We start from the raw sequence: 69,298 nt of genomic DNA, 5'->3' as shown, positions 1-69,298 counted from the left end.
GTGGAAGGAGACAAGGTGCTCCTCCTAGTTCCCACACGGCATGATAAGCTCCAGGCTGCGTGGGAAGGACCCTATGTGGTGACCCATAAGCTTCATGATACAACATATGTGGTAACCCCTCCCGATGATCCATCCCACTATAAGACTATCCACATAAATATGATGAAGCCCTATCACGTAAGAGAGGATATTGTTAGTGCCATCTGTAGTCTCCCAACTGAAGATACAGATGACCCCCCACTCCCCAACCTTATTGGAGAAGTCACTCCAGCCAAGGGTATAGACTCAGTCACCATAAGTCACCACCTTACCCCATCTCAACAAGACCAGCTTTGTCAAATTTTGCATTCCTTTTCTCCCATGTTTTCTGCCAACCCAGGTTGCACCCACTGGGCTGAACATAAAGTAGACACAGGAACTCAGTTACCTGTGCGTAGTCCTGCTTATCGAGTGGCTGAAGCTGTTCGGCCCGAGGTGAAAAGTCAAATAGACGAGATGCTGGCCCTTGGGATTATTACTCCTTCCCATAGTCCGTGGGCTTCCCCTGTGGTGCTGGTGCCCAAGAAGGATGGGAGTACCCGATTCTGTGTGGACTATAGGAGACTCAATGACGTGACAACCACCGACGCTTACCCAATGCCCAGGGTAGATGAGCTATTAGATAGGCTGGGAAATGCTAAATATTTAACTACCCTGGATCTCAGCCGTGGTTACTGGCAAATTCCCCTTGCCCCTAGTGCCCAGGAAAAGTCAGCCTTCATCACCCCATTTGGTCTGTTTCAGTTCACAGTAATGCCATTTGGCATGAAAAACGCCCCCGCCACGTTTCAGCGTCTTGTGAACAGGCTGCTGGACGGAATGCAGGACTTTGCCCAGGCATATCTGGATGACATAGCTGTCTTTAGCCAGACCTGGGAGGAGCATATGCAGCACCTCCAGCGAGTGCTGACACAAATTCAGAATGCTGGGCTCACCCTTAAGGCAGAAAAGTGCCACCTAGCTATGGCCGAGGTACAGTACTTAGGACACAGAGTTGGGAGTGGTCAGCTCCGCCCTGACCCTGCTAAAGTGGAGGCAATTTGCCAGTGGCCTATACCCAAAACCCAGAAGCAGGTATTAGCCTTCTTAGGAACTACAGGTTATTATCGTAAATTTATTGCTAACTATAGTACTATTGCAAAACCCTTGACAGATCTGACAAGCCGCAAGTGTTCTCGAACCATTGTGTGGACCCCAGAATGTGAATCAGCCATGAACACTCTCAAACAAGCCCTGGCTAACTCCCCTGTGCTGGCTGCCCCAGACTTCTCACGACGCTTCCTTCTGCAAACGGATGCTTCCAATTTTGGCCTTGGTGCTGTACTTTCCCAAGTTAATGGCCATGGGGAGGAGCATCCAATTGCCTACCTGAGCAGAAAGCTGCTCCCTCGAGAGGCTGCCTATGCCACTATTGAAAAAGAGTGCCTGGCAATTGTATGGGCCTTACAGAAGTTGCAGCCCTATCTGTATGGCAGGGAATTTACTGTTGTTACAGACCACAACCCACTCAGTTGGTTACAGAGAGTTTCAGGAGTCAATGGAAAACTGCTGAGATGGAGCCTCCTGCTTCAACAGTATAACTTCACCATTCAGCACAGGAGGGGAAAAGAGCATCACAATGCAGATGGCCTCTCCCGACAGGAGGACTAAGAAACCAGCAGTGGTTCCTGAGGCTCTCCCTAAGAGTGGGGAGCCCCAGAGAAACCACTTGTTCCCAGGAGGGAGAAATGTGACCAAAACCCCCTTCTACTGGCGCCATTTTACCCATAGTTTACTGACTAGTACACATACAATCCAAGATGGTGGTTCTTTGTTCTACTTTCCCGCCAAAAAGCTTGAAACAAAGGAGCTCCCAGGATTGCCCTCCAGAAGAGCTGGACAACCCCTTCCAAGGTATTTCCCCCTCCCCTCATGATGTTGCAGGGCCCCTGCCAATCAGACCTGCTCGGGTGGGGTTAACCAGAAGCAGGGCCGGCCTCCCAGCCAATCAACCCTAGGGGGTGGGGAAAAGGGCAGGGTCACCAGATGCAGGGTATAAATACCAGGGGGAAGGGGGGAGAGGGGTTGTTGTTCATCTGGGGTGTAACCTGGCTGCGGCAGGTCACCCTCCTCTGCGGTTCCTTGGAGTTTATCCTAGCTGAGGCAAGAAGACTCCCTCCAACAGTTTGGATCTCCCTACCTCCCAGAGGACTGTTTATACCTGGATCCCCTTGAGGTATGGTTATTCTGTGGATTCACCCAAAGGCACTTTGCTCCTTACCCCTTTGAAATTGCCCAAAGGAACTCCCTGACTTTGGATTTAGATTGGCCTGGAGGGCGTGTGCATCTTGGAGTGGATTGCTCCAAGGGAGGCTCTTTATTTCGGACCAGGAGTGTTTTGGGACTTGGGGGAGTTCACATGCTAATGCCGTGTTCCTGATCTACTGTTTGTTGTATATCGGAAATAAACCCCTGTGTAAACCCCTCTTAAAGGTGTGGTATTTCCCTGTGTGTGCTAGTTGGTCATACGTCACAGGTTACGTGACACAGACCATTTGGGGGTCTTTGTTTTAGGGCCCTATATGCCACGTGCTTGGGTACACCTATACATATTGGGCATCAAACTGTTCAGAGGACCCCAGGCTTTCATATTTGGGGTGATTTATCTAGATACCTAAAAGTATGTGGGAACTACGATGCTAGAGGGTGAAAATTTTGAGGTGATTTTTGGAAATGTCACCAAAATCACCAAATTTAGAAATGGTTTGCGGCTTGGTACTTTGGAGTACAAAGACATCCATACCCGATTTGGATTTGCAGGAATGTGTACTTTCCGAAAATATATGGTTTTATGGGGTGAACTTACTTTTTTCTACCTTTGCCCCCCTCCCAAAACTATGTATATGTGTTGATTTTGCAATACCTGAAATGACAGACCATATGGGGGTCTTCCTTTTGGGGCCCCTATATGCCATGTGCTTGGGTACACCTATACATATTGGGCATCAAACTGTTCAGAGGACCCTAGGCTTTCATATTTGGGGTGATTTCTCTTGATACCTAAAAGTATGTGGGAAATACGATGCTGCAGGGTGGAAAATTTGAGGTGATTTTTGGAAATGTCATCAAAATTGCCAAATTTAGGAACGTTTTGCAGCTTGGTGCTTTGGAGTACAAAGACATGTATACCAAATTTGGATTCGGGGGAATGTGTACTTTCCGAAAATATATGGTTTTCTGGGGTGAACTTACTTTTTTCTACCTTTGTCCCCCCAAAAACTATGTAAATGTGTTGATTTTGCAGTACCTCAAATGACAGACCATATGGGGGTCTTCCTTTTGGGGCCCCTATATGCCACGTGCTTGGGTACACCTATACATATTGTGTATCAAACTGTTCACAGGACCCTAGGCTTTCATATTTGGGGTGATTTCTCTTGATACCTAAAAGTATGTGGGAAATACGATGCTGCAGGGTGGAAAATTTGAGGTGATTTTTGGAAATGTCATCAAAATTGCCAAATTTAGGAACGTTTTGCAGCTTGGTGCTTTGGAGTACAAAGACATGCATACCAAATTTGGATTCGGGGGAATGTGTACTTTCCGAAAATATATGGTTTTCTGGGGTGAACTTACTTTTTTCTACTTTTGCCCCCACAAAAACTATGTAAATGTGTTGATTTTGCAGTACCTCAAATGACAGACCATATGGGGGTCTTCCTTTTGGGGCCCCTATATGCCACGTGCTTGGGTACACCTATACATATTGTGTATCAAACTGTTCACAGGACCCTAGGCTTTCATATTTGGGGTGATTTCTCTTGATACCTAAAAGTATGTGGGAAATACGATGCTGCAGGGTGGAAAATTTGAGGTGATTTTTGAAAATGTCACCAAAATTGCCGAATTTAGGAACATTTTGCAGCTTGGTGCTTTGGAGTAGAAAGACATGCATACCCAATTTGGATTCGTGGGAATGTGTACTTTCCGAAAATATATGGTTTTCTGTGATGAACGCACTTTTTTCTCCCTTTGCCGCCCCCAAAACAATGTAAATGTGTTGATTTTGCAGCACCTGAAATGACAGACCATATGGGGGGGTCTTCCTTTTGGGGCCCCTATATGCCTCATGCTTGGGTACACCTATACATATTGGGCATAAAACTGTTCAGAGGACCCTAGGCTTTCATATTTGGGGTGATTTCTCTTGATACCTAAAAGTATGTGGGAAATACGATGCTGCAGGGTGGAAAATTTAAGGTGATTTTTGGCAATGTCACCAAAATTGCCAAATTTAGGAACGTTTTGCAGCTTGGTGCTTTGGAATACAAAGACATGCATACCCAATTTAGATTCATGGGAATGTGTACTTTTCGAAAACATATGGTTTTCTGGGGTGAATTTATTTTTTCTACCTTTGCCCCCCCAAAAACGATGTAAATGTGTTGATTTTTCAGTACCTGAAATGACAGACCAAATGGGGGGTCTTCATTTTGGGGCCCCTATAGGCCACGTGCTTGGGTACACCCATACATATTGGGCATCAAACTGTTCAGAGGACCCCAGGCTTTTATATTTGGGGTGATTTATTTTTATACTCAATAGTATGTGGGACATACGATGCTGCATGGTGGACGTGTAGAGGTTATTTTTGAAAATGTCCCTAAAATTGCCAAACTTAGGAAAGTTTTGCAGCTTGGTGCTTTGGAGTAGAAAGACATGCATACCCATATTGGATTCGGGGGAATGTGTACTTTCCGAAAATATATGGTTTTCTGGGGTGAACTTACTTTTTCTACTTTTACCCTCCCCCAAAACGATGCAAATGTGTTGATTTTGCAGTATCTGGAATTACAGAACTGATAGCTCAAATGGGGTGTCTACATTTTATGGCCCCTATATACCACATGTTTAGGTAAACTGATACATATTGGGCATCAAACTGTTCAGTGGACCCCAGGCTTTCATATTTGGGGTGTTTTACATTGATACCTAATGATGTGTGGGAGATATGATGCTGTAGAGTGGAAGCTTTGAGTTAATTTTTCAAAAAATTCACCAATTTCTATAAAACATTATAACTTTAGGAAACAATTGCAACTTGGCAGTTTGGAGTACAAAGATATATTTACCCATTTTTGATTCACCAGAATCTGTTCTTTCTAATAATGGGTAGTTTTCTTGGGTAAACCTACTGTTAGTGGAATGTTTGGCCTTGAAATCAGAAGTATGCTGTTTGGGGAGCGGTGCTTTAGAAATTTGGTAGTGTACTGCTTAGAGATTTTGATCTATACAAGTGAGAAATCTCCATAAAACGATATATATTTGGTATTGCCGCGTTCAGGAGACATAGACCGTTCCAAATCGGCTGTGTTCTCGTACATAAAATAAATCATGTTTCTGATATATGTGATTGTTCTTTGTGAAACATGATTTTTTTCATTTTATTAGACACTTAGAAGCCTATATTTTTTTACAGAAGTAGAATTACACCAAAATTCTTACATATTTTGAAAGTTCAGGTTGTCCTGAAAAAAACAATATATTGTTTTACTGGGTAAACTAAAAGACCACCCCAGGAAAGGCCCTTAAAGTGAAAGAGTACAAAATGTCTAAAAACTGCTTGGCAATAGATGTTCGCATCTAGGACAAAACGGCTGGCAGGGAAAGGGTTAAACAAGGGCATGTGTCCAGAGTATGCCATAAGCGTAAACACCAGTTCAATGCTTAATTACTTCAAGTGCTTAACTTTTTTCATTGACTGAGTATCTTTTACCTACAGCTAGTATTTTTTTTTTAACTTTGTCGTTTCATATGCATCTGTATTTTTTCTGTATCTCCTCAATCTGGATCTTTTCACCAACATGAAGGTAATATTTCATATATTATTATTGTACTGCATTTGCAGTACAAGAGGGGAGTATTATTGTTGTTTGTATTTTTTCTAATTAAATAAGCTTCAGTTTATAAAAATGCAGCTGATGTGCTTGAGCCGCTGCTATAGAAAAAACCTCCAGTATTATTGCACTTGTGTATCTTGTATCACACGTCTGCAAGTGTAAGAAAATGCAGAAGTGACTTAATGGATTTATAGTTAATTTCATCTGATAAATAGTAATTTCACTACCAAATTTGTAGAAATAAAGGATGCTACTAAAATGTCATTCTCATTAGGCCTAAATATATAAAAATGTTATTAAATGTTTTTTCCTACTTATGATTAATTAAAAAATTGTTTTGTTATAAGAAGGAACAGTACAGGTTGTAGTTGACAGTTTACACAATTACATTTTCAATTCTGTTACAAATTTTGCAAATGACACTGATATTAAGTGGAGTTGTGTCTTTGTACCATCCCACTTCCAACAACACAATCACTGGCAGCATTTGGTTGGATTTACTCCCAGCTGTCCTGTCAATTCTCTGCAACAATCCTATCAGCTGTTGTGGACTTTTTAAATTTGAATTAACCACAAGAAAACAAATGTCCTTCACTCATATCATAAATACGTATACAACCACTTCTCATTACTGACAGTTCATACAGTAGTTACATTAGAGTTCTTTAGCTAGTACATTAGATAAGTCAGTATTACCAGAACACCAGATATTGTCACATTGTCTCTTTGTTTCCAGGTTGGTGATCTGAGCAAAACTCCATCAGTAGCTGTTGAGATTATTCACTATATTCCAATCCATTCTATTCCAAATAGAACAATAATAAAGTCTAATAACAAATGCCCCTATCATTCTGACGCTACAATAACCAAATGCCCAAGGCAGGAAAGGTGAAGGGAGGGGTGATGTTCCCCCATTTATTATTTCTCTTATTAATGACACCCAGTGATGAGAGGCCACTTTGTAAGTTACTGACAGAATTCAGAGTGTCAGCAGATAATAGATGAGGCCCCTTTGTACACAAGTGTTTTCTTCATTTACTGATTCCTCCCTGTGTCTGATTTTAACTGATAAAGAACTGCTGAGGGACAGTTGTAAGCGGGAAACTATTTTCAGTGCAATATCTGTAGCTAAGAACATCAGTCCTCTTCCAACATTTTGGGAGAGTTCAAGTTATATAATGTATGTATGTGTAGTACTCTCATTTTAATCTATAGAAGCTTGTGAAAAGTGTAACATGATCATTTTCCCAAGGCAAAACCATTAAAAATTCTTTGTTAAACTCAATAAACCTCATTTTATTTGAAATAGCCTTATCTCGATGTTTTGCCTTCCATATAACGAGGTCATAGCAATAAAATTATCAACATATTGTTGCTATTTTAATGATCTAAAAGCCTTTTTTTTTTTTTAACAGATTTTACAAAAATAGTACAATAACAAAGATAGAAAAAGATAGAAAAATAAAAAGTAGATGAGAATAAGATCTATAAGCCTTAATAGAGCAAACTGTCATTATATCCTGCTAAACAGAACACTATGATGTCATATTGAACAAACAGTTCATGTGCAAAATTAACTTATAGATACAAATTTCCATTTTTACCCACAATGCAGAATTTTCTGCAATAATTCCAGTGTAATTGCATCAACAGTGGCACCAGCATATAGTTCATATACAGAAAAGGCAGAACAGAATATAAGAAAGTACAAGTATCACATTTAGATGCAATGACACCCTTGGTTTATCAAGGCACCCAAATTTTGCGGTGCTTTTGCAATAGGAGAGGTTTTCCATGTGAAGTCTTCAGAGCGGGAGGCCAGATTTAACCCTTATCTGCAGGCGAGTGACCCAGGATTCCAGGCAAAACAGAGGTACACAGAAAAGAAAGCAGAGATGTCTACTTTAAAGTCCTTGATGAAGAGCAAGAGATATGAGCAAGTACATACAGTCTGGCCCGGCCCAAAAAGAAATTGTTTCCCTGGCTGAGAAGCTGCACAAACTGAAACAAGAACTGAACTTTCTTCCAGAATATGGAGCAGAGGCACCAGGAGGGGACACACAGGTCATCACTTAAAAGCAGAGCAATTGCTGAGCTGTCCAATGATGAGAAGGCTGATCGCTCTGGGCAGGGCCACCATCAGAAATCATGGGGCCACATACAACAACATTTTCTGGGCCCCCTGGACAATGCCCACCGCCATGACAAGCCCCACCCCAGACCCCACGCACCCCCACACCCTTGTAAAAACCCATTGCTAAAAACCCATTGGTGGCCACCCCCCCAACAAGTAAAAAAAAAGTATTGGTGGCCAAGGTCCCCCCTACAAGTTAAAAAGATAGTTGGTGGTCAGGGGCCCCATAAAAGTTAAATAAAAAACAACAAGGTGGCCAGATCCCCTCAAAACCCAATGTTGACCAAGCCCCCCTCCCCCACAAGTTTAAAAAAGAATTGGTGACCAGGACCCCCCATTATAGTTAGAAATAACAACAACATACATGGCCTGCAAAATGAGGCTGGGGTGCTAAAGACTTCAGTCCCTGGTATTCTCCGGGTTATTAAGATCTACTATGCAAAACTCCTGAAGGGACAGGGGCTCTCACGGGCCAGTATGTCTGCCTTTCTGGAAGAGACCCCTATTCTGCAGGATGAGAACATTCCTTTTGATGAATTGGAGTGTAAGATTATGAAATGTTCAGCTCTTATTGTCCTTTCCAAGGGTTTGGGACACTCGAAGGTTGAAAATTGGTTAATTGGTCTGACAGAAAGATTTTGGCACTGCACTGTGATAGGCCACATCACCTTTTCAACTGTCCTTGACATCCGGGAGGTCCTAGAGCGGTGCAGGATCTGCCGACTTGAATCAGTCAAAAGCTTTAGATAAATCACTAGCATCTCTGGTTGCTCCTTGACCGGTACGGTCTTCTGAGTTACTTTGTCAATCGGTTGAAGGTTTTGTACAGAGAGGCCTAGAGTTTCCCACTTGTGAATGGTTGGTCCAGGAAGAGTTTTTGGGTTCCTTCTGGGGTCAGACAGGACTGTCCTTTGAGCCCTCTGCTTTATGTATTTGCCATTGATCCTCTCATTATGTGGATAGAGGGCAATGCATAAGAGGGGGCTCCTCTGTCTCCTGGGAGGGCCCTGGAGGTCTCCACTTATGCAGAAAATGTAAGAGTAGTCATGTCTATTGGGGACTAGGTAGAGACTGCAGCATGTATGCTGAGGAAATAGTCAAAGGTCTCCGGGTCCTTGATTAACTGCAAATGATTGTGAAACTTTCTGGATAGTGAAGGGAGACATTGCTTTCAGTCTCCTGGATGTATTCCCAGTGGCCCAGCCCAAAATGAAAATTCCTGGCATTGAATTTGATCATGGTGATTACTCCAAGCAAAACTGGGAGGGAAAGTTGGAAACCACATCTGTTCTGGTGAACCGGTGGAAATGGTTGAAATATAGGGTGGACCAAAACCTACCTGATTCCAATCTTTCTCTAACTCAGCCACATGTGCCTCTTGCCAGAGGTTTCTATGTTAATATTAGGAAATCAACTATTTTGGGATTCAGCCAAACCCTCGAATCCTTCTTGAAAGATTCAGCTGAATACCAAACCTAACCAAATCCTAATTTGTATATGCAAATTAGGATTCGCATTTGGTTTGGCTGAATCCTGGCCAAATCCCTTACTGAATCCTGGATTCAGTGCATCCCTAGTTAAGATCAAGGTCTTTTATAACAACTGTTATGTCTTATTGGGGAATAAGACACCAGTTAATCGATTTATAATATATTAAAGGGCATGTAAAGTCTAAAATAGAATAAGGCTAGAAATGCTGTATTTTGTATACTAAATATAAACATGAACTTACTGCACCACAAGTCTAATCAAACAAATAATTTATGCTTTCAAAGTTGGCCACAGGGGGTCACCACCTTGTAACTTTGTTATACATCTTTGCAAGACCCTGACCTTGCACATGCTCAGTGTGATCTGGGCTGCTTAGGGATTGTCATAAACAAAGCTGCTTGAGTTCTGCATGGCTGGGAAGTAAGGTGGGGGCTCCCCCTGCTGTTCATAAGTATGATTGTTTCCCTGCAGAGCAGTTAGGGACCGTCTGACAATTCCTATCCACAGCAGTAAATGAAGGGAGAATTTCACTGCATACAGTCAGGTTTCTTATAAAAACGGTACATGTTTTTTAATTAAAGTATATTGGAGGGGGCGTGGTCTGACACGGAGAGTGATGGCAGCATAGTTCTGAGGCTCCGTGAGAACTTTCCCAGGCCAGCCTTAACCGTCAATGCTAACGATGGGGAAACACCAGAAAACAAAACCGGACAAAGAGAAAACTCCGTGGAAAAAGCCACAGCAGTCCAACAGAGACATAGCGCCGCTGTTTCTTCAGAAAAAGTCAAGCCGCATGGAATCCAAAATGGCGGCCGCACGAGCTGCGTGTGAAGAAGAAGCAGATTCTAATAGAGAGATGTCTGAGGCAGAAAGCGATCTGGAGGAGGAGGTAGATATCCAATCTTATATCGCTAAATTACCCTCAAAATCAGACATTAAAGAAATGTTGCAGGAAGTTACTATGGCAATCAGGGAGGAAATACATGATATTAAAAAAGACATGTTATCTATTGCTGCACGCACTGACTGCCTGGAAACTAATGCTTCCAAGAGTATTGATAGACAGAAAACCATATAGAAACATGTGAATCAGCAAGATGCAATAATTCAGGATCTCCAACGGCAGTTGGAGGATCAGGAAAACAGGAGTAGACGCAATAATATAAGAGTGAGAGGTGTCCCTGAATCTGTCCAAAACGAAGAGATAAAGGATACACTACTCCATATTTTTAACTCCGTCCTGAAAAGAGACCCTGACACTGTCATCAAAATCGACCGAGCTCATAGAGTTCTTAAACCTAAAGCGGCCCCTTTAAACGCTCCAAGGGACATACTATGCTGCTTGCATGATTTTTCCCTAAAAGAGGAGATTTTGAACAAGGCTAGAGAAGTTAACCAATTGTCCTATGCAGAAAATACTATCAAACTCTTTCAAGATTTGTCCAGAACTACTCTCCTTAAGAGAAAACTGCTGAGACCAATCACTGACAAGCTACATGAACACAGCATCCAGTATAGGTGGGGATATCCTTTCTCCCTAAATGCCACCAAAGATGGGACAACTGCAATAATCAGAGGACCTATGGACACTGACCACTTCTTGGCAAAATTACACTTGCCAACAATGGAATTACCAGGATGGTTGCCTGACAGAAACACAATTCCCGAGCTGTCCTTTGACCTACAAGGGGAATGGACGCATACCCCCAACTCAAAAAGAACGCCCATGAAACCCAGGACACCTAGGGACAGAATGTGATCTTCGCTGAACTGTTATCACCTCTTCTATCAACGTTACAAGGACGATACTGTTTGCTGGATCGTTTAGTGATGTGATCTTGTATACCATAGAAGTATTATATTTCATATAAAGACAAAACTTTATTCACTTTTCCTGGAACTGTTATCTGAGTCACAGGTATTATCATCTCGTTCGGATCCTGATATGAGGAGAAGACTGCGTAACTTACAAGTTAAGATAAGTTGACAATGTCATTTTGTGAAGATATTCTATATGTAAAAAACAAAAAAAAAAAAACAAGTTATTTGTTTGTTTCCTATTGACAACTGCTATAGCACATTTTGTGATATTCTGTTGCTTTGACGTGTTCTTACTGCTATTATATATATTTAACTGTTATTGTACATCCCCATTACTACTACATACCTGTAGTTGGCTGGCCTGGGGGCAGTTTGATGGCATTTACATGAGTAATACCAAGGCCCCTGACAGCTCCTCTCAACCACTCACCCCCGACATGGTGGTTACTTACACCCGAGCCGCAGCCCTTCCACCACAGCTCAGGGACTCTTCCCTGATAAGTCTAATGCGGCATAACCTTACCCCCAACACCTCCTTTCATACCCTCCATGATGGGAGGAAATTACTACCCCCCTACTTTACCCCCAGGTTTTCTACTCTCCTCTGGTAGGTTTACACCGAGTATAAGCTGTTCTATGCTAATTGGCATCATCTTCAGATTAGTGATCATGGCTAACGAACCTAACATGGAAGGAATCATATTTTCATTGAATGTGAATGGTATTAATGAACCGGTTAAAAGATCTCAGGTTTTTCACCAGTGTAGAAAACAAAATGCTAAGATAGTTATAGACTCTTTTTCAAGACAACCATGCACCCAAGATGATACTACACCATTACCCTCTTGTCTATACGAGTAATAATCCCGATAAAAAAACCCTGGGAGTAATGACTTTTATACATAAGGATCTACCGTTTAAACAGATAGAGACAATTACAGACAAAGAGGGACGATATGTCATAGTAAAAGGGAAACTGGTAGATCAAATATGCACTATTGCTAACGTTTATGTACCCAATTCGGGACAAATACCATATTTAAAGCATTTTTTAAAAGTCTTGGAAAACTTCAAGGAGGGTCTAGTCATCTTAGAATGTAACATTGAACCCACTCATAGACTCTTCCTCTAAGAAAACAAATATATTGTATAAAGGTTTGAAAGACTTAAAAAGGATTTTGTCTGACATGCAATTGATTGACGTTTGGAGAACACTGAACCCGCCCAAAAAAGACCACACACACTTCTCTAAGGTCCACTTAGTTTATTCGAGAATTGATTACATTTTTGTATCTCACCATTGGTTAAGACTGTTTACAAAAGCTGACATAGGTAATCTCTTACTGTCAGACCATTCTCCGGTAACTGTTACATTTTCCATCCCTAAAACACTAAGGTCAGAATTCACATGGCGACTTAACGAATTTTTATTACATACTGAAAAGAGGAAAGAACAGATAAAGTCTTGGATAGAAACAATAATTCAGACCAACGATACACCAGATATTTCTCCAGTTACATTGTGGGAAACCATTAAATGTGTGCTGCGTGGCAAATTAATGGCTATGGGAAGTCACCTAAAGAAAGAAAAAGAAAAAGAGATATTAGACCTATTGAAAGATATAGCAATTTTGGAACAATCTCATAAAGAGTCTATTGCTCATAAAACACTGATTGTCTTAGAAAGCAAAAGGTTACAACTTAGATCCATGTTAAACCACAGAGTACAGAAGAGTTATATAAGAACCAAACAAAAGTATTACGAATTTGGAGATAAATGTAATAAATACTTTGCGAGGACCATTAAAAAGATTCAACCTCAAACACAGATTATGTCAATCAAGGACAAAGACAATAACACACATTATGATACTAAGAAAATAGCTGCAGCATTTCAGAACTATTATCAATCATTATACAAATTGAACGCATCACCTCCAAAAATTGAGATTGTAAACAAAATGGAACAATTCCTGAACAAGGCAGGTGTACGGTACATAAACTTTCACAGGACGATAGAGATTACTTGGACACCCCATTTGACCAAGATGAAATCAAGGAATGCATAGACTCCTTACCTACAGGGAAAAGCCCAGCCCCCGATGGCTATATTGCTTCATTTTACAAAACATTTAAAGAAGAAATAACCCCACAATTGTACAATTATTTCAATGGTATATCAGATATTAAGAACTTTCACCCTCAAGCACAAGAAGCCCATATAACAATAATCCCTAAACCGAATAAAGACCCGCAATTATGCCCGAGTTACAGACCAATTTCTTTGATCAATGTTGATATGAAAATATACGCCAAACTTATAAGTAACAGAATAAAAAGATACTCACCCGAACTTATTCATACAGACCAGGCCGGATTCACTCCTAAAAGGAAAGGAAAAGACAATATTTTTTAGATCATATCCCTGATGCACCATACCTGAAAAAGAGGTCTGCCAACTATTTTGCTTACCACAGATGCTGAAAAGGCATTTGATAGGGTATCCTGGGTCTTTCTTGAGAAAACATTGATTACTTTTGGTTTTGGTCCTGCAATGGTAAAGAAAATTATGGAATTATATCAGAACCCAACCGCTAGTATAAGAGTCAACGGTACTTCCCAAGGTTACAATTTGCAATGGAACAAGACAAGGATGCCCCTTGTCACCAATACTTTTTATTAGGGTTATGGAAATTCTATTATCTCACATTAAAAAAGACACTGATATCTCTGGAATAATAGCAAATATTTTTTACAAATACAAATGTATTGCGTTCGCAGATGACCTGCTATTATGCATAACAAAGCCTGTTCTTTCTCTCCCTAAGGTAATAGCTCTAATGAGAGAATTTGGAGTATACTCTAATTTTAAGGTCAATTACACAAAATCTGAGATCTTAAATGTAAATTTACCTCTTTCTAAAGTTCAGGAATTAAAAATGAACTTCCCATTCAAATGGGCAGAGCCCTCTATCAAGTACTTAGGGATACATTTAAGGGCAGATATGGATCATCTATACCAAGATAATCACTTACCACTTCTGACTTCTCTCCGAAAATTATTGTTTAATTGGGAGAAACTTAAATTATCTTGGTCAGGTAGACTGCAAGCCAGTAAGATGACCTTTATGCCCAAACTTTTATATCTTATTCAAGTGCTTCCCATTACAATCCCTCAGGCATTCTTTAAATCCGTCAAATCTATGATATCAAGATTCATTTGGAATGGAAAAAACCCCAGACTAAAACATAATCTCCTTATTTCATCTAAAGAAAAGGGAGGTCTCGGCCTGCCCGACTCATACCTCTACTACATTGCTACCCATTTGACTAGGATACTAGATTGGAGAGAGGGAATAAAGAACAAAGATTGGCGGATTTTAGAACACCTGACAACGGGATATCCACTAATCAATAACCTATGGTCTGATTTGCAATATATCCCGAAAGAGGCTCTACAGCATCCTTTAATAGGTGCTACATTGAGAGAATGGCATAAAAATAAATCCATTTACAACTTAACTATGACTCCCTTTATATTACAGCCCTTGATGTTCAATCCCCAATTCCCACCAAGTATGGAAAAAGGGCTTTTCAAAGATGGGGACATTGGGGTTCGAAGGCGACTAAAATATGCGATTTAATAAAAAATGGAAAAATAACAACATTGGCTGAAATTCAAAAGAGATGGGGGTGCCACCCCAGGGATGTTTGGAATTATAATCAATTACATGTATTTATTCATTCAATCTCACCTAAAGATTGGAATAGACCCGAAACGTGCTGGGAATCGTTGGCATCCTCAGCAATCGAGATTACCAAACCACTCTCCAAAACATATAGATTGTTGATTGATGCAATAGGCACAGGCCCAAATCGTCAACGTTTGGAGTGGACTAAGGAATTAAATTTTGTATTTTCGGATATGATGTGGAACGACATTCTTAAAGTAATACACAAGACAAATAAGGCGGTCAAAACAAGAGAAGCGATTTATAAGTTGGTTACTCGTTGGCACTATGAAACTGAAAAAAATATATCCTAATAGTTCGGGACTCTGTTGGAGGTGTGATTTGGCTGAAGGGAATCATACCCATGTGTGGATGACATGCCCTGTTTTACAATCATTCTGGACAGAGGTATTAGCGACTGTCAGTATTGTAACGCAATCTAGATTTTCGTTAGATAGGCCAGAATCCATTTTATTTAATATACACCACGATAATAAAAATCTGATAAAAGATCCACTTACCTTGCACCTCATGCAATCGGCCAAAGCATTAATACCCCAAAAATGGAAATCCATCGAAGCCCCTACAATTAGAGAATGGCTACTGAAAGTCGAGGAAGTGAGATAAATGGAAGAGATCACTTATCTTATTCATAACCGTAGCAAGGTATATTGGGAGACATGGTACCCATGGTTTTATTTTTGCCAAAACAGCTCCATTAACACATAACTAGCACTCCATCCACATGGTTGCTTAGGGTCTTTGCCTTCAATTTATTTATCCTCGAACATCTTCCACTCTTTAGTTGGCGTACAGGAATACTGTAAACATAGCCATAACTTGACCCTATAACTCTATGTTTATTTGATGACTGGATTTGTATTATAAGGGACATTGCATACGTGTACAGTTTGTGTAAAGTAATAACTTGATGTTTACCTGCCACATTAAGGAGGTAAGAATCTCGAATTCCAGGTGTTACTGCACCATGGGCAATGGTGCTTATATCTGATTGGCTGGATATATTGGGTATATTAGTCTTGCAGTGCTGCCCCCAGGCCCATGTGAAGGTTGTGGGTTCAGTTTAGATATTACATGACTGGGGGGGGGTCATTATAGAACAGCTCAGTGATTCCCTGTTGGTCTGTATCAACAGGGATGAAAACCAGGGCTTATATCTCAAAATATGGGGCTAAATTGCATCAGAGCAGTTACCAATAGCAACCAATGAACAATGAACTTAATCAGACTACTAGAATTTACAAAATAAAGCAAAGATCTGGTTCCCAGGGTAAGTGCCATTTATCTTGTAAATTAGTAAATGAGCCCCACTCTGGGTACCAAGCTGCAGTGCAGAATTAGATTGATGATGTTGGTGAGTGGAGGATTGTACAGAACCCCAATATATGACAAAATCATCAACAAAAGCTTGGGGTACATACCCTAAATACATTCCTTACTGCTCCCCCCAAACTGTAATATGTTCCTTTATTTAGTGACATTCAGTCAGTTCATGGAACATGTTTGGATCTCCCAGTTCTTACCCTTCCCCTGGGGAATATCCACAGTCACGAAGCCTTTAATCCATTTATAGTATGGGAAGTGATAGAGTTCTCCTTTGGGGCAGGTCACGGAGATGTAGCTACAGAACCAGGTATCTGTTGGGAAGAACAAGTACTGTTCCTTAATGATCCGGACCAGCAGGATCTCTCCCAGGTCTTCCTCACTACTCACTGTGTACTCATCCATCTGGGAATAAACACAATTGAAGCTTATATTTTACCTACACATTTATTCCTGATGCTGTAATAATGAAATAAAACAGACCCAGTGATTAGTGATGGGCGAATGTGCGATGTCCTGTATGATTGTGCCATATTGACTCAGTTACTGACCTGCCCCATTGTTCTGTTCATGGTCAAATACAGCCTCCATGTAACCACCAACAGCAGAGAAATTATAGACAGGGAAACCCTGTGGTCCTTGGATCAACTTACAATGATGTGGGGACACAAGTAAACCAATCACAGTCTCATTTATTAGAAAATTCACATTATTTAGTTTCATCTAACTGATGCAAAGTATCAGAGTCTGGAGACCTCTAGTATCAGAGGCTGGAGTCCTGGTATCAGACATGGTAAAAGTTATGGTAAATGGGGAAGTGAGTGCCACTTCCCCATTTACCATAACTTTTACCATGTCTGATAGAGATAGACTAGAGGTCTCCAGACTCTGATACTAGAAGTCACAGGCTCTGATACTAGAGGTCTCCAGACTCTGATACTAGAAGTCACAGGCTCTGATACTAGAGGTCTCCAGACTCTGATACTAGAGGAGGATCAAGTGGAGGAAAACATCACCAGTGATGCTGCCCATAGCCAGCAATTAGATTTTAACCTACAAGTTAGAAAACAAAAGCAAATATCTGAATAGTTGCTATGGGCAACAACACTGGTGATGTTTTTCTCTACTTGATAGCATGATAATTGATAAATAGTCTCCCCTAAGTGTACACAATACAGAGACATTGAGATCTGCCTTCACCAGATTCAGCTCTATCCAAGTACCCATGAACCTACTGGAGTTTTCCAGCCCTCGGGCAGTTTTGGGTTCCGGTTCTACTTGATAATATTTAACAAACACAGGCTGAGAAAAGCTTCGTCTGAGAGGCCAGTCTATGGGGCCTCTGACAGGCTTCCATCGATATCTGGCCATAAAATCACCCAGATGTTAATTGGGCAGGCTTAAAATTATTTTTGGATAGAGGACTGGATCGGTTCATTGATGGGGTCATTGATCCTACTGCCTACATTATTGGCCTTGTGACCCGAGCATTGGGCCCACAACCAGATCACCCCTCAAGGTGGGCATATAGGGAAGAGATCCACTCGTTTGGCAACCTCTGCAAACAAATGGATCTGCTCATGAACAGTGTATGACCACCTTTAGTGCATCCTTATATAATTACTTAAACAATATGATCTAAGGATATGAACCCCATCATCATCACTTTCCACCCCTCCCTATAGGAAGATACTCACATCCCCGCCTTGGAAATCTAGTCCCCAATTATCCAGTTTGTGTTTGGCACTTTCTCCATGAGATCCAATGAGGATTACTGAGATGGAGTCCATGGTCCCGGCACTGTTCACATTTCTGGTTACCACTTGGATTTTATACACAAACATCCCTTGGATTCAATGGATTGAGGAGATTTAAATAGTACAATAAATGCTGCTCCCTCAAAGTGTCACCCAGGAATAGGCATTAGCCTTATATACAGGAGAAATTCATGGAACATGCTCACCCCCCCCCCCAACCAGGTAATTTCTACAGAAGTGACAATCAAGTATACAGACCATGTGACAAGGGTGAGGAGACGCCTGCAGTTGGTCTCATGATAAGTCTGATATTTATACTTTACAGCAACACAGAACTGTTGTCTCACTTATTCACATGATTAAATTATTGGCAGTTTGTGTAGTTGGCAAACAAAAGTCTTTGTGCAAATCTATTGTAATGTGACTTTAACTGACTGAGATGTCGCTCTGTCTCTTCCATGTTGGGAAAACTCTTACTGAAGTGTCTCTGCCGTGACTTTATTCTGAGATCTTTAGGCTCAGTTTGGAATGTCTCATTGTTACAAGAGAGCTGAGCACTTTCTAATTCAGAGGGGTGGGGGGTATTTACTGCTCTTGCTGGAAGCGTCTCTGCTCCTCTCACCTTGGGGCTCATATACACGCAAACTGTTTGTCATATTTTTCCATGGAACTTTGAGTTTTATGTTTATAGAATGTAAATTTGTACAAAGCTTTAAATGTTCCTTGTTCGTTTCACAACTGTGAGTTTTTCCAACAAACTGACTTTTACTGGCAGAAAATATAATTTTTCACTCTTGCCAAAATCAATAGAATCCATGGTAGTTAAATCCATATATATGTGTATTAAATGGGGCATAGAGTTACGGGAGGAGGGGGTCCCACTGTATAGAGCACTGGTAAGACCCCATCTAGAATATGCCCTACAGTTTTGTCTCCATCACTCAAACAGGACATTATTGTATTAGAGAGGGGACAGAGAAGGGCAACTAAGCTGGTAAAGGGAAAATCTTAGCTATGAGGAAAGACTGGCCAAATTGGGGATGTTCACCCTGGAGAAGAGGCGCTTAAGGGGAGATATGATAACTATGTATAAATAGAGGGGATATGATCACTATATATAAATATATAAGGGTTCAGTAAAGAAGGTCCGAACTCTCAGGACTTAAAAAAAATCAAATAATGTTTTATTAACAAAATCTTTGTTAATAAAACATTATTGAATTTTTTTAAGTCCTGAGAGTGCGGACCCTCTTTACTGAATAATTATTTAAAAAATTTTGGACACTGCACCCAGGCAAGTTGAACCTAGTGACGAGAGTGCCGACTCCCCCAAAGTTCTTAAATATATAAGGGGATATTGTCACTATATGAATATATAAGGGGGATATGAACACTATATATAAATATATAAGGGGATATGATCACTATATATAAATATATAAGGGGATATGATCACTATATATAAATATATAGGGGGGATATGATCACTATATAAATATATAAGGGGATATGATCACTATATTTAAATATATAAGGGGATATGATCACTATATATAAATATATAAGGGGGATATGATCACTATATATAAATATATAATGGGGATATGATCACTATATATAAATATATAAGGGGATATGATCACTATATATAAATATATAAGGGGGAAATAATCAGTATATATAAATATACAAGGGGATATGATCACTATATATAAATATATAAGGGGGATATGATCACTATATATAAATAAATAAGGGGGATATGATCACTATATATAAATATATAAGGGGGATATGATCACTATATATAAATATATAAGGGGGATATGATCCCTATATATAAATATATAAGGGGGATATGATCACTATATATTAATATATAAGGGAGCTATGATCCCTATATATTAATATATAAGGGAATATGATCACTATATATAAATATATAAGGGGATGTGGTCACTATATATAAATATATATATGGAGGATATGATCACTATATATAAATATATAAGGGGATATGATCACTATATATAAATAAATAAGGGGGATATGATCACTATATATAAATATATAAGGGGATATGATCCCTATACATAAATATATAAGGGGGATATGATCACTATATATAAATATATAAGGGAGCTATGATCCCTATATATAAATATATAAGGGAATATGATCACTATATATAAATATATAAGGGGATGTGATCACTATATATAAATATATACGGAGGATATGATCACTATATATAAATATATAAGGGGATATGATCACTATATATAAATATATAAGGGGATATGATCACTATATATAAATAAATAAGGGGGATATGATCACTATATATAAATATATAAGGGGATATGATCACTCTTTATAAATATATAAGGGGGATATGATCACTATATATAAATATATAAGGGGATATGATCACTATATATAAATGTATAAGGGGATATGATCACTATATATAAATATATAAGGGGATATGATCACTATATATAAATATATAAGGGGGAAATAATCACTATATATAAATATACAAGGGGATATGATCATTATATATAAATATACAAGGGGATATGATCACTCTTTATAAATATATAAGGGGGATATGATCACTATATATAAATATATAAGGGGATATGATCACTATATATAAATGTATAAGGGGATATGATCACTATATATAAATATATAAGGGGGAAATAATCACTATATATAAATATTCAAGGGGATATGATCATTATATATAAATATTCAAGGGGATATGATCACTATATATAAATATATAAGGGGATATGATCACTATATATAAATAAATAAGGGGGATAAGACAACAATATATAAATATATAAGGGGGATATGATCACTATATATAAATATATAAGGGAGCTATGATCCCTATATATAAATATATAAGGGAATATGATCACTATATATAAATATATAAGGGGATGTGATCACTATATATAAATATATACGGAGGATATGATCACTATATATAAATATATAAGGGGATATGATCACTATATATAAATATATAAGGGGATATGATCACTATATATAAATAAATAAGGGGGATATGATCACTATATATAAATATATAAGGGGATATGATCACTCTTTATAAATATATAAGGGGGATATGATCACTATATATAAATATATAAGGGGATATGATCACTATATATAAATGTATAAGGGGATATGATCACTATATATAAATATATAAGGGGATATGATCACTATATATAAATATATAAGGGGAAATAATCACTATATATAAATATACAAGGGGATATGATCATTATATATAAATATACAAGGGGATATGATCACTCTTTATAAATATATAAGGGGGATATGATCACTATATATAAATATATAAGGGGATATGATCACTATATATAAATGTATAAGGGGATATGATCACTATATATAAATATATAAGGGGGAAATAATCACTATATATAAATATTCAAGGGGATATGATCATTATATATAAATATTCAAGGGGATATGATCACTATATATAAATATATAAGGGGATATGATCACTATATATAAATAAATAAGGGGGATAAGACAACAATATATAAATATATAAGGGGGATATGATCACTATATATAAATATATAAGGGGGATATGATCCCTATATATAAATATATAAGGGGGATATGATCCCTATATATAAATATATAAGGGGGATATGATCACTATATATTAATATATAAGGGAGCTATAATCCCTATATATAAATATATAAGGGGATGTGATCACTATATATACATTTATAAGGGGATATGATCACTATATATAAATAAATAAGGGGGATATGACCACTATATATAAATATATAAGGGGGATATGATCCCTATATATAAATATATAAGGGGGATATGATCACTATATATATATATATATATATATATATATATATATAATGGAGCTATGATCCCTATATATAAATATATAAGGGAATATGATCACTATATATAAATATATAAGGGGATGTGATCACTATATATAAATATATATGGAGGATATGATCACTATATATAAATAAATAAGGGGGATATGATCACTATATATAAATATATAAGGGGATATGATCACTCTTTATAAATATATAAGGGGGATATGATCACTATATATAAATATATAAGGGGATATGATCACTATATATAAATGTATAAGGGGATATGATCACTATATATAAATGTATAAGGGGGATATGATCACTATATATAAATGTATAAGGGGATATGATCACTATATATAAATATATAAGGGGGAAATAATCACTATATATAAATATTCAAGGGGATATGATCATTATATATAAATATTCAAGGGGATATGATCACTATATATAAATATATAAGGGGATATGATCACTATATATAAATAAATAAGGGGGATAAGACAACAATATATAAATATATAAGGGGGATATGATCACTATATATAAATATATAAGGGGGATATGATCCCTATATATAAATATATAAGGGGGATATGATCCCTATATATAAATATATAAGGGGGATATGATCACTATATATTAATATATAAGGGAGCTATAATCCCTATATATAAATATATAAGGGGATGTGATCACTATATATACATTTATAAGGGGATATGATCACTATATATAAATAAATAAGGGGGATATGACCACTATATATAAATATATAAGGGGGATATGATCCCTATATATAAATATATAAGGGGGATATGATCACTATATATATATATATATATATATATAATGGAGCTATGATCCCTATATATAAATATATAAGGGAATATGATCACTATATATAAATATATAAGGGGATGTGATCACTATATATAAATATATATGGAGGATATGATCACTATATATAAATAAATAAGGGGGATATGATCACTATATATAAATATATAAGGGGATATGATCACTCTTTATAAATATATAAGGGGGATATGATCACTATATATAAATATATAAGGGGATATGATCACTATATATAAATGTATAAGGGGATATGATCACTATATATAAATGTATAAGGGGGATATGATCACTATATATAAATGTATAAGGGGATATGATCACTATATATAAATGTATAAGGGGATATGATCACTATATATAAATGTATAAGGGGATATGATCACTATATATAAATGTATAAGGGGATATGATCACTATATATAAATGTATAAGGGGATATGATCACTATATATAATGTGACAAGCTGGCGGCTTGAACACGTAACTTTTAGGGGGGATTAGTCAATGGCGAGCAGGCAGCATAGGAGAAAGGAGCATGAAGACAGGGACACACAGCTTCTTCATGGAAAATACACGTTTATTTTCCTACTTTTCAAAGACAGTCAATAATCCACATACAGTACACAGGGGTGACCATTTTATCATTCAAACAAATAATAAAATAAAAACCTAGCCCATTGGGCACTACCTTCACACCTTGAAGCAGTCCCTGACTAGGCCGGGCCCCTTGTGGACTACCAGCAAACAAAACAATTGTTGTGGCACACCCCTGTACTCACAGTCTTGGAGTGAACCTTTTAGCCTCCTGGCTTTTCTTCAATGTCCCACACAGACAACAACTCTGGCTCTTAGTCACAGCCACGGGCTCCCTCTGCTTCATGCAGGATCAGGCGGCACTCCCAGCTCCTCTGGGAGTTCCTAACAAAGCCAGGTCTCCTACCTGCTGTGCCCTGTTGAGAGACCCACTCTCCCATTCTAATTAAGTTTAAATAGCCTTTCCACAGGACAGCTTTCCTGTGAAAGGTGAACTCCAATCCCTGAACTGGATCTGCGGAATGGAGTCCCTGGCTACTAAAGTCTTTAAACAGAGCGCCGATTCTCTGTTTCATAACTCCCTTCCTGGAGCCTATCTCAGTCCCTGGGGAGAAATTAAAGGCTAGAGTGACCTTTTTCCACCTTTTCCTAGTCACTCTACCACATATCCCCCCTCTCTGCTTCAACCCGTAGGGGTGAGCACATTGAAACCCTAATAGAAATTCTTTTTCTCTTAAAAGGATTTCTCGCTCTATACTCCCCACTCTTTGTGTGGATAAAGGGCTAGGGAGCTGCCTTTCACCACCCTGACCACCAGGGTGTATACTTGGGCACTTTGTAGCCTGTAACATATTCATCCCATGTGTTTCAATCACCGTGTACACACATAGGCTGCTTTGTATACTTGACCCTCTCTCAGGCATCACCATGCGTTTGCCTTTGTTTTTCAATTTACTCCCCCAGGTTATCATGCCTGAACCATGGGAGTCACTTTCACCACATGCAGTTACACTTTCTGCCACTAAGCCTGAACCTGCACAGAGAGGCTTAGTTTTCCTTAGAATACCCCCACCAATGGAAGGTATAACGCTCTTGGATGAACCCTTTAAGGCAACCTTATTACCTCTATCACAGGGATTCAACACATGTATGGCTATGGGAGTGGTCACACACAACTCCTGCTTTTTATTAACTGGGGAAGATACTTTGGCTGGACTTGTATCAACCCAGTCAGACACACATGCTTTGGCATCACAATCATGCACACTCTGCCTTTTACATTTACCCACTGTAGGGTGTCTTTCTTGGTCACAGATTTGTGTCACACACACTGACACACAATCAGTTATATGCTCAGTGGTAGCAAGCAACTCACATTTGGAAGCATTATGAGTATTCATACTGGACTCATCCACTGACAGACAGACACTTTCTGTCTGCAATACTCCTTCTACGGCCTGTAGAACTGGAGTGGGGTCACACACAGGATCTGGGGTATCCAGAATCTCACAATCTGGAGCCTTAAGAGGAAGTTTAACATCAATTTTACTTTCCTCTACATTCACACCATGTGGCTTACCACCATTGGTTACCATGTTATCTTTTTCAACAACACACTCAGTTTGGTTGCCACTCAACATACACTCACCGAGTTTAACACAACCCTCTGTCTCTAAGGGTTCACTGTAGGTGGTCTGGGAATCCCCACCTGAATCACTTTTCTCACGCAAGTCTTTACTTTTAAAGAATAGGTCAAATGCCTCCTTTAGTTTCACCCTTGCATCGTCACACTTTTTAAAGGGGCAATTATCCGTTATGTGACCTGGGCCAAAACAATATGTGCACTCTGTTTTGCACACAGCCTCAAACTTGCACACCCACTCTTGCACGTTATACATGGGGCAGGGCTTAAGGTTTACTTCACCTTTAAGATACCCTCCATCTGAATTACCAACACAATTTTCACTCATATTGTGTTGCACACACTCACTTTCTGCTTCTGCATGTTTCCCACTGTGAACAACCTCCTTCACAGGCTCTAGGGGAACATTACATTTAGGGGTCACCCCTACACTTTTCTCTATGGGTGTTAATTCACTCCCCACAGTCACACTTTCAGAATTCACCTCTGAACATTTTTCAGCAAAATTAAACATCACATTTTGCATAGGATAAACATTACCCAACTGGTATAACTGCCCCACATGCAATACTTCATTGTTGTATAATAAGTCCCGAACTAAGGGAAAGTCTGTTCCCTGAACAATGTCTCTCCGGACCTTGCCTGTAAATAAAGAGTCGCAGTCTTTCAACCCACCAGCCTGCTGTTCCCTTTCCACCACCCCTTTAAGAATAGTCTCACCATTCCTGTAGTAGGGCCTCCGGTGTGGAACCGCTGGGGATGAATTCTGGCCAAATATGCCAGACTGGACTTTGAATCCAGATGCAGTAGACTCTCCTGGCACTTGTGAAGCCTCTCGCACTTCTTGACGCTTTAACACTGGACAGGTCGGGACACACTCACCAACTCTGTGGCATCTCCAGCATGGCTCCTCCATGTGGCTTAGGTCATCTCTCTTCATCTGTATCACTTTACACTGCTGTAACCTCAAGACATCTGGTCTGTACAGCGCTCTCTGTGGTACACAGAAAATATTAGTCTCTTTCACTGAAGACTTTGTAGGAGCCTCCTTTGCTCCTGGCAACTCACCAACACCAGCTACGGACTCAGCTACTGGCCTTACTTTCGCCCACATTTGCAGCTGTTGCGGAACCGTAACACTGAACTTTTGCTGCCACTCTCTCAGGTCCTGCAGCATTTTGGAACGCTCACCTGGCTTGCATCTAGCCGCAGCGCTCTCCTTTACCATCCGCAAAGTTTCTCTCACTTCCGGTGTCTTTACCACACTCGCTGTGCGGACTCTCTCCCAATCGTTGTGGAACTGCATCCACCAGTCGCCACCTTGCTGTTCCTGTTTCTTTAACACAGCCCTCACAGCCTCCTGCTGATCAGCTGAAGAAATTGGATTAGCAGCACTTGCCATATTCATCACTGGCTTATACGTAAAGTCTCTTAGGCTCATCAGCCCTTTAAACAGGTGTATGTCTTTTAATTGCTCCTTATTTTGCCCGCATCCTCCACCAAATGTGACAAGCTGGCGGCTTGAACACGTAACTTTTAGGGGGGATTAGTCAATGGCGAGCAGGCAGCATAGGAGAAAGGAGCATGAAGACAGGGACACACAGCTTCTTCATGGAAAATACACGTTTATTTTCCTACTTTTCAAAGACAGTCAATAATCCACATACAGTACACAGGGGTGACCATTTTATCATTCAAACAAATAATAAAATAAAAACCTAGCCCATTGGGCACTACCTTCACACCTTGAAGCAGTCCCTGACTAGGCCGGGCCCCTTGTGGACTACCAGCAAACAAAACAATTGTTGTGGCACACCCCTGTACTCACAGTCTTGGAGTGAACCTTTTAGCCTCCTGGCTTTTCTTCAATGTCCCACACAGACAACAACTCTGGCTCTTAGTCACAGCCACGGGCTCCCTCTGCTTCATGCAGGATCAGGCGGCACTCCCAGCTCCTCTGGGAGTTCCTAACAAAGCCAGGTCTCCTACCTGCTGTGCCCTGTTGAGAGACCCACTCTCCCATTCTAATTAAGTTTAAATAGCCTTTCCACAGGACAGCTTTCCTGTGAAAGGTGAACTCCAATCCCTGAACTGGATCTGCGGAATGGAGTCCCTGGCTACTAAAGTCTTTAAACAGAGCGCCGATTCTCTGTTTCATAACTCCCTTCCTGGAGCCTATCTCAGTCCCTGGGGAGAAATTAAAGGCTAGAGTGACCTTTTTCCACCTTTTCCTAGTCACTCTACCACAATAAATATATAAGGGGATATGATCACTATATATAAATATATAAGGGGGATATGATCACTATATATAAATATATAAGGGGATATGATCACTATATTTAAATATATAAGGGAGATATGATCACTATATATAAATATATAAGGGGATATGATCACTATATATAAATATATAAGGGGATATGATCACTATATATAAATATATAAGGGGGATATGATCCCTATATATAAATATATAAGGGGGATATGATTCCTATATATAAATATATAAGGGGGATATGATCACTATATGTAAATATATAAGGGAACTATGATCCCTATATATAAATATATAAGAGAATATGATCACTATATATAAATATATAAGGGGATGTGATCACTATATATAAATATATATGGAGGATATGATCACTATATATGAATATATAAGGGGATATGATCACTATATATAAATATTTAAGGGGGATATGATCACTATATATAAATATATAAGGGGATATGATCACTATATTTAAATATATAAGGGGATATGATCACTATATATAAATATATAAGGGGATATGATCACTATATATAAATATATAAGGGGATATGATCACTATATATAAATATATAAGGGGGATATGATCCCTATATATAAATATATAAGGGGGACATGATCACTATATATAAATAAATAAGGGGGATATGATCACTATACATAAATATATAAGGGGATATGATCACTATATTTAAATATATAAGGGAATATGATCACTATATATAAATATATAAGGGGATGTGATCACTATATATAAATATATACGGAGGATATGATCACTATATATAAATATATAAGGGGATATGATCACTATATATAAATATATAAGGGGATATGATCACTATATATAAATAAATAAGGGGGATATGATCACTATATATAAATATATAAGGGGATATGATCACTCTTTATAAATATATAAGGGGGATATGATCACTATATATAAATATATAAGGGGATATGATCACTATATATAAATGTATAAGGGGATATGATCACTATATATAAATATATAAGGGGATATGATCACTATATATAAATATATAAGGGGGAAATAATCACTATATATAAATATACAAGGGGATATGATCATTATATATAAATATACAAGGGGATATGATCACTCTTTATAAATATATAAGGGGGATATGATCACTATATATAAATATATAAGGGGATATGATCACTATATATAAATGTATAAGGGGATATGATCACTATATATAAATATATAAGGGGGAAATAATCACTATATATAAATATTCAAGGGGATATGATCATTATATATAAATATTCAAGGGGATATGATCACTATATATAAATATATAAGGGGATATGATCACTATATATAAATAAATAAGGGGGATAAGACAACAATATATAAATATATAAGGGGGATATGATCACTATATATAAATATATAAGGGAGCTATGATCCCTATATATAAATATATAAGGAATATGATCACTATATATAAATATATAAGGGGATGTGATCACTATATATAAATATATACGGAGGATATGATCACTATATATAAATATATAAGGGGATATGATCACTATATATAAATATATAAGGGGATATGATCACTATATATAAATAAATAAGGGGATATGATCACTATATATAAATATATAAGGGGATATGATCACTCTTTATAAATATATAAGGGGGATATGATCACTATATATAATATATAAGGGGATATGATCACTATATATAAATGTATAAGGGGATATGATCACTATATATAAATATATAAGGGGATATGATCACTATATATAAATATATAAGGGGGAAATAATCACTATATATAAATATACAAGGGGATATGATCATTATATATAAATATACAAGGGGATATGATCACTCTTTATAAATATATAAGGGGGATATGATCACTATATATAAATATATAAGGGGATATGATCACTATATATAAATGTATAAGGGGATATGATCACTATATATAAATATATAAGGGGGAAATAATCACTATATATAAATATTCAAGGGGATATGATCATTATATATAAATATTCAAGGGGATATGATCACTATATATAAATATATAAGGGGATATGATCACTATATATAAATAAATAAGGGGGATAAGACAACAATATATAAATATATAAGGGGGATATGATCACTATATATAAATATATAAGGGGGATATGATCCCTATATATAAATATATAAGGGGGATATGATCCCTATATATAAATATATAAGGGGGATATGATCACTATATATTAATATATAAGGGAGCTATAATCCCTATATATAAATATATAAGGGGATGTGATCACTATATATACATTTATAAGGGGATATGATCACTATATATAAATAAATAAGGGGGATATGACCACTATATATAAATATATAAGGGGGATATGATCCCTATATATAAATATATAAGGGGGATATGATCACTATATATATATATATATATATATATATATATATAATGGAGCTATGATCCCTATATATAAATATATAAGGGAATATGATCACTATATATAAATATATAAGGGGATGTGATCACTATATATAAATATATATGGAGGATATGATCACTATATATAAATAAATAAGGGGGATATGATCACTATATATAAATATATAAGGGGATATGATCACTCTTTATAAATATATAAGGGGGATATGATCACTATATATAAATATATAAGGGGATATGATCACTATATATAAATGTATAAGGGGATATGATCACTATATATAAATGTATAAGGGGGATATGATCACTATATATAAATGTATAAGGGATATGATCACTATATATAAATGTATAAGGGGATATGATCACTATATATAAATGTATAAGGGGATATGATCACTATATATAAATGTATAAGGGGATATGATCACTATATATAAATGTATAAGGGGATATGATCACTATATATAATGTGACAAGCTGGCGGCTTGAACACGTAACTTTTAGGGGGGATTAGTCAATGGCGAGCAGGCAGCATAGGAGAAAGGAGCATGAAGACAGGGACACACAGCTTCTTCATGGAAAATACACGTTTATTTTCCTACTTTTCAAAGACAGTCAATAATCCACATACAGTACACAGGGGTGACCATTTTATCATTCAAACAAATAATAAAATAAAAACCTAGCCCATTGGGCACTACCTTCACACCTTGAAGCAGTCCCTGACTAGGCCGGGCCCCTTGTGGACTACCAGCAAACAAAACAATTGTTGTGGCACACCCCTGTACTCACAGTCTTGGAGTGAACCTTTTAGCCTCCTGGCTTTTCTTCAATGTCCCACACAGACAACAACTCTGGCTCTTAGTCACAGCCACGGGCTCCCTCTGCTTCATGCAGGATCAGGCGGCACTCCCAGCTCCTCTGGGAGTTCCTAACAAAGCCAGGTCTCCTACCTGCTGTGCCCTGTTGAGAGACCCACTCTCCCATTCTAATTAAGTTTAAATAGCCTTTCCACAGGACAGCTTTCCTGTGAAAGGTGAACTCCAATCCCTGAACTGGATCTGCGGAATGGAGTCCCTGGCTACTAAAGTCTTTAAACAGAGCGCCGATTCTCTGTTTCATAACTCCCTTCCTGGAGCCTATCTCAGTCCCTGGGGAGAAATTAAAGGCTAGAGTGACCTTTTTCCACCTTTTCCTAGTCACTCTACCACATATCCCCCCTCTCTGCTTCAACCCGTAGGGGTGAGCACATTGAAACCCTAATAGAAATTCTTTTTCTCTTAAAAGGATTTCTCGCTCTATACTCCCCACTCTTTGTGTGGATAAAGGGCTAGGGAGCTGCCTTTCACCACCCTGACCACCAGGGTGTATACTTGGGCACTTTGTAGCCTGTAACATATTCATCCCATGTGTTTCAATCACCGTGTACACACATAGGCTGCTTTGTATACTTGACCCTCTCTCAGGCATCACCATGCGTTTGCCTTTGTTTTTCAATTTACTCCCCCAGGTTATCATGCCTGAACCATGGGAGTCACTTTCACCACATGCAGTTACACTTTCTGCCACTAAGCCTGAACCTGCACAGAGAGGCTTAGTTTTCCTTAGAATACCCCCACCAATGGAAGGTATAACGCTCTTGGATGAACCCTTTAAGGCAACCTTATTACCTCTATCACAGGGATTCAACACATGTATGGCTATGGGAGTGGTCACACACAACTCCTGCTTTTTATTAACTGGGGAAGATACTTTGGCTGGACTTGTATCAACCCAGTCAGACACACATGCTTTGGCATCACAATCATGCACACTCTGCCTTTTACATTTACCCACTGTAGGGTGTCTTTCTTGGTCACAGATTTGTGTCACACACACTGACACACAATCAGTTATATGCTCAGTGGTAGCAAGCAACTCACATTTGGAAGCATTATGAGTATTCATACTGGACTCATCCACTGACAGACAGACACTTTCTGTCTGCAATACTCCTTCTACGGCCTGTAGAACTGGAGTGGGGTCACACACAGGATCTGGGGTATCCAGAATCTCACAATCTGGAGCCTTAAGAGGAAGTTTAACATCAATTTTACTTTCCTCTACATTCACACCATGTGGCTTACCACCATTGGTTACCATGTTATCTTTTTCAACAACACACTCAGTTTGGTTGCCACTCAACATACACTCACCGAGTTTAACACAACCCTCTGTCTCTAAGGGTTCACTGTAGGTGGTCTGGGAATCCCCACCTGAATCACTTTTCTCACGCAAGTCTTTACTTTTAAAGAATAGGTCAAATGCCTCCTTTAGTTTCACCCTTGCATCGTCACACTTTTTAAAGGGGCAATTATCCGTTATGTGACCTGGGCCAAAACAATATGTGCACTCTGTTTTGCACACAGCCTCAAACTTGCACACCCACTCTTGCACGTTATACATGGGGCAGGGCTTAAGGTTTACTTCACCTTTAAGATACCCTCCATCTGAATTACCAACACAATTTTCACTCATATTGTGTTGCACACACTCACTTTCTGCTTCTGCATGTTTCCCACTGTGAACAACCTCCTTCACAGGCTCTAGGGGAACATTACATTTAGGGGTCACCCCTACACTTTTCTCTATGGGTGTTAATTCACTCCCCACAGTCACACTTTCAGAATTCACCTCTGAACATTTTTCAGCAAAATTAAACATCACATTTTGCATAGGATAAACATTACCCAACTGGTATAACTGCCCCACATGCAATACTTCATTGTTGTATAATAAGTCCCGAACTAAGGGAAAGTCTGTTCCCTGAACAATGTCTCTCCGGACCTTGCCTGTAAATAAAGAGTCGCAGTCTTTCAACCCACCAGCCTGCTGTTCCCTTTCCACCACCCCTTTAAGAATAGTCTCACCATTCCTGTAGTAGGGCCTCCGGTGTGGAACCGCTGGGGATGAATTCTGGCCAAATATGCCAGACTGGACTTTGAATCCAGATGCAGTAGACTCTCCTGGCACTTGTGAAGCCTCTCGCACTTCTTGACGCTTTAACACTGGACAGGTCGGGACACACTCACCAACTCTGTGGCATCTCCAGCATGGCTCCTCCATGTGGCTTAGGTCATCTCTCTTCATCTGTATCACTTTACACTGCTGTAACCTCAAGACATCTGGTCTGTACAGCGCTCTCTGTGGTACACAGAAAATATTAGTCTCTTTCACTGAAGACTTTGTAGGAGCCTCCTTTGCTCCTGGCAACTCACCAACACCAGCTACGGACTCAGCTACTGGCCTTACTTTCGCCCACATTTGCAGCTGTTGCGGAACCGTAACACTGAACTTTTGCTGCCACTCTCTCAGGTCCTGCAGCATTTTGGAACGCTCACCTGGCTTGCATCTAGCCGCAGCGCTCTCCTTTACCATCCGCAAAGTTTCTCTCACTTCCGGTGTCTTTACCACACTCGCTGTGCGGACTCTCTCCCAATCGTTGTGGAACTGCATCCACCAGTCGCCACCTTGCTGTTCCTGTTTCTTTAACACAGCCCTCACAGCCTCCTGCTGATCAGCTGAAGAAATTGGATTAGCAGCACTTGCCATATTCATCACTGGCTTATACGTAAAGTCTCTTAGGCTCATCAGCCCTTTAAACAGGTGTATGTCTTTTAATTGCTCCTTATTTTGCCCGCATCCTCCACCAAATGTGACAAGCTGGCGGCTTGAACACGTAACTTTTAGGGGGGATTAGTCAATGGCGAGCAGGCAGCATAGGAGAAAGGAGCATGAAGACAGGGACACACAGCTTCTTCATGGAAAATACACGTTTATTTTCCTACTTTTCAAAGACAGTCAATAATCCACATACAGTACACAGGGGTGACCATTTTATCATTCAAACAAATAATAAAATAAAAACCTAGCCCATTGGGCACTACCTTCACACCTTGAAGCAGTCCCTGACTAGGCCGGGCCCCTTGTGGACTACCAGCAAACAAAACAATTGTTGTGGCACACCCCTGTACTCACAGTCTTGGAGTGAACCTTTTAGCCTCCTGGCTTTTCTTCAATGTCCCACACAGACAACAACTCTGGCTCTTAGTCACAGCCACGGGCTCCCTCTGCTTCATGCAGGATCAGGCGGCACTCCCAGCTCCTCTGGGAGTTCCTAACAAAGCCAGGTCTCCTACCTGCTGTGCCCTGTTGAGAGACCCACTCTCCCATTCTAATTAAGTTTAAATAGCCTTTCCACAGGACAGCTTTCCTGTGAAAGGTGAACTCCAATCCCTGAACTGGATCTGCGGAATGGAGTCCCTGGCTACTAAAGTCTTTAAACAGAGCGCCGATTCTCTGTTTCATAACTCCCTTCCTGGAGCCTATCTCAGTCCCTGGGGAGAAATTAAAGGCTAGAGTGACCTTTTTCCACCTTTTCCTAGTCACTCTACCACAATAAATATATAAGGGGATATGATCACTATATATAAATATATAAGGGGGATATGATCACTATATATAAATATATAAGGGGATATGATCACTATATTTAAATATATAAGGGAGATATGATCACTATATATAAATATATAAGGGGATATGATCACTATATATAAATATATAAGGGGATATGATCACTATATATAAATATATAAGGGGGATATGATCCCTATATATAAATATATAAGGGGGATATGATTCCTATATATAAATATATAAGGGGGATATGATCACTATATGTAAATATATAAGGGAACTATGATCCCTATATATAAATATATAAGAGAATATGATCACTATATATAAATATATAAGGGGATGTGATCACTATATATAAATATATATGGAGGATATGATCACTATATATGAATATATAAGGGGATATGATCACTATATATAAATATTTAAGGGGGATATGATCACTATATATAAATATATAAGGGGATATGATCACTATATTTAAATATATAAGGGGATATGATCACTATATATAAATATATAAGGGGATATGATCACTATATATAAATATATAAGGGGATATGATCACTATATATAAATATATAAGGGGGATATGATCCCTATATATAAATATATAAGGGGGACATGATCACTATATATAAATAAATAAGGGGGATATGATCACTATACATAAATATATAAGGGGATATGATCACTATATATAAATATATAAGGGGGATATGATCACTATATATAAATATATAAGGGGATATGATCACTATATATACATATATAAGGGACATGAAATAGAGAAAGTACAGCGAAGAGCGACTAAAGGTGGCCATACACGGGCCGATAAAAGCTGCCGACAGACCGTGTCGGCAGCTTATTGGACCGTGTATGGGGCCCCACAACGGGCTTCACCGATCGAGATCTGGCCGAAAGTCAGCCAGATCTTGATCGGATGGGACAGAAAATCCCGTTGAATCGCGGCCGCATTTATTCGTTGATGCGGTCCCACGATCCGACTGCCCGTTTGGGCATCGTTAGGATCCGATCGTTGGGCCCTAGGGCCCACGATCGAATCAGCCGACATTGCCCACCTCAAGGTGGGCATATCGGAGGGAGATCCGCTCGTTTGGCGACATCGCCAAACGAGCGGATCTCTCCATGTATGGGCACCTTAAGCTGATAAAGGGAATGGAAGGGATCAGATATGGGGAAAGACAAGTTGGGATTGGTTACACTCGAGAAGAGACATTTAAGGGGGATATGATCACTATATATAAATATATAAGGGGATATGATCACTATATATAAATATATAAGGGAATATGATCACTATATATAAATATATAAGGGGATATGATCACTATATATAAATATATAAGGGGGATATGATCACTATATATAAATATATAATGGGATATGATCACTATATATACATATATAAGGGACATGAAATAGAGAAAGTACAGAGAAGAGCCACTAAGCTGATAAAGGGAATGGAAGGGATCAGTTATGGGGAAAGACAAGTTGGGATTGGTTACACTCGAGAAGAGACATTTAAGTGGCATATGATCACTATATATAAATATATAAGGGGATATGATTACTATATATAAATATATAAGGGAATATGATCACTATATATAAATATATAAGGGGATATGATCACTATATATAAATATATAAGGGGGATATGATCACTATATATAAATATATAATGGGATATGATCACTATATATACATATATAAGGGACATGAAATAGAGAAAGTACAGAGAAGAGCGACTAAGCTGATAAAGGGAATGGAAGGGATCAGTTATGGGATTGGTTACACTCGAGAAGAGACATTTAAGGGGGATATGATCACTATATATAAATATATAAGGGGGATATGATCGCTATATATAAATATATAAGGGGATATGATCACTATATATAAATATATAAGGGGGATATGATCACTATATATAAATATATAAGGGGATATGATCACTATATATAAATATATAAGCGGGATATGATCACTTAATATAAATATATAAGGGGGATATGATCACTATATATAAATATATAAGGGGATATGATCACTATATTTAAATATATAAGGGAGATATGATCACTATATATAAATATATAAGGGGACTATATAATAATCTCTGTGATTCTTTAATTACCAGCAGGTCCTTCTAGCAGACACAAGGGCATCCATTCTGATAAAGGAGATTCCATCTAAATATTCAGAAAGGGGGGTGCATAGACACAATGGAGTGTGCATGGAACAACCTGTAGGAGCTCCGGTTCCTAGAGGATAATTCACCCAATTAAACCCTCCTCTAGCTCTCCATATCCCACCAGGTGACTTTGAAGCAGTGAGGGGACAGAGCCATGGGCAAAAAAAGGCCTAAAGACCCAGTGGGGACAATGTCATTATAACTACATAAGACTGAGTATTTTTTGGCCTACTCAAGACGGTGGAGATAAGTCAGACCTGGACTGGAAAACAAAAAGAGCATCATTGTTAAGACTTGTGATGCCAGTTAAGTAGAACATCAAGGGAATAAAATCCAGATCTTCAATGGCTGCTCCCCTGTAACACTAAATACAGAGAGGGGGCCAAGACCAGTAACCCAAGTGTAAAGTGACCATAACATTCCATATGGGGGAGGTTTCCCTTTTATAATTGTGGTGATAAAAGAAAATGATCAATACATTAATGATCTTGGGCTCCAGCCCAGCCTACTGTACATCTATGCAATTAGTCTTACCAATCTGAAACACTCTCACCCACCTGGGAGACTGTGAAAACCATCACCTTGAAGAAACTTGGCTGATGCTCCTGCCTTACTTCAATTCACCTTTGCTACTTTGGCCTACTCCAGCAGAATTCTGCACTGAAATCCATTTCTCAAAAGAGCAAACAGATTTTTTTTATATTCAATTTTGAAATCTGACATGGGGCTAGACATGTTGTCAATTTCCCAGCTGCCCCCAGTAATGTGACTTGTGCCTGCACTTTAGGAGAGAAATGCTGCTGTTTTCCCTTCTCAATGTAACTGAATGTGTCTCAGTGGGACCTGGATTTTTATTATTGAATGTTGTTCTTAGATCTACCAGGCAGCTGTTATCTTGTGTTAGGGAGCTGCTATCTGGATATCTTCCCATTGTTCTTTTGTTTGGCTGCTGGGAGGGAAAAGGGAGGGGGTGATATCACTCCAACTTGCAGTACAGCAGTAAAGAGTGATTGAAGTTTATCAGAGCACAAGTCACATGACTTGGGGCAGCTGGGAAACTGACAATATGTCTAGCCCCATGTCAGATTTCAAAATTGAATATAAAAAAAATCTGTTTGCTCTTTTGAGAAATGGATTTCAGTGCAGAATTCTGCTGGAGCAGCACTATTAACGGATTCATTTTGAATTTTTTTTTCCCATGACAGTATCCCTTTAAATATCTGAGCTGTCAATCAAATATTATTTTCCATGCCTCTATGCCTGAGCCATAGAGGTGGGGCAGTCAATTACTTTCACTTTCACATTCACTTTGCACTTTCCTACATATCACTGCTCTCCTCACTTTCCCCCTTCCCTCCTCACATTATATAATTGTGTAGGGCACTGTGCATGGATATTAGGCCCCCTATTCTGGTGCAAACACTAGATTTTGGGGTGATACACAATTTGTCTTAAAGGGATACTGTCAGGGGAAAAAAAAAATTTTTCAAAATGAATCAGATAAAAGTGCTGCTCCAGCAGAATTCTTCACTGAAATCCATTTCTCAAAAGAGCAAACAGATTTTTTTGATATTCAATTTTGAAATCTGACATGGGGCTAGACATATTGTCAATTTCCCAGCTGCCCCAAGTCATGTGACTTGTGCTCTAATAAACTTCAATCACTCTTTACTGCTGTACTGCAAGTTTGAGTGATATCACCCCCTCCCTTTCCCCCCCCCAGCAGCCTAACAACAGAACAATGGGAAGGTAACCAGATAGCAGCTCCCTAACACAAGATAACAGCTGCCTGGTAGATCTAAGAACAACACTCAATAGTAAAAACCCATTTCCCACCGAGACACATTCAGTTACATTGAGAAGGAAAAACAACAGCCTGCCAGAAAGCATTTCTCTCCTAAAGTGCTGGCACATGTCACATGACCAGGGGCAGCTGGGAAATTGACAAAATGTCTAGCCCCATGTCAGATTTCAAAATTGAATATCAAAAAATCTGTTTGCTCTTTTGAGAAACAGATTTCAGTGCAGAATTCTGCTGGAGTAGCACTATTAACTGATGGGTTTTGAAAAAAACATGTTTTCCGATGACAGTATCCCTTTAAGAACAGTGTCCACAAAATGGCTCCTGCCTGTGTGCTGTGATTGTGTAATTTCAAGGCTAAAGGAAACAAAATGTAAATAATAAATATACTGTAAGAAAAGTTTATTTTGGTCAACTAACATGATAGAAAAGAATTTGGAATTATTTCTTAGGGTGACAGGTCCCCTTTAATCCTTTCACTACTAGAGTACCTGATTTCTCTCCAGGTCAGTGTGAAGTTTGAGAGGGGTGGCAGCAGGTTTGTGTGAGTTTTGTGGGTGCTGGTTGGAGTTTGGGGTGCTGTTATACTAGTCTAACCTGTGTGCAAGGACGTAGCATGTACTATTATGGTAAAAATGTTAGCTTTAATTGTTAATGGTTTAAATAGTTTTATAAAAAGATCAATGGTCATGAGGGAAGTACATAGGCTTAAGCCAGATATAGGTCTATGGCAAGAGTTTCATTAAAAGCCTCTCAGAACCAAACACTCCAACACATTTATATCCAAAACTCTATCAAGTTGTAAACCTTCAAAAGAGACAGTCTCATTTAGTTTTATTATTATTATTTTTATAAAACAGCAGAAAACATTGAACAAGAACAACATGGACAGTGCGTGATCTTATTACACAGAGACGGACTCATAACTTTTATCCATTCCCATAGAGACCACTAATGTAACCTCTAACCCTAAAGGTCTCCTTTTGATTGTAGATTGATCTCTATCAAGAATTCCACAAAAAAATGTTACACGTATGGGACCTGTTATCCACAATGCTGAGGACGTGAGGTTTTCCAAATAATGGATCTTTCCATAATTTGGATCTTCATACCTAACATCTACTAGAAAATCATATAAACATTAAATAAAGCCAATAGGCTGGTTTTGCTTCCAATAAGGCTCAATTATATCTCATGTACAAGCTACTGTTTTATTATTACAGAGAAAAATGTAAAAAAAATTGGATTATTTGAATAAATGGAGTGTATGGGAGATGGCCTTTTTGTAATTTGGAGCTTCCTGGATAATGGGTTTCTGGATAATGGATCCCATATCTGTACTATCATCTATGCCACAAACAGAAGTCAATTAAGATTCCTTACAACTACTCTCACTAGAGCATGTGGTAACTATCAAACTCCTCTGGCAATTCCAGGGGATTATAAATCTCAGAGAATAGAGAACAATCAAAACCCCTGGTATTTACTGAATATAATGTACAATGTACTAAATGTTGCCAATGCTATTCCTATTTGAGATTCTGTCCTCAAAACTGTCCTTCAAGACCTTCAAACATCTATTTATCCAATTTATTTGGTGCAATCACTGGATCTCTAGGATTGTTATGATGGCTAGTAAAAGACAAGGAGGTCTAGCAGCCCCAATATCTTGAAATACTAAGAAGCAACTCAGTTGTGTCAAATACCAGGATGGACAACCTTCCATCCAACCTCAGAATGGGCCCAGCAGAGGCAATTTTGATATACTCAATACATTTAATTATTTATATTAGGAATCTGTCATTAATTATCCAGCATAAAATGACCTTCCCTGGCTGTTATATAAGCTGATGCTACAGGTTTGCTGATTATTCAATTCTGATGCTAATTGCACTGGTTTCTGTGCTGCCATGTAGTAATTATGTGTATTAATTACTAATCAGCCTTATATTGTGACATTTCTAGTCTATGTGTACTGTATATTGTGAGTGGCTCCCTAAGCTCAGTAAGTGACAGCAGCACAGAGCATGTGAATCAGTGAATCAGCAGAAAAGAAGATGGGGAGCTACTGGGGCATCTTTGGAGACACAGATCTTTACTGCTAAAGGGCTGTGGATGACTTGGGCTGGTACGGAAGCATAAAACATCACATACAACATTTCTTTAGTTTGGCTTTAGTTCTCCTTTAAAAGGTTGAACTGAATGGACATGCTTTTTTTTCAACCAAAGTTACTATGTAATGTTGAATCAGATCTGAGACCTGAGAATTGGGTTTAGAATGAATTGAATATAATGTTCTAATTACTAATGCCTTTTGTTGAAACACTCATCTTGGTATAAAAAGGAACTTGGAAACTCCTAATCTAAGCGGCAGGGAGGTTTCAACCCAAATCTCTCACTATTGTCCTGTGGTTCTACAATGACAAGGTCAGATTGGGTCATATGTAACCCTGATAGGCAATAACTATTATTGTTTAGGTGGCTGGGGTTGGGGAATATTTCTTTATATGATATCACATGACTGTCATAGACAGGGATGCACATTTTGAATTAAGGTTTGCACTTAGTAATTACTTGTAATTGGAGGTGTGGGTCAGAAGGGTTTATAGTTAGAGAGTGAAACAAGGAGCACAGAAAGGCCTAGAACACAAGGGACAATTCAATATTGTGGGAAATATTGGTGGCCAGTAGTGATGTGCGAATTTTTTCGCCAGGCGCGAATTCGTGTCGAATTTGCACGTTTCGCCGCCAGCGAATAAATTCGCGAAACGCCCGCGAAAATTGAAAAAAAAAATTTCGGAAAAACTGACGCCGGCGCCAAAAACGGACGCCGGCGCCAAAAACGGGCGCCGGCGTCGAAAAAAACGGGCAAATTCGCCCATCACTAGTGGCCAGAATGCCCAACTCACTTGTCACCATGTCCCTTAATAAAATATGGGGCCCACTCTGTCCATGGCTAACACTGAAAGTTGCCGATAAGCCCCAACTGGAGTGTGTGTATCAAACAAGAAATTCACAAAGAACACATAACCCCACTTATCTCATGTTTATTTAGAAAACATAAAAAAAAAGAAAATGCAACAAGTGCAAAAAGCGACTGGTCTCCTCTGGAGGGGTCTCATCTAAATGGAGACACTGCACTCGACTGCCTCGGGATCCAGGTAATGGTAAGTTAGTTTTTTGGTCTTGTTCCTTTGTTTGATTTGCTGGGAAATTTCAGATAACTTCTCTTTGAATTGCTCAATGTATTTCTTTGGCACGTCTTCAACAAAGCTCTTGTTTTTGTATCGTCCTAGAGGTCTCTGGAATAAATAAAGAGAGGTTTCATTGGTGAGCATGTTCCATATTACAGTAATGAGAGTACTAGAGTTGTAGAGAGACAGGCTACATAGAGAGAATGATTGGTGCAGCTTATTAGCCCATGTATTATTGGCACGTTGATGGAGTCCTCTCCTGGCAGGTCTGCCTTGGCCAAATAGTCATATTATCCTGGTTTTACCCAGAGTATTGGAGGCCCAATCAGGTGAAGATCTGCTCTTTTGGTGACATCTTACAATGTTGGCTCAGTAGAACCTAGAGTTAGTCCTGGTCATTGGTAATGAGCCTTAGGGTTGAAATAAGTTCAGATTTTAAACTGAAGGTCTTGGATAACTAAATGGATTTGAGGATCAGTATCTACTGCCTTTTGGATTTTTACTGTTGTCGTTGCTTTGGGCACAGAACCTGCCGCAACAAAATTCACTTACTCTGATTATCTACTCGTCCTTTGGTTTCAATTATCTCAGTGGTTTCAATTATCTCAATGGTCTCAATGATCAATCAGCCCAAATGATGAGGAGGTAATTGGCTAAAAGATTTGTTATATTAGGAAACCTTCTGAATTAAGAAGCTGGAAACATTAAATCCATTAGAGTTAAATAAGGAATATAATCTTAGACCTATTTTTAGATGAATCCTCCTTTTTAGCTTTTACACAGTTTTATCATTTTATCTTTTTACAGATATTTTGAAATAATCTGCACTTTGCCTGCACTTTATGGATCAGACATAGTTGGAGATTTTCAATGAATATTGTATCACTTATTGTTACATTGTAAAGTTGGATACACTGTTTTGCACAATATTTTTCAAAGAATACCCACTAGGTGGCATGTGAGGGTATAAATGTTGGGTGATTGTCAGTTCTGCTTGATAAAAGGCCAAGTAAAGCTTGAAATGTTGCTGTAATGCCATATAACTACACAATATAGGCATATTTGATGTCAAGAGATTTGGTGGGACTGTTCCAGTTTGAATTCAGTTCCACACGCCAGTAGAAAGTGGCCATTGGGGGAATTTGGAATTGGACTGAATGTTGTGCTGACTATTTGCTGTTTAAACATATGGTTACAGCAGCTCCAAGGAATGTTGGTGACTGGGTATGAGCAGACTTGAAGGGATCAAAACCACACCACGAACAGAGTGGTGTGAAGAAACATTCCGAAACTTCATCTAAATGGAGATTTTCTACCCTGAAACTGAGCTGGTGTTTCTCAGAACTCTACAGAAAGATATCAGGAAAATCACCAGCTGAATATTTAGCAAATTCCTCGGTTGGGCAGAGTTGCCTCCTCCAGGTCTGCTATCCTCCTAACATTCCTACACTGCAGATAACTAAAAGTATAAAAAACAAAAATAATGCATTGCTATTTTAACCCCTTCTACAGTTAAAACTAGGATTGTTTAACTATAAATGCACACTATAATATTCTCAAGCCTAATTTACCATAATCTTTTGTTCAGTGTACTTCAGTGTAAGGAATATAAACTAATGTACAGTAGAGTTCAGCAGATCCAAATAAACCATTACAGAGTCAGGTTAGACTTTAGGACATCTTGAGACCAAGGAGCTTCTGTTTATGTAACCTGCTCCAGGTGTTCTGAAAAGATCAGGTATAAAATAACCATACTTTGTTATCAGTCCAAGAAAACTATGGACTTTAGTGTTGTTATGGGACTGGCTGATTTTATGGAGATACTTTCAGAAGGTCAGCTTATATTCTATTTTCAGTGATGATATAGAGAAAAAGAGTACGAGATTTCTGATTGTTCTCATACGTTAGATTCAGGCTGAAGTCTTATCATCTCTGTAATATTTCTGCAAGGACATGTCCAGTCAATTGGCTGTTCTTAGCTCTGCCTTTGCCTCTCACTCCAGCTTCCCATTTCCCTCACACAATAAAGATAAACCCAAATACTCACCTGATCGAGTGGCTCCTTACTGAGGAGACTGACAGTGACCATGGCTGTAGCAGTTGTGTTTATAGCTGGTAAAGTCTCCAGGATACTCTGGTAGGTGGTGGTGCCCTTAGCAGTAGGAGGAGGTTTCCTCATGGTGGATGGAGCATTGGGCATCCAGGCGTAGAAGTCAAACTGTGCAACAAGAGAAGGAAGGGTCACACCCCAGGCCATGCTAGATGACTATAAGTCACATGGCAATAACAAGACTCAGGTCTATAAATCAGATTGAGGAAAGTTGATTTAACTAAACAAAGGGTTTAAGTCCCAAAGTAGGTCTTCCCCCAACTGGGATTTGAAGCAGATAAACAAAAGAGTGTGTCTGGAACAATAATTAGATTTTATAGCCGCATCCAGCCAACCACCCTCTCTCCCCAGAGCCTGTAGGTGCCACTCACCTGGCCACTATTAACAGCCGCATGTTGAGTGGAACATGTGAACATCACCATGGTCAGGTATTTGGTCAACTCCACCCGGGTTGCAAAGGATGATGGGATTCCTGGGGGAGCAAAGAGAATAAGTAATAAAATAAATATTTACTGTTAATTAGTTTAATTAGTGCAATTTCAATGAAAACTGGTGTTTGGGGTCTTGCTGCTTTCTGTGCCTTAAATCTGGTCTCATTAAATATTTGGTGGAAATGTAAAGAGTGTAGCACTGGCGAGGCAAGGATTGTGTACCTCCCCCAGTCTGAGCCTCGTACATACAACATTGCTAAACACAGGCAGTTCTCTATTCATGTGGACATCACGGCTCCTTGGGCTATGTGCCCGGGCAACTTATGGTCAGACAGGGTGTAAAGTGTGACAACTGGAGGGGCTTGTGAATGTGTTTGTGGTGCTATAAAAATAAATACAAAAGCTCAGAAGCAGAGACTGCAAAGAAGAATATAAAATAATTTCTGTCTGAGTGAGTGAGCGAGTAAATTCTTGTGTCTTGAATATAAAGGGAATGAATGATTAGTGGCAAAGAATCGGATTTCCAGTAAGAATTAAATATTCTGGTGGTCTTAGACTAGAGTATTGGAGGCCCAATCAGGTGAAGATCTGCTCTTTTGGTGACATCTTACAATGTTGGCTCAGTAGAACCTAGAGTTAGTCCTGGTCATTGGTAATGAGCCTTAGGGTTGAAATAAGTTCAGATTTTAAACTGAAGGTCTTGGATAACTAAATGGATTTGAAGGTCAGTATCAACTGCCTTTTGGATTTTTACTGTTGTCGTTGCTTTGGGCACAGAACCTGCCGCAACAAAATTCACTTACTCTGATTATCTACTCGTCATTTGGTTTCAATTATCTCAATGGTCTCAATTATCAATTAACCAAAATGATGAGGAGGTTATTGGCTAAAAGATTTGTTATATTGGGAAACCTTCTGAATTAAGAAGCTGGAAATCTTTCATCCATAGAGCTAAATAAGGAATATAATCTTAGACCTATTTTAGATGAGTCCTCCTTTTTAGCTGGTACGTAGTTTTATCATTTTATCTTTTACAGATGTTTTGAAATAATCTGCACTTTGCCTGCACTTTATGGATCACACATATTTGGAGATTTTCAGTGAATATTGTATCACTTATTGTTACATTGTAAAGTTGGATACACTATTTTGCGCAACATTTTTCAAAGAATACCCACTAGGTGGCATGTGAGGGTATAAATGTCGGGTGATTGTCAGTTCTGGTTGATAAAGGGCCAAGTAAAGCCTGAAATGTTGCTGTAATGCCGTATAACTACACAATATAGGCACATTTAATGTCAAGAGATTTGGTGGGGCTGTTCCAGTTTGAATTCAGTTCCACACGCCAGTAGAAAGTGTCCATTGGGGGAATTTGGAATTGGACTAAATGTTGTGCTGACTATTTGCCACAAGTCTTTCATGTTCTTTCCAAATGTTGGGCCATACCTGAGTTTTTATTGGACAGGAAACCTTCCTGGAATATCTCTGCCACCCAAGCCTGGAGCTCTGGATCTCTAGAGACGGTTTCATCACTCGGGTAATAGTAATGAACAATGTCAGATGCAAAGCTGGGGAGGAACAATAGTGATACAATTAGTCATTTCTCAGGGTGGTACTGGGAGGCAGGGTGGCACCATATCAGTTCTCCCACATTTTGCTTATAGCAGTTAACAGTTAGAAATAAATATTTATACCAGCACTGTGAGGGTAGTGGCACACACGAAGACTTGTCATCCACAATTTTTATGCACAGCTTGTCCAAAACAACAGATTCACCATTTGGGATGAAGATGCTGGGGAGGCAAGCTCTGAACTGGTGTGTATGGAGCAGGTTGACTATTAGTGCACCCTGGGGGGCAGTGTCTCTAATACGGGTGGTGGGGGGAGTGTAAGGAAGGAAAGGCAGGTTTTAGTTATAGGGGATTCAATTAATAGAATTCAATTGGATAGGGTAATGTGCCGTAAGGACCCTACATGCCCAACAGTCTGCTGCTTGCCTGGTGCTAGGGTTCTGCATGTGGTGGAAGGAGTGGACAGATTATTGAGAGGGGCTGGGGAAGACCTGGGAGTTGGGGTACACATAGGTACCAATGACAAAGTTAGAGGAGGTGGTGAAGTCCTCAAGAATGATTTAAAAAAAACTAGGTGTAAAGTTCAGGGCGAGGAATCCCAAAGTAATTTTCTCCGAGATATTACCTGAGTCACGAGCAACACTAAGGAGACAGCGGGAGTGTAGGGAGATTAATGTGGGGCTGAGAGATTGGTGTAGGGAGGAGGGTTTTGGGTTTTTGGAGAACTGGGCTGATTTCTCAGTTGGCTACAGGCTCTTTGCTAGAGATGGGGGCACCTCAATGATGATGGGGCAGCTGTTTTGGGAGAGAAGATGACTAGAGGGTTGGAGGAGATTTTAATCTAGGCATGGGGGGTTGAGTAAAAGATTCAGTGGAAGTCAGGTTAGATGAGATAGTGGGCAAAGAAAGGGAAAATGGGGGAGGAGATTTGGCTGGGGGTTAAGGATAGGGAGGAGCACATGTCATATGTTCAATATGGGACCAGTATTAAATGTATGTTTGTAAATGCAACGAGTCTGACTGGTAAAATGGGAGAACTGGAGCTGCTGGTGCTGGAGGGAAAATATGATGTGATTGGCTGAAACATGGCTGAATGAGTCACATGACTGGGCAGTAAATATCAGTGGCTATACTTTGTTTCCCAGGGGCAGAGGCAATAGAAAAGGAAGAGGGAATTTTATTTAAAATATTCAGATTTACAATGAATCAAACAAGAAAAATAGTTACAATCAGTCAGATATTACATTTTTCATATTCAATTTCAACAAGAATGGCAAAAACCTTCCCACATTCTTTTATGTGTTTCTGAAATTTCAAATTCCTTTGACTTAATAAAAGTGACATCTCTACAGATTGTCTCTGTCACTGACTCTACAGACATTTCCATCTGACTTGTAGTCATTCTACATCTCGTGTGCCACAGGTGAGAACGTAGAATCGCTATAATAATGTACAAAGTGGCTTTGTTTCCTCCTCCAGTTCGATAATTATGAAAATTCTGCAAAATCTAATGGGGGAATGTAATAAAAGTTGCAAAGAGCAAAACAATTAGCACAAATAATTTCGCAATGTAATACTCTTCCTTAAACTTAAACTTTACATTGCAAATTTTAATTGCACATTGCCCACTTTTAAGAAGTGTTTGAAGGTGTCGTAATTTTTTGGAGCAAACAGAACAACTTTTTCAGTAAGAAGTTTTATTACATTCACTGGGCACTGGAATTAACTATAAAATTCGCAAACCTTCTTCCACTGTCGGAAGTGGTCGCTAAACAGTTTCCGGGTTCGCAAAAGCTATATTAAATTCGCACAAAAGGCAAATTTGTTCGCACAGAGGCATAACTTTTCGCATTGCAAATATTTTTTCGTTACCAACTTTTTATTACATTAAAAACTTATTATTTATTAGATTTAAGTTCATATGTCTTGCAATTTCTCTCTTAAAGGAAAACTATACCCCCAAAATGAACACTTAAGCAACAGATAGTTCATATCATATTAAGTGGCATATTAAAGAATCTTACCAAACTGGAATATATATTTAAGTAAATATTGCCCTTTTACATCTCTTGCCTTGAGCCACCATTTCGTGATGGTCTCTGTGCTGTCTCAGAGATCACCTGACCAGAAATACTGCAGCTCTAACTGTAACAGGAAGAGATCACCTGACCAGAAATACTGCAGCTCTAACTGTAACAGGAAGAGATTACCTGACCAGAAATACTGCAGCTCTAACTGTAACAGGAAGAGATCACCTGACCAGAAATACTGCAGCTCTAACTGTAACAGGAAGAGATCACCTGACCAGAAATACTGCAGCTCTAACTGTAACAGGAAGAGATCATCTGACCAGAAATACTGCAGCTCTAACTGTAACAGGAAGAGATCACCTGACCAGAAATACTGCAGCTCTAACTGTAACAGGAAGAGATCACCTGACCAGAAATACTGCAGCTCTAACTGTAACAGGAAGAGATCACCTGACCAGAAATACTGCAGCTCTAACTGTAACAGGAAGAGATCATATGACCAGAAATACTGCAGCTCTAACTGTAACAGGAAGAGATCACCTGACCAGAAATACTGCAGCTCTAACTGTAACAGGAAGAGATCACCTGACCAGAAATACTGCAGCTCTAACTCTAACATGTATGGTTTGTTGGTATGTTTGTGAGTACAGTGAATCCTTCGATCCCAGGGGGCGGCCCTTATTTTTTAAAATGGCAATTTTCTATTTATGATTACCCAATGGCACATACTACTAGAAAAGTATATTATTATGAAAATGGTTTATTTACATGAAGCAGGATTTTACATATGAGCTTTTTTATGCAATATCTTTTTATAGAGACCTACATTGTTTGGGGGGTATAGTTTTCCTTTAATGGGCTCGAAACTGGACAATCTATGACAACGTGTTCTTGAGACTCATCCATTTCCAGCCCCATGGACACTGGGCATGGGCAAGTGAGGGAATACAGGGATATGGGAGAGAGCTCATAGTACAAGTTGATCCAGGGACTGGTCCCATTGCATCTTGGAGTAGGCAGGTTATATACAGACTTCCACTCCACAATATCTCTTTTCTCCTGGAACCCCTAATGTGAAGTGGAGACTTCCTACTGGTATCAGTTTCTGGTTCTGTCCATTGCTATTATTCCAAAATTGCCCCACACTCATCCTTTCAAACAACATAAATAAATTTAATGGGTGGGGGGCGTTCTGTCCTTACAAGTTTGCTCCAGTCCATCAACTCCAAGCAACCCTGCAGCAGGTACTGCCCGAAGCCTATAGTAACCAACTAACAGCTTGTTTCCAAACATAACTATTACTTGTATTGGTCTAATGTGAATAAAATAAGCTTCTAATTGGCTGCTGTTGGATATTAGCCTGTATATTCAGTATTACTTCATTAATCTCATCATATCAAAGCAAATAAAGTGATGTTGTACCTTTCCATGGCTTCCCAGATCCTCATCCCGTCATGTCGGTAGAAATAATTGGGAATAGACTCAACTCCTCTTGCCTGAATATCATCCGGGAGACAGAGGGCGCTGTAGGTCAGACTCTCCGTGGCTCTTGCAAGTAGCACAGGGACTCCCCCATTCCCAGTCACCACAGCCTGGGGCACATTCACACAGGAACAGTTAGGGGCAAATTGTGCATTTCACTGATCTGGCTGCATTGTATTGGCTTGTTATTACTTTATTTCTGAAGACATTGAGAGTCATTTAGTGGATACAACTGCAAGAGACCTAATGGAAGGAGAAGCCCCCTCTTTCCTGGTTATTTAAAAGGTACTTGTGTCTGGGTTTCAGATGTGCTCTGTCCCTTTTGCTGGATAGATAGAAAATCTAGTGTAAAGTGCAACTGTGTCTGGTGCTTCCTAGGTTAGAAGCTGGATGGGTGGGGAGAATCCACTCACCTGATCAAAGAGGCCTTTTGGGCCAATAAGAGTCTGTCGGGCAAGTGTATTGATCTCCAGGGTGTAACGGAGATGTGGGCGAATGAGCTGAAAAGGAGAAACATTATAGAGATGAGATTGTTGGTGTCTTTATGAATAGAGCAATTATAGTTTGTTGCCCTCAGGGGATGATTTTAGGCAGGGGTCCCTGTGTCTCACACTCAGAACCCTTATGATAATGTTCTTTTGCTAAAGAATTATTTCTTTCAAATACAAATACAAAGTTGCTCAGCTTTAAAATCAATTTAATTGAAAGACCCCCTCTCCCATTTATAGCCACAGGCCTTTATTGAATATCTGGGAGTTTCTGGTTTAGGGGACAGTACCTGCCTCCCTCTCTCCAAGCAGGGCACCATCATGGTACAAGTGGGTCAGAAAACAGAAAATCTCTGTAGGTTGCCTCTAGGCTGCTCTTAAATTCCATTCACATCCCATTGTGATCTCAATTTCTGTTTTCATGACTCATTGCCCCCTCTTCCATTCTTTTTCCCTTTATCTGTTTGTATGCAAGCTCTAAACATCAATCACCACAGCCTCCAAATCCATATTTCCAACCTACCCTGAGATCTGCCCCCTACTGCTCACCCAGCCAATCTAAACAACCCTCAACCAACAAATGCCCAAAAACCAATAACCTTGTCTACTAGGCCTGTTCTGCAGTTCATTGGTCCAGACAAACACTAACCCACTCTTCAACTACCCCCAAAAGTTGCCCTTCAACAGCCTCATTTTTAAATCCAGAAACACTGTCCCTCTATGAACCCTATATCCAAGTTCTGTACCTACTTATAATCTGCTTGGCACGCCTACCAATGTTCTAAAAAACTCCATTTCTAATCCCAACCCCATAGATAAACCCATGCCTCCATTCATCTGGAGATAAATTTCTGTGAAACTGGGAAAATGTCACATTTGTTGATGGCCAACATTTTGCAAAGTTTATGTGAATAAAATAAATTTGTTATGATATCACCTAACTTAACTATTCTAAATCATTATGCAATACATCTCGGGTTGGCACCTTTGTAATTGAGAGGAAGCAGGGGTGATGCCAATCAGGCAGTGCAGTGATGAGGTCATCATGGGGCAGGCCAGGAAATAGATCCAAGAGGATCACTGTGGTGGGAGTTGGGATTTAGGCGGACCAAGAACTATTTAAAGACAAGTTGGAGGTGACAATTGCAAATTTAACAACAACTGTATTAACAGAAACTTTGTAATACCAGCTCTGTCCTTACCATTTAGTTTGGTAAAATAACTGCTGAGGAGACAACATCATCACAACTATCAAATGCATATTTCTATTTTTATGGCTCAAACTTGTTATACACAGTGCCCCCTACTTCTACCCTCTGAAGACATAGACTTTCAAGTCCCAAGTGGAGCTTTTTTGTAACTGTATTAGTTACAGACTCCTTCATGTCTTACCTTATACACAGGGTGGCCCATTGGGAGGTGCCGGGTGGTAGCGATGTTAAAGATCTCAGCAGCGAGGTGAGTGTAGAGTAAATGAGAGACAATCTCATGGACCTGAAACTCAGAGCTGCGCACCCAGATCTTGGCCAAAGTCCAGTCCCACTTGGAGTCTGTGGGCAAGAAGATTGGGTTCTCCTCCCCTGGGGTTTGATTTAGCTGTAATAAACAGAACAACTCAATATAGATACTGCCTCAGTCACCCCACAAGCCGCCTCGCTCTGGTTGTACCAAGGAATGAAATGGGTGGGTGTATCTGTAGAACACACAATTGCTCTGACATGAGTCTGTTTTATTTGCAGCATATGTATAAAGTTGGTTAGTTTTGTTTTACTGTATGCTGTTAGCTGAGGTTTTTTATTATCCATATGCCAATAGGTCCCTATTTCTGTTCCTCATGTGCTGCCAGGTGGTTCTTTATTTATGTTCTTTATGCCAATACCTGGTCAGAGTTGCACTTGAAGGATGAGGGGGTTCTTTGAAGTGAAGGAGGACCTAGGGTGGCTTTGGTGCCCAAACTGGAGGGAGGGATACCACAGCTTATAAAGCATCCCCTTTCCTCCCAACTAAAGTAAGTGTCCAGGTGAACTGGGAGGGTTCTGTCCCTGCTGAGCTCATGCAACAAGATAAGGCCTAGAGCTACAACTGCACAGAGAGACCCCAAGCCAGTGCCAAGCTGCGAGATGCCCTGGATGTAACCAATGCCACTGTGTAGAGTGTTAGTGCGGCACAACTGCCTGTGAACTCCTATGTGCCAGCTCAGGTGGGCATCCCGGGGTCCCTGAGTGGAGGGTTCCCAGATTAAGTGCATGACTATGTCTTGTGTCTCACATGTGTTTTATTTGCTTTTCATTTACTTCACCTGATGGTGGGAAGTGAGAGCCGGGTGAGCATTCTTGGCATAATACAAATGTCATTTTATATTCACTTCATTTTATAGCTAAACATTATATTGCGGTGGATATTTACCTGAATTGCAATGGGAAGAATGTCATCATTTGGGGATTTCCAGAGCAGACACATTGGGGCAGCGATATATTGCCTTTCTCCATTAATAACATTTGTAGGGATTCCCTCAAGGATCTTGTAATCTGCCAGGAAGATGTTTCCATTCTGTTGATAAATAAAGAGAACGTTAAGATACCACCATCCCATGTGATCTTCTTAAACTGCCTTTATTGCTAAATGTCTGTGACTCAAGGCGGCTGCAATGGACTCTTTAGTGCAAATTGTAGAGCCTTGTGGCAAATGGTCCACTTCCCACCCACAACCCCCTATGAATTCTGCTGAATTGTATTTAGAAAGAGCCACAGGTCTTTGCAGTCCATTCCAGAAGTGCAGACTGCAGGGAATGATGCAAATGTGCACAACTATGTCATGTCTGTGAAGGTTCTCATTCATCCAGGTCATGGTATATCTATAGGAATAAGTCAAATCATCTGGACTTGCTGTATATTCTTTTTCCTTGAAGACATTTCACTAGTCATCAGACTGGCTTTCTTGGATGAAATTAAGGACACCTGTTCGATAAACAGCAAAACGTCTTTAAGGAAAAAGAAAATACACAAGTCCAGTTGATTTGACTTATTACTGTAGAGAAAACAATAACACTTTTGAGACTATTTTTGCACTTTGCACTTGGCCCAAAGCTTGAGAAATGACCCCTGTGCTCTGGTTTCATGTCGTCAGCACAAACAAGACCAATTTAAATCAGCTTGAGAGCAGCACTTTTCCCATTTATCCCTTTAGCCCATATATATAAAGAGTGTGGGGCAGGAAGACTATATTTATAAAAGGGTTACACCAAGTCTGGGACATTTCTAGGTTAAACTCTGCGCTAAAATGTATAATCGTGATGGTACTTCATCTTTTAACCAACCAGTTAATATTTTAAGCCCCACAAGACAAAATGTCCTTTAACAGTGACCCTGTCAGTCTGTGAGGAGTCACCAGGAATATGGCCAGTGGGTGCAGCCTTAAAGGGTCAAAGTGCAAGTCTGGGTGAGTCTACTCAAGTTAGGGGATAGGGTTAGAGCACTCATAGTAGGCAAAAATAACATTTTTCAGCATTTATAAGGCCCTCAAACACATGCAATGCAACTGGTGCAACATCAAAGATACGCTGGTGCAATGTGCAAGTGGAGCCCCGTACTTGCTCTTCTTTTAATGCTGGGGGTAAGAACAGATCACCATTGTACCAGACGGCACTGCACCCCAATGTTCAAGCAACCAGGAGATCAGTGTAGGGAGCAAGTTGAGAGGAGAGCAAGTAGGAATCAGTGCAAGTTGCTCACACTTAGGGCTGCAGCTAGCAATAGTAAATGGACCCTTAGTGCAGACCCTTGGGGCAGATAATCATAGACAGGGCAGATCAGTGAAGGTAAGTAGGAGGCACCTACCTGTAGTTCCTTCTGGAGAGTTGTGGATTTCCCTAGAGTTGCAGACACTGTCACATCATCAACAGGGAAGTTATCAGGAATCCTGAGACATTTCTGGATCATCAATGGGTTTAACCCATTTAGATACTGGTACCCAAAGAAAGTGTCCTCGTTCCACAGCTCAGACACCAGATCTAGAGAGAAATCAGCAATATTCTCTTTATCTTCAGCCTAGAATACATCCTTTCAGAAAGGGATCGGCTGATTTACCAACAGATACTTAATTTGGGACCAGCGTTATGCTAAAGAGGCAAGTGCTAGGGAACAATGGTTAGGGGGGCACTAGACAGGTACCTGTTCTGCCTAATTACCCCAAGATCTGGCCTCATGCAGGTTCGGACATTAGTACATCAGCAAGTGGCAAATTATTTTGCACTAGTGATAGAATAAGCGATGGAGGGGTGGAGTGAGGTGGTAAAAAGTGGAAATGTGATGAAATAAAGGAACAGTAACACCAAAAAATTACAGTATATTAAAGTAATGAAATAAAATGTACTGATTGTGCTGCACTAGTATAACTGTATAGTATAGGCACTGTGGGGAATCTATATTATGTTATAGATGGACCTATTCTAAAAGTATTACCTGGCCTATTCTAGATTTTTCCAGCCTTCAAATGAAATTCCAGGGTCACAGACCCCAGCAACTATAAACACATTGACTTGCTTATATTTGCATTCAGCACAGTTCTTCCAACTGATAAAAACTCCACAAGAGCCAAATAAAATTCCTGCTTCACAGACTGATAAAGAGGGACAGATGTGGGACTGGGGGGTAATCTTGCTGGACTGGGGATAATTCCTGCTACAGGGGCTGATATATAGAGGGGGGGATTCATGATTCTGTTTATTCACTGATTCCAAAACAATGAGCAACAAACCTGAAATTTTTGTCCATTGAATAGAAAAGACTTTCTTGATGTCATTGAGATCTTTCCAGGAGTTGCAGTTCAGTAGGAAACCTTTCAGTGTAGCCCCAAGAGAACTGAGAGAGAAACAGAGGGTAAGGAAATTTATATATATATATAATACACAAAAGCCATGAATATCTTGTTAATAATATCCTTATAAACGGTGAGTTCTGATGTCATTTCTGTCACATGACTCACTGAAATTTGTGTATTATAATAAATAAAGTACCCCCAGTTGTAAAATATGAGGATATTAGAAGTTACCTCTGAGTTCCATGACCTGTATAAAAGCACTCGGCCTTCGGCCTCATACTTTTATATGGTCATGAAACTCCTCAGTAACATAATATCCTTATATTTTACAAGAGGGGGTACTTTATTTTTTATATATAATGAGAAGCCCAAATAAGTTACTGCATGTCCTGAATTATACAGGAGATACAACTGATACCCCTCTGTCCTACTCACTGCTGGAGTCTATACAGGAGATACAACAGATACCCCTCTGTCCTACTCACTGCTGGAGTCTATACAGGAGATACAACTGATACCCCTCTGTCCTACTCACTGCTAGAGTCTATACAGGAGATACAACTGATACCCCTCTGTCCTACTCACTGCTGGAGTCTATACAGGAGATACAACTGATACCCCCCTGTCCCACTCACTGCTGGAGTCTATACAGGAGATACAACTGATACCCCTCTGTCCTACTCACTGCTGGAGTCTATACAGGAGATACAACAGATACCCCTCTGTTCTACTCACTGCTGGAGTCTATACAGGAGATACAACTGATACCCCTCTGTCCTACTCACTGCTGGAGTCTATACAGGAGATACAACTGATACCCCTCTGTCCTACTCACTGCTGGAGTCTATACAGGAGATACAACTGATACCCCTCTGTCCTACTCACTGCTGGAGTCTATACAGGAGATACAACTGATACCCCTCTGTCCCACTCACTGCTGGAGTGTATACAGGAGATACAACTGATACCCCTCTGTCCTACTCACTGCTGGAGTCTATACAGGAGATACAACTGATACCTCTCTGTCCTACTCACTGCTGGAGTCTATACAGGAGACACAACTTCTGGAGTCTATACAGGAGATACAACTGATACCCCTCTGTCCCACTCACTGCTGGAGTCTATACAGGAGATACAACTGATACCCCTCTGTCCTACTCACTGCTGGAGTCTATACAGGAGATATGACTGATACCCCTCTGTCCCACTCACTGCTGGAGTCTATACAGGAGATACAACTGATACCCCTCTGTCCCACTCACTGCTGGAGTCTATACAGGAGATACAACTGATACCCCTCTGTCCTACTCACTGCTGGAGTCTATACAGGAGATACAACTGATACCCATCTGTCCCACTCACGGCTGGAGTCTATACAGGAGATACAACTGATACCCCTCTGTCCTACTCACTGCTGGACTCTATACAGGAGATACAACTGATACCTCTCTGTCCCACTCACTGCTGGAGTCTATACAGGAGATACAACTGATACCCCTCTGTCCTACTCACTGCTGGAGTCTATACAGGAGATACAACTGATACCCCTCTGTCCCACTCACTGCTGGAGTCTATACAGGAGAACAACTGATACCCCTCTGCCCCTCAGGATACAGAAGATCTATATTATTAGTAGATAAATTAGTAGATAAATTAGTAGATAAGTTACACACATACCTAGACAAGAAATTGAAGCCGAAGCTGATTGTTTTCTTGTAAGAGAATCGATCGTTTGGGGACAGATCAGTAACAGCATCGGCACTGATACAGTGAGGGGCCCCTTTAGCATATGTTTTCCACCTAAATGAAAAAATAATCATTCTAGAAAACTGATTTTTAAAAATAATTGTTTTATTTGTGAGTCTCTTTCACAGTCTCTTACTCATGTGTCTGTCTCTTTGTGTTCAGTTCTGATTCTCTCTGCTTCTTTATGGCTGGACTGACACTCTCTGTTAGTATCGTACCTGTAACATAGAAAAGAACACGTATGTAGGAGTGGTAATTGGGTTAATTTTCCTGTAGGTTTAGGAAATGCCGGTAGTTGTAACATATGTCCTGGCAGAGAACCAAGAGTAGAGTGAGGTGTTCCTTTCACAAGGCTGTATAATGGGAAGAAAGGGCCCCGTGTATGAGGTTCAGTGAGTAGCAGATCCTGTAATAGTGCCCTGTTCGGAGAGACATAGTATGTATAAAGAGCAGTCATGGGCTCCACCAAGAAGATCAAGTGTCAGTAGTTCCCTCAGGTAAGTCTGTGTGTAACACCTTGAGGCAGCCTTAAACACTAGGAGACCCATGGGGTGTGTGAGTACAACCCAAAAAAATGTGGTCTATGTTGTGCCACTGACCCTGGAATACTTAGAAGTCTTTCCTGCTGTCAGGAACTCCTCCAGCTCCTGACGGATCATCTTTCCTCTTTGGCGTGGAATCCAAGATGGCGGCACCCATAGCTACCATGTGGGTAGCGCAGTGATGCCGGCATGATGACATCACACGGACTGGCACCAAATTCAAAATAAAAGGGCGCCCAGGATGCCAGTTCAATGCCCGAATATATGTTCCGTTTTCTAGTGTTCGTGGGTGTTATATTATTGCTGATTAACTGATTCCTGGACTTTGACCCTGCCTGAACTTTGACATTGATACTTTCTGCCTGCCTTTTGACTTCTGCCTGGATTTCAACTTTGCTTCATTCCTGAACCCCTGCCTGTACCTCGAACTTGGACTTTTACCCCAAAGCTTCCTCCTTGGTCCTGACTCCTCCCTCTGGGAGCCGATAGGCCCCCTGACACCTGCTCTCTGTTAATAAAGTGTCATTTGGCACAAGAATCACTGGGGGTTATTTATAAACATTGGACAAATTTGCACTTGGCCAGTAACCCACGGCAACCAGATAATTGCTTTTAGTGTTCCGCCTGCAACTGGCTGCTATGGGTTACTGCCCAGGTGCAAATTTCCCAAATGTTTATAAATGACCCCCATTGTCTCCCTTCATTGGTGCAAAAGCTGTGGGCTTGTTTTGTTTTTTTGTTTTTATTTTATTCTTCTTTGATGTATTACTTACTTTTGCCCATAAAAAATAGGGTTCACTAATTTTATTGTCTCTACAGCCTACATAGTATTAAACCGTTAAAAAGTAGTGATTGTATTTAAGATGTTCTGTCTCTGTCCATAGGGATATGTGGGAGATAAGGTGATAAAACACAAACTTTGAGATAAATTTTAGACGTTTTTTGAAAATCGTCATCAAATCTTTGTAGTGGGGTTATTTGGAGGAGAAGGATGTGTACTTTCCAAATATGTTTGTGGTTATTATGGCTTTTACCACTTGTGTTGAGTTGAATTGACAAAGATGACACTTTATACACAATACTTTCATTTTGGGGGTCTCTGCATGCCACATATTTTGGGCATAAGCCATTTCTGAAGACCCCATGCATTCATATTTAGGATGTTTTATCTCAGTAGTTAATGAGAGGACATCTGAAGTGATTATAAGAAAATATAAACTATAAACATTTTCCAAAATATGCATCATTTTCTGGGGTCAACTTACTTTTTGTGGCTTTTCCCACACAATGCAGACAAATGTCTTGATTGAGTATTTTACGCTATTTACCCTATGCATGTTTGGTATCAAACTGTTCAAAAGATCCCTGGCATTCAAATTGTGAATGTTTTATCACCTCAGGGGATGTGGGAGACCAGATGCTGCAAACTGTCAGCTTTATTCCGACTTTCACAATGTTCATGAATAAAACTCCACTTTGGTAGTTTGACATACTTACCCCAGATGACCCTGACCAATCAGTAAGTATACGGCATCACCATAGCCAGCTAGCAACGTGATTGGTTCCATCCCAATGTCGCCTCCTATTGACTGCCAACCTCCCTATGCCACTTTTCAGTCTAAACTCCACTCCACCTGCCATTGTTCTGAACTTATGCCCATTGGTTTGTACTAGTGCCAATTGGCTTGTACTTACTCCCATTGGTCTATCCCTGTGAGTCTGTGACAGTGGGTTTGAGTCTGTACCCATGGGTCGGAACGTGTGCCAGTTGGTTGTTAGGTCATTTTTTATACCCTCTAGTGTGTATGTTACTCCAACAGTTGCACCAATTCAAGGAACTCACTGGACACAATTTTACTTGATGTGACACAGACGACCAACATTTATATTCAGGCTTCTGTGCAATGTTATAGATGGAACAAACCCCCAACAGTAGTACCTGAACCCCTAAAACGCAATCTACTGTGTACCCAAAGAAAGATTGTGTTTCCTATATAATTTTGTCTGCAATAAATGTTGCTCTTCTGAAAATCAAGTAAACTGATGGGGGTTTTTTACTTGCTCCTTTTAAGGTCCAAGGTGCAACTTACCCTTTCCCTGTGGAATTTCAAAGGTTCCATATCCTGAGATCCACAAATGAAATGGAAATTCATATATTTCTCCACTTGGGCAGGTCACTTTAATGGAGTTGCAGAACCAGGCGCTCTCCGGGAAACTGCCAAATGATTCTTTGTAGAGTCGCACCACCAGGATCTCCCCAAGATCTTCCTTAGATTTAACTTCATAACGATCCCTCTGTAACATGAACACAAACCTCCCAAATCAAGAGTTGGACATTTTTTTTTTTATAATATGAAGTGTCATTGGAACCTGAATCAAACACTTTCTGTGTATTCAATACAATTGGCAATTTCCCTGCACCGTATTAATTGTGCAACTTTCCCGCAGAATAGCCTTGTGCATGTAATGACCTGGGTACCCCTGGAACTATGTTACCCCAATGTTTCTATATATCTGTAACCTTGTTATGAGCTAAGGGGGCCCAGTCTGAAGGTCAGTTAGGGGGAGATTTGGGGTGAGTGCTTATTTGTACCCTGGGTACCCCTGGAACTATAGCAGGATGACTGTTACCCCAATGTTTCTATATATCTGTAACCTTGTTATGAGCTAAGGGGGCCCAGTCTGAAGGCCAGTTAGGGGGAGATTTGGGGTGAGTGTATATTTGTACCCTGGGTACCCCTGGAACTATAGCAGGATGACTGTTACCCCAATGTTTCTATATATCTGTAACCTTGTTATGAGCTAAGGGGGCCCAGTCTGAAGGTCAGTTAGGGGGAGATTTGGGGTGAGTGCTTATTTGTACCCTGGGTACCCCTGGAACTATAGCAGGGTGACACCCCAATGTTTCTATATATCTGTAACCTTGTTATGAACTAAGGGGGCCCAGTCTGAAGGTCAGTTAGGGGGAGATTTGGGGTGAGTGTTTATTTGTACCCTGGGTACCCCTGGAACTATAGCAGGGTGACACCCCAATGTTTCTATATATCTGTAACCTTGTTATGAGCTAAGAGGGCCCAGTCTGAAGGTCAGTTAGGGGGAGATTTGGGGTGAGTGTTTATTTGTACCCTGGGTACTCCTGAAACTATAGCGGGGTGACACCCCAATGTTTCTATATATGTGTAACCTTGTTATGAGCTAAGGGGCCCAGTCTGAAGGTCAGTTAGGGGGAGATTTGGCGTGGGTGTTTATTTGTGCCCTGGGTACCCCTGGAACTATAGCAGGGCGACTGTTACCCCAATGTCTCTATATATCTGTTACCTTGTTATGAGCTAAGGGGGCCCAGTCTGAAGGCCAGTTAGGGGGAGATTTGGGGTGAGTGCTTATTTGTACCCTGGGTACCCCTGGAACTATAGCAGGGTGACACCCCAATGTTTCTATATATCTGTAACCTTATGAGCTAAGGGGGCCCAGTCTGAAGGTCAGTTAGGGGGAGATTTGGGGTGAGTGCTTATTTGTGCCCTGGGTACCCCTGGAACTATAGCAGGGTGACTGTTACCCCAATGTTTCTATATATCTGTAACCTTGTTATGAGCTAAGGGGGCCCAGTCTGAAGGTCAGTTAGGGGGAGATTTGGGGTGAGTGCTTATTTGTACCCTGGGTACCCCTGGAACTATAGCAGGGTGACACCCCAATGTTTCTATATATCTGTAACCTTGTTATGAGCTAAGGGGGCCCAGTCTGAAGGTCAGTTAGGGGGAGATTTGGGGTGAGTGTTTATTTGTACCCTGGGTACCCCTGGAACTATAGCAGGGTGACACCCCAATGTTTCTATATATCTGTAACCTTGTTATGAGCTAAGAGGGCCCAGTCTAAAGGTCAGTTAGGGGGAGATTTGGGGTGAGTGCTTATTTGTACCCTGGGTACCCCTGGAACTATAGCAAGGTGACACCCCAATGTTTCTATATATCTGTAACCTTGTTATGAGCTAAGGGGGCCCAGTCTGAAGGTCAGTTAGGGGGAGATTTGGGGTGAGTGCTTATTTGTACCCTGGGTACCCCTGGAACTATAGCAGGGTGACACCCCAATGTTTCTATATATCTGTAACCTTGTTATGAGCTAAGGGGGCCCAGTCTGAAGGTCAGTTAGGGGGAGATTTGGGGTGAGTGTTTATTTGTACCCTGGGTACCCCTGAAACTATAGCAAGGTGACACCCCAATGTTTCTATATATCTGTAACCTTGTTATGAGCTAAGGGGGCCCAGTCTGAAGGTCAGTTAGGGGGAGATTTGGGGTGAGTGATTATTTGTACCCTGGGTACCCCTGGAACTATAGCAAGGTGACACCCCAATGTTTCTATATATCTGTAACCTTGTTATGAGCTAAGGGGGCCCAGTCTGAAGGTCAGTTAGGGGGAGATTTGGGGTGAGTGATTATTTGTGCCCTGGGTACCCCTGGAACTATAGCAGGGTGACACCCCAATGTTTCTATATATCTTTAACCTTGTTATGAGCTAAGGGGGCCCAGTCTGAAGGCCAGTTAAAGAGAGATTTGGGGTGAGTGTTTATTTGTACCCTGGGTACCCCTGGAACTATAGCAGGGTGACACCCCAATGTTTCTATATATCTGTAACCTTGTTATGAGCTAAGGGGGCCCAGTCTGAAGGTCAGTTAGGGGGAGATTTGGGGTGAGTGTTTATTTGTACCCTGGGTACCCCTGGAACTATAGCAGGGTGACACCCCAATGTTTCTATATATCTGTAACCTTGTTATGAGCTAAGGGGGCCCAGTCTGAAGGTCAGTTAGGGGGAGATTTGGGGTGAGTGTTTATTTGTACCCTGGGTACCCCTGAAACTATAGCAAGGTGACACCCCAATGTTTCTATATATCTGTAACCTTGTTATGAGCTAAGGGGGCCCAGTCTGAAGGTCAGTTAGGGGGAGATTTGGGGTGAGTGATTATTTGTACCTGGGTACCCCTGGAACTATAGCAAGGTGACACCCCAATGTTTCTATATATCTGTAACCTTGTTATGAGCTAAGGGGGCCCAGTCTGAAGGTCAGTTAGGGGGAGATTTGGGGTGAGTGATTATTTGTGCCCTGGGTACCCCTGGAACTATAGCAGGGTGACACCCCAATGTTTCTATATATCTTTAACCTTGTTATGAGCTAAGGGGGCCCAGTCTGAAGGCCAGTTAAGGAGAGATTTGGGGTGAGTGTTTATTTGTACCCTGGGTACCCCTGGAACTATAGCAGGGTGACTGTTACCCCAATGTTTCTATATATCTGTAACCTTGATATTACTGATAGATTGTGGCACATGGGAAATTTTCTCCACATTTCAGTAGCCCCTGTTATTGGCCAATCTCTGGCATTAAAAAAAAACTCTGCCTACTGGAGAGACATTGATGCAATGGTCACCTGTCACAGAGAAATTACTTGAGTCTACAGGTTATTGCTGATGTTTAAAATGAGACAATGATGGTTACCATAAGGCAGGTAACAACAGATTGCAGTTTTCACTCATAACTGAGGCACCAACATCTTCACTAAAATTAGGGGTGTAAGGTACCCCTAGAATGTTTGGTTCAAGGCCCAGTAAGTTCTAGTTATATTTTACCATGAGCTAATAAATCCAATGAATATGAATATTTCAGGAGACAGTACTCACATATAATCTGTTCTACTTGGGGCTGTTCTTATTGTTATCAACTGTAATTCATCAATAAAATACTCACGGCACCAGGAAGGAAATCTTTCCCCCAATGGTCCAGTTTTTGCTTCTGGCTTTCTCCCCGAGAACCAATTAGGACTATTGAGATGGAGTCCATGGTTGCAGCTAAGAGATCTTTGCCGGTCTCCACTTCTAACTTATAAGTAGACATTTCCAAAAATTTCCCCCACTGGAGCCAGAGAAATGTGTGACTGTGGATGACTTGGTTTGACTGTGGGAGATTGGAAGGAAATTGATTTATATACCTGTAAATAAATGTCCAGCGCCTTTATCTCTTAATCTTTCCCACAGTCTTCAGAAAAGAACATTTCCCAATTACCTGTGTCCGTAACCTTCAGTGGATCTTTCTTCTTCCTCACGGAGAGGAGTTTGTGATGTCTCAATGGTACTTGGAGGAAAGCCACAGAACTCAATCTGTTTGTGAGACCTTCAACTTTTGCAAGTTCCTTTAAAGAGAGAATTTGTTCAGAAGCCCAACCTATTAGTGGAAGAGGTGTGTGTGATTTATGTGCCCTGTTTTATTAATATATGCATATTATTTATTTTGGGAGGTCAAAGTCTCTGTTTGAAGATGATAAAACTTTCCTTTGGTTTGTGCTTAAAGTGATATTGACACTAAAAAAATATTCTTCAAAAGGTTAATGTACATTATAAGTTCTCTATAGGTCATGTTGTTGGTTTTTATCTGTAATTGTTACTTGGAGTTCCTAAACCTGACTGTTCTGCCAACCTCACTGTACCTTTTCAAACTGATTTTAAAGCTATCAGACTCTTTTTACACAAATATGGCAGCCCTTTCATAAAGGGACATGAGGATCAGATGCTTAATACTGTATTTAGCTTAGGGGAATCCTGCTAGAGCACTGTCATTTTAAAATCATTTTACTTCTCCTTTAAATAGCGCTGCATATGTTGCTATTTTAATGATCTAAAAGCTTTTTTTTTTTTTTAACAGATTTTAAAAAAATAGTACAATAACAAAGATAGAAAAAGATAGAAAAATAAAAAGTAGATGAGAATAAGATCTATAAGCCTTAATGGAGCAAACTGCCATTATATCCTGCTAAACAGAACACTATGATGTCATTTTGAACAAACAATTCATGTGCAAAATTAACTTTTTGATACAAATTGCCATTTTTACCCACAATGCAGAATTTTCTGCAATAATTCCAGTGTAATTGCATCCACAGTGGCACCAGCATATAGTTCATATACAGAAAAGGCAGAACAGAATATAAGAAAGTACAAGTATCACATTTAGATGCAATGACACCCTTGGTTTATCAAGGCACCCACATTTTGCGGTGCTTTTGCAATAGGAGAGGTTTTCCATGTGAAGTCTTCAGAGCGGGAGGCCAGATTTAACCCTTATCTGCAGGCGATTGACCCAGGATTCCAGGCAAAACAGAGGTACACAGAAAAGAAAGCAGAGATGTCTACTTTAAAGTCCTTGATGAAGAGCAAGAGATATGAGCAAGGACATACATTCTGGCCCGGCCCAAAAAGAAATTGTTTCCCTGGCTGAGAAGCTGCACAAACTGAAACAAGAACTGAACTTTCTTCCAGAATATGGAGCAGAGGCAACAGGAGTGGACACACAGGGCATCACTTAAAAGCAGAGCAATTGCTGAGCTGTCCAATGATGAGAAGGCTGATCGCTCTGGGCAGGGCCACCATCAGAAATCATGGGGCCACATACAACAACATTTTCTGGGCCCCCTGGACAATGCCCACCCCCATGACAAGCCCCACCCCAGACCCCACGCACCCCCACACCCTTGTAAAAACCCATTGCTAAAAACCCATTGGTGGCCACCCCCCCTAACAAGTAAAAAAAAGCATTGGTGGCCAAGGTCCCCCCTACAAGTTAAAAAGATAGTTGGTGGTCAGGGGCCCCATAAAAGTTAAATAAAAAACAACACGGAGGCCAGATCCCCTCAAAACCCAATGTTGACCAAGCCCCCCTCCCCCACAAGTTTAAAAAAGAATTGGTGACCAGGACCTGCAAAATGAGGCTGGGGTGCTAAAGACTAGGGATGTAGCGAACTGTTCGCCGGCGAACTAGTTTGCGCGAACTTCGACTGTTCGCGTCCGCCGCAAGTTCGCGAACATCGCGCGACGTTCGCCAATAGGCGTTCGCGTCAAAATCGTTCGACCATTCGACCATTCGATCGCTAAAATCGAACGATTTTCGTTCGATTCGAACGAAAATCGTTCGATCGAATGATTAAAATCCTTCGATCGTTCGAATCGAACGATTCTCGGATGTTCGAAGTTCGCGAACAGTACGCGAACTGTTCGCATTTTTTGCCGGTGTTCGCGAACGGCGTTCGCGAACACATACTCGGCGGTTCGCTACATCCCTACTAAAGACTTCAGTCCCTGGTATTCTCCAGGTTATTAAGATCTACTATGCAGAACTCCTGAAGGGGCAGGGGCTCTCCCGGGCCAGTATGTCTGCCTTTCTGGAAGAGACCCCTATTCTGCAGGATGAGAACATTCCTTTTGATGAATTGGAGTGTGAAATTATGAGATGTTCAGCTCTTATTGTCCTTTCCAAGGGTTTGGGACACTCTAAGGTTGAAAATTGGTTAATTGGTCTGACAGAAAGATTTTGGCACTGCACTGTGATAGGCCACATCACCTTTTCCACTGTCCTTGACATCCGGGAGGTCCTAGAGCGGTGCAGGATCTGCTGACTTGAATCAGTCAAAAGCTTTAGATAAATCACTAGCATCTCTGGTTGCTCCTTGACAGGTAAGGTCTTCTGTCAATCGGTTGAAGGTTTTGTACAGAGAGGCCTAGAGTTTCCCACTTGTGAATGGTTGGTCCAGGAAGAGTTTTTGGGTTCCTTCTGGGATCAGACAGGACTGTCCTTTGAGCCCTCTGCTTTATGTATTTGCCATTGATCCTCTCATTATGTGGATAGAGGGCAATTCATAAGAGGGGGTTCCTCTGTCTCCTGGGAGGGCCCTGGAGGTCTCCACTTATGCAGACAATGTTACAGTAGTCATGTCTAGTTGGGAGGAGGTAGAGACTGCAGCATGTATGCTGAGGAAATATTCAAAGGCCTCCGGGTCCTTGATTAACCGTAAATGATTGTGAAACTTTCTGGATAGTGAAGGGAGACATCGCTTTCAGTCTCCTGGATGTATTCCCAGTGGCCCAGCCCAAAATGAAAATTCCTGGCATTGAATTTGATCATGGTGATTACTCCAAGCAAAACTGGGAGGGAAAGTTGGAAACCACATCTGTTCTGGTGAACCGGTGGAAATGGTTGAAATATAGGGTGGACCAAAACCTACCTGATTCCAATCTTTCTCTAACTCAGCCACTAGGGATGTAGCGAACGTCGGAAAAAAAGTTCGCGAACATATTCGCGAACTTGCGCAAAAACGCGAGCGGTTCGCGAACGGTTCGCGAACCCCATAGACTTCAATGGGAAGGCGAACTTTAACATCTAGAAAAGACATTTCTGGCCAGAAAAATGATTTTAAAGTTGTTTAAAGGGTGCAACGACCTGGACAGTGCCATGCCAGAGGGGGATCAAGGGCAAAAATGTATCTGAAAAATCTGCCTGTGTGTGCTTGGAAGAGATAGTGTAGGGGGAGAGCTGTTAGTGATTTCAGGGACAGATGATAGTAAGTTTGCTGGCTAGTAATCTGCTTGATACTGCTCTGTATTGGAGGGACAGAAGTCTGCAGGGATTTGAGGGACATTTTAGCTTAGGTAGCTTTGCTGGCTAGTAATCTACTGTTCTCTTTAAACAACTGCCATACGTTGACCTTGTAGACATTGTTTGCCCAGTTTTTTTGGTTGCAGCCACTGAAGCACAGTTGCCAGAAAAAATATGCCATATAAATGCTGAAAATAGTCATTTTTTGCCATACGTTGACCTTGTAGGCATTGTTTGCCCATTGTTTGCACCAGTCCCACTCCCCAACACTGCTAGACTAATAGCACTGGGCTCTTATAGTAGTAGTAGTAGTAGTAGTAAAACAACAAAAAAATAAATAAAAGCAGTCCTTACAAGGACTATTGCTATTGCAGCAGTCAGCAGATGAGATCAGAAGCAGGACAGCTGCCCACTGCAGCTACATACAGAGCACTGCAGTAGAAGGTAGATTACTAGCCAGCAAAGCTACCTAAGCTTAAATGTCCCTCAAACCCCTGCAGACTTCTGTCCCTCCAATAACAGAGCAGTATCAAAACGATTACTAGCCAGCAAACTTTCAACTGTCCCTGAAATCACTAACAGGCAGCAGCTCTCTCCCTACACTATCTCTTCAGCACACACAGGCAGAGTGAAAAAACGCTGCAGGGCTTCGGTTTTTATAGGGAAGGGGAGTGGTCCAGGGGAGAGCTTCCTGATTGGCTGCCATGTACCTGCTGGTCTGGGGTGAGAGGGCAAAAAAAAGCGCCAACAATGGCGAACCCAAAATGGCGAACGTCGCGCGACGTTCGCGAACTTCCGGCGAGCGCGAACACCCTATGTTCGCGCGAACAAGTTCGCCGGCGAACAGTTCGCGACATCTCTATCAGCCACATGTGCCTCTTGCCAGAGGTTTCTATGTTAATATTATTGATCCACCAAATCCACTATTTTGGGATTCAGCCAAACCCTCGAATCCTTCTTGAAAGAGTCAGCCGAATACCAAACCTAACCAAATCCTAATTTGTATATGCAAATTAGGATTCGGATTTGGTTTGGCTGAATCCTGGCCAAATCCCTTACTGAATAGGGATGTAGCGAACTGTTCTGCGGCGAACTTGTTCGCGCGAACATCGGCTGTTCGCGTCCGCCGCAAGTTCGCGAACGTCGCGCGACGTTCGCCAATAGGCGTTCGCGTTCGACCATTCGACCATTCGATCGCTAAAATCGAACGATTTTCGTCGATTCGAACGAAAATCGTTCGATCGAACGATTAAAAATCCTTCGAACGGCGTTCGCGAACACATACTCTGCGGTTCGCTACATCCCTATTACTGAATCCTGGATTCAGTGCATCCCTAGTTAAGATCAAGGTCTTTTATTACAACTGTTATGTCTTATTGGGGAATAAGATACCAGTTAATCGATTTATCATATATTAAAGGGCATGTAAAGTGTAAAATAGAATAAGGCTAGAAATGCTGTATTTTGTATACTAAACATAAACATGAACTTACTGCACCACAAGTCTAATCAAACAAATAATTTATTCTTTCAAAGTTGGCTACAGGGGGTCACCATCTTGTAACTTTGTTATACATCTTTGCAAGACCAAGACTGTGCACATGCTCAGTGTGATCTGGGCTGCTTAGGGATCGTCATAAACAAAGCTGCTTGAGTTCTGCATGGCTGGGAAGTAAGGCGGGGGCTCCCCCTGCTGTTCATAAGTATGATTGTTTCCCTGCAGAGCAGTTAGGGACCGTCTGACAATTCCTATCCACAGCAGTAAATGAAGGGAGAATTTCACTGCATACAGTCAGGTTTCTTATAAAAACAGTACACATTTTTTAATTAAAGTATATTGGAGATAGGTTTCTTTTTCATTAAAGAAAGTAAAAATGGGATTTTATTTTTTTGCCTGGCAACTTGTCCTTTTTTTATGTGGGATTGCCTGCAAAAGTCCTAACTAAAACTTTTTTGGGTTAACATTTTTCCCCAGACATTTGAGGGCCATGGAACTTTAAGTGGGCTCATGAATAGGGCATTATATGATCTCTATTGTATTCAATAAGGTTCCTTGGACATTTGTAATAAAAAGTGGCCACTTCAAGCATTTGCACCAACATCTCTAATAAAGACGTCCATACGACTTTAATATACCCACCTTATTCAAATTAACCCAAGTATAAGATCACTAGCGACTTTTCACTAGGCATAAACGAACTCTAGCAAATCTTTGCTATGAAATGCTCACACTGAAGAAGTATCGCTAGTGAAAAGTGTTTGGTGCACAGGACGCAACTTTGCATTTTAGTGAATTAGCGTAGTGGTAACGAATCTTCACCAGGTAAAGTGGTGCGAAGTGTGTGAAGTGCTCGCTGGTGACAATTGAGTTTTTGTGAATTTTCCACATTGTCTTATAAGGTAACATAAGGCATACCCATATGTATTAAATATGTTAAAAATCGATAAAGACTTTATTGAGAAATAAATAAATAAATGTTACCTACCTGCAAAGGAAGGAGGGGGGTCTCGATATGGTGAACCTCATTGTGAACACCTTTATTAAGTACAACTACAAAAACTTCCTTTTAGAGAAGCCTCCTTTGGGAGAGGAGATCTTTAGAGTTTGGGTCCTTATCTTGAAGGCTGGCTGAGAGGTGACTTGGTAAAGATCATCCATGATCCTCATGGTGCTCTCCCACCTTGTGTTGTAGTGAGGGTGAAGGTGATGCAGGGTGTGTGTCTGTTGGGGGAGATCAGGGCTTCTCCCAGAAGAGAAATCAATGGGACAGTCTTGGGTTCCTACTTTCATGCATCACTGGTCCTAAAAAGATTGTCCAAAGGAAGTGTTGAGATCAGGGCTCTCTTTAATCATCTGGAGTTTTTCCACAGGAAGCTCTATGCTAATTTGTATCTGAAGTACAGACATAGTCATGTTTAGTCCCAGTTGCTGGGAGTTCCTCTTTGCTTGGCATTTGTTAAATTAATTTCCCCTTTCCCTCTGGACTCACTGTTCTTTTGCACAAAACATTAACATTGAAAATCGGAAAATTCTAATTTTTTTTCTGTTTGCCTCCTAACTTGAAGATGGCAGGACTGGTACTGCTGAG

The 69,298-nt window shown here is 40.2% G+C and overlaps 2 protein-coding genes across 4 annotated transcripts; both read right to left on the bottom strand.

The window, feature by feature from the left end:
- Positions 1-12,826: 12,826 nt before the first annotated feature.
- LOC121400093 (arachidonate 12-lipoxygenase, 12R-type-like) lies at positions 12,827-18,403 on the bottom strand. Of its 3 annotated transcripts, none has more exons than XR_005965556.1 (6): positions 18,137-18,403; positions 16,640-16,844; positions 15,120-15,678; positions 13,837-13,913; positions 13,713-13,748; positions 12,827-12,941 (listed from the first exon to the last, which is right to left on the bottom strand). XR_005965556.1 is itself a non-coding variant. In XM_041582877.1 (6 exons), exons 1-4 carry the CDS (start codon positions 18,281-18,283, stop codon positions 13,896-13,898), a joined length of 432 nt encoding a protein of 143 aa, XP_041438811.1. In that variant the 5' UTR covers positions 18,284-18,403; the 3' UTR covers positions 12,827-12,941; positions 13,713-13,748; positions 13,837-13,895. The 3 variants fall into 3 exon arrangements, 2 of the variants coding, with proteins under 2 accessions (XP_041438811.1, XP_041438810.1); XM_041582877.1 differs by having other exon boundaries at positions 15,617-15,678; XM_041582876.1 differs by lacking the exons at positions 12,827-12,941; positions 13,713-13,748; positions 13,837-13,913 and having other exon boundaries at positions 15,452-15,678; positions 18,137-18,283.
- Positions 18,404-41,421: 23,018 nt separating this feature from the next.
- On the bottom strand, positions 41,422-62,974 carry LOC108707613 (hydroperoxide isomerase ALOXE3). Its single transcript, XM_041582874.1, has 15 exons — positions 62,850-62,974; positions 62,535-62,741; positions 58,893-59,097; positions 56,397-56,478; positions 56,192-56,314; positions 54,452-54,555; positions 53,533-53,705; positions 52,103-52,246; positions 51,089-51,292; positions 49,622-49,708; positions 49,149-49,318; positions 45,572-45,693; positions 44,066-44,166; positions 43,632-43,802; positions 41,422-41,692 (listed from the first exon to the last, which is right to left on the bottom strand). Exons 2-15 carry the CDS (start codon positions 62,679-62,681, stop codon positions 41,513-41,515), a joined length of 2,013 nt encoding a protein of 670 aa, XP_041438808.1. The 5' UTR covers positions 62,682-62,741; positions 62,850-62,974; the 3' UTR covers positions 41,422-41,512.
- Positions 62,975-69,298: the final 6,324 nt, after the last annotated feature.

This window comes from Xenopus laevis, chromosome 2L (genome assembly GCF_017654675.1).
Source record: "Xenopus laevis strain J_2021 chromosome 2L, Xenopus_laevis_v10.1, whole genome shotgun sequence".
Taxonomy (NCBI): domain Eukaryota; kingdom Metazoa; phylum Chordata; class Amphibia; order Anura; family Pipidae; genus Xenopus; species Xenopus laevis.
The sequence above is the reverse complement of the archived record's forward strand: the minus strand, read 5'-3'. Positions and strand labels throughout refer to the sequence as shown.

What these genes read in the sequence shown, in the direction of transcription:
- LOC108707613 (XM_041582874.1), bottom strand. Translation starts at nt 62,681, where the DNA reads ATGTCTACTTATAAGTTAGAAGTGGAGACCGGCAAAGATCTCTTAGCT. An exon ending in TGAAATTCCACAGGGAAAGG is followed by an intron (nt 56,479 to 58,892) that starts GTAAGTTGCACC and finishes TCTATGTTACAG; the next exon opens with GTACGATACTAACAGAGAGT. An exon ending in GGCTTCAATTTCTTGTCTAG is followed by an intron (nt 54,556 to 56,191) that starts GTATGTGTGTAA and finishes TTTCTCTCTCAG; the next exon opens with TTCTCTTGGGGCTACACTGA.
- LOC121400093 (XM_041582876.1), bottom strand. Translation starts at nt 18,283, where the DNA reads ATGTTTGTGTATAAAATCCAAGTGGTAACCAGAAATGTGAACAGTGCC. An exon ending in TAGATTTCCAAGGCGGGGAT is followed by an intron (nt 16,845 to 18,136) that starts GTGAGTATCTTC and finishes GTTTATTCCCAG; the next exon opens with ATGGATGAGTACACAGTGAG. An exon ending in GGATATTCCCCAGGGGAAGG is followed by an intron (nt 15,679 to 16,639) that starts GTAAGAACTGGG and finishes CTCTAATTGTAG; the next exon opens with GGGCTTCGATGGATTTCCAT.